A 72,089-nucleotide genomic window follows, 5' to 3' on the forward strand; every position below is an offset into this window, starting at 1 on the left:
AAGAAAGAATTGAGTATACTTTAATGCATACACTGATTTGGGAGATACAAGTTCCCGCTTACTTATCTACAACGCTAAAAACCAAGTATCTGTAAGACAAAATATTTTTATTAGTTTGGCTCTAAAAGCTGAACTCAGTTGATTATGCTTTTGGCTTTTTGTGTTTTGCTAAGGAAATATTGCTGTGCTTATTTAGAGGGTGAACCACCACCAGATTCCACTAGTATTGTTAATTTATGAATATGCACAAACTATATTTTGAAAGACAAAGTTGTGAATATCAAAAGATATTTCTTTCCAGGGATTTTGGATACAGAATTAGGGATTATATTCGTATTTTGCACATCACTTAATTTTCAATTCTATTTCTTTTAAAGAAATGGTGAGAAACCACTGTATAAAAGAACCTCTGATTTAAAGATTTTTATTTATTTATTTATTTGACACACACACGGAGAGAGAGAGAGAGAGAGAGATCACAAGTAGGCAGAGCAGAAGGCAGAGAGAGAGGGGGAAGAAGGCTCTCTGCTCAACAGATGTGGGGCTCAATTCCAGGACTCTGAGATCATGACCTGAGCCGAAGGCATAGGGTTAACTCACTGAGCCACCCAGGTGCCCCACAACCTCTGATTTAGTTTGCTTGATTCCTCTCTCTCTCTCTCTCTCTCTCTGTCTCTCCATCTCTCTTATTTTTTGGCTATGTTGGTATTGTTGGTACACTATAACAGTGATGTTGCTTATTAACTTAGATTAGATAACATTTTCTTATTTTCAAAAGATTTTATTACTATTTGTACAATAAACTCTTACCTTTAGATCATGTTCTTGATAAAACTGACACTTAAATATGGTGTCTTGCTATGGATTGCTAAGAATGGGTTGCTTCTCTTAAAACACCCAGCAAAATCATGACTGATTCACTTGTATTCCTGGAATGATTTTTGCCATATGCTGACTTTCTTTTCCGCTCATGTAAATTTGTTTTGAAAATTGTTTTGAAAACTTTCTGTTCCAATCACTGTTTTGTTATGATAACAATCAAGAGGAGCTCAGAGACAATTCTTTTCACAAACTTAAAAAAAAGACACCCCAGTTACTTTTTAGTTATATTATTTAACCATATTATTTCTCTATAGCAGTGTTAGTTTTTTGTGTCATTACTTATTCACCATTTCCGTCTATAAAATATGTTATCAGTAAGCATTCTATCAGAATATCAGGTAAAAAAAAAAGACTTCATCCAAAATATAACTCCAGCATTGATAGTCTAATCAAGAAAGAAAGAAAGAGTTTGGCTCTTTCTTCTAACTTCCTCCTCTCTTGGTGGGTAAATGCTGTCATAATTCTGAATTTAGTGTCATTTCCTGTGTTCACATTTGCCCAAATGATAATGACACAGATAATGACATTAAAGTGATAACAATCTCCACATCCAGGCTTGTGTACCTCACTTTTGGTCTCCTCGTCTCCTCCTTAAGCTTTATCTTCTGTTCCGTGACCAGTTAAATTACTTAGATTACCAGTATCTTTAATAGTAGCTATGAAATAGCAGACATGCTATTTCCTCTGCCTGATACCCATTCACCACCCCTGGGATTGTACAGTCATGTCAAGGCAAGTGTAGACATTAAATGTTACATCAAGCAGCAGTAAGTCTGTGGTTCGAAATATTATGCACAGTAAGTACAACTTTTATACACATAGTATGCACCGAGTTGCTGATAGTCTGACCGAAAGAGCCAGAGCCATATCCGAATCCAGACATCCTTCTTGAACAAATTTAATCTCCAAAATGAATGTAATTAATAACCCCTGTCCATTATATTACATATATTACATATACATTATATATGTATATATCTTAATGTTCTTGATTACTTATTAGATGTTAAAAGTATTTACAAGTATCTTTATGTTGCTACATTAAACTACTGTTACAATATGTTTCTAATAAACTATTGCCTTGCATTTTACCTTTTCAGCTGATGAAAAGAAATATCAAAGGGGTTCTATAACCCATTCAAGTTTATAGATCTAACAACAAAAAAAAAAACAGAATCAGACACTTGAAACTACTTTTTGAAACTGGTTTTGGATTCTAAACATTAAAAAAAATTTTTTTTAACCTTTGTATTGTAATTTCATTTAGCTATATGTTATTTTTCCAGCTTCTCTGTGTGCCTTGCTCACATTAGCTTATTCCACTGATGTCATAATTTCCATGGTACCGAGACAGTTGTGTTGCTTCAGACTTCCTCTGGTTTTTAAGTGTCATTCAATTTTTAGATATCTGCTTATCACCTGATTCTGTTTCCATATTCACACATTCATTCATTAAACAGTAGTTATTATTTAAAATCTTCTGTGGTTTAGGCGTGATTCTGGGAGCTGTAGCTATAGAACTAAACCAAAAGATACAATCCCCTCTCTCATGTTCTTTATTTCTGGCAGGCCTACCAGAGATAGGTAATGACAAGAAAAGAGCTTTTTTATTTTTTAGGATTATATTTATACATTGCAGAGAAAGAGATATTGAAAGAGAGCACGAGCAGGGAGGAGAGGGAGAAGCAGGCCCCTGCTGAGGAGGGAACCCAACGTGGGACTCAATCCCAGGACTCTGGGATCATGACCTGAGGGGGAAGTAGGCATTTAAAGACTGAGCCACCCAGGTGCCCTGATATCAATTTCTTAATTGAAAATAATTTGTGTTTTTGCATGTTTTAGGTCCTGGGTGTTCCATAACTATTTATGCACAGTTCTGTTCATAGAACAACCCCCACTGGTTTTTTAGATGATTAAAAACCCAGCAGAGGGCGCCTGGGTGGCTCAGTGGGTTAAGCCTCTGCCTTCGGCTCAGGTCATGATCAGGGTCCTGGGATCGAATCCCGCTTCTCTGCTCAGCAGGGAGCCTGCTTCCCTCTCTTTCTCTCTCTCTCTGCCTGCCTCTCTGTCTACTTGTGATCTCTCTCTGTCAAATAAATGAATAAAATCTTTAAAAACAAACAAACTAACAAAAAAACCCAGCAGAGACCAAGCTGGATATTCAGGAAAGGATACAGTCTTGAAGTTAGATCAAAGAGCCAACTGAAGGAATCGAAGGACATGTCTGAGAACAGTACGGTTATTAAATGAGTTGTTACTTATAAAGTACTTAGAAGCATGCATGACACATAATGTGTATTTGTTGATGTTCTTAAAACAAATATATACATGCATAAATGCAAATAACTTAGAAAACTCTCTGGATCAACACTCATACTTCTTACTGATTTACAAAATATGCGAATGGAAGAGTATTTTCCCTTTTTGTTACAAGGTACAGTAAGTGCATAAAATATCATAAACAATCATTCCAATAGTTTCTTTAGCAAATAGAGGCCATGTTGACATTTTCTACAGATGTATGTGGTTTCCAGCATCTCCATGTCTGTTGTGAATTTTTATCATCAGCAGTAGTAATGATGCTTTAGACAGAAATTGGTAATGAGGTTTTTGGTGTCAGAAGTGTTTGGAAATCTCCCTTTAGCCACCACCACAGGAGACAGTTTTTAAGAGTGTAATGAGGTCCAGAGATTTAACATGTTTGAGCACATCTAATTTAGGAAAAATCTATCTTTTTAAAAAAAATTAAACACAGATACTGTGATATTTTTCCATCTTTTTTTCTCATATAGTTTCAACCACCCATATTAGTTCTGACTGTTAGCCAAAGTAACTAACTTCTGTTCCATGGAGGAAAGTCCTGCATGGATAGCTGGGAACTCTCTACTATGCCAAAATATTTTGTCAAACTAAAGGAGCTCATTCACACACATAACACAACTTTCTAATGTCATACAGATACATTTTTCATTTTAAAGTGACAAAAATAAAACACATTTGTTAACATATTTATTTTTAAGAAAAGCTTCATGGGATGCCTGAGGGACTCAAGTCAGTTAAGCATCTGCCTTTGACTCAGGTCATGATCCCAGGATTCTGGGATCGAGTCCCACACTGAGCTCTCTGCTTAGTGGGGAGCCTGCTTCTCCCTCTGTCTGCAGCTCCCCCAGCTTGTGCGCTCTCTCTCTCTCTCTCTCTCTCTCTGGCAAACAAAGAAATTAAAATCTTTTAAAAAATAAAAATAGGTTTATGCCTTTCACTGTCTTCAATTTTGGAAAGTTTTGTCTATAATCTGGAAGTTTTAAAACTCATAGAATATTGTCAAACTCCAGCTATTGTCAGTAACAAACTGTAACATTGTCTGAATCTCCACTGAAGGGGTATTATCAGGAAATGATTAGAATGATTTTAGTTCTAGCTTGTTTCAGTTTTCTCATACTTCTAAGCATTATCTACACTTTTGTTATGGACATTATTATTTTAAAAATTAAACATTTATTTTCATAAATATCAGTAACATCATTTAGAGGAAATCTCAGTAACACCAAAAATCAAAGCACATCAATAGGCTACTTTTCATTCAAAAAAGGAAGGAGATACTAAACTCCTATCCTGGTCCTTGAGTTTCCTTATTACTTTACTGGTGTCCAGAAAAAAAGTCTGGTTCCAATTCTAAACAGTGATTTCAGTAACAAAAGCAAAATTTACTTTCCTCGCCTCCTGCTGCTCCCTCCTCATTCTCTAGCTCCCATTCTGAGTAGGACTGCTGCATTCTAAACCAGCTCAGACTCTTGCTTATTTTTCCTTATATATAGTTTAATGTCTCTTATACTGTCGTATTTCCTGCAACTTCAAGGGTGTGATGAGAAATGGTTTTTCCTGCAACTTCAAGGGTGTGATGAGAAATGGTATTCACATCAAAAAAGAACAAATCCAGCATGACATCTCCTTTGAATGACTCCAGGACTGTTTGTTTTCCAGACAATTGGTGGTAGCAGAAAGGGAAAAGGCCAGCAGGTGGGGAAAACCTTTACTACTTACCTGACATGCAGAAAACTTGAGATAACAGCAATCTATAGAATTCCACATTCTTTCATGAAAGGGAAGAATTAGTGATCTTCCTATTTCGTATTCTATGTGATATCTGCATTTATCTTGTCATTTTCATCTGACTACTACTAATAATTATAAAACGCCATCTATCTTTTGTAGGTCAGCATAATTATTTTGTACCCTGTAATTTACACTCATTTTATTTAGTCATCCCCAAACCAATGACTTAAACATATAATTTTAGAACTTGTGAAATTCTCGCTAAGTAATTGTTATTTATTTATTTATTTAGGAATTCAATTCACCAATCTAGAAAGTGTTAGAACTTAGCTTTCAATCTAGATCATTTGGATTCCAAGGCTAAGCCTGTGAAGCTGTGTTTATCATGCTGTTTTATTCACTATGTTGGCTTAGGCCATTCTATTTAATGACGAATACAGAATTTTATCTGTAAATACTGCATTTCATTGAAGGAGAAAAATGAGAAAAAAAATAGCTCGGAGTCATTAATTATAAACTCACAAAACAGATTGAATTTGTGAGTTTATCTCAAACTATAGTTGGCTCAGTCAGAGCTAACACATTCTCATAAAAGTGTTTCTTTTCTTTTACTAGAAAAATATATTGACGATGCAAGCTGTCCTGATACATGATGTACCATTCAATTATCTTTTAATTTTAATGAAATTTAAAAACAACGAAGGGAGGGGATGGAAAGAAACAAAAATTACAATTTAAAATCATCCAAATTAATCTTTTACTTTTCCGTTTAAAAAAATGGATGCCAAATGTTATTGTTAGAAAATTGCTACCATTTTAAACATAACTATAATCCTGATATATGCTTTCCACTATTAATTTTTAACAGTTTTATTTTTATTTTAAAGATTTTATTTGTTTGTCAGAGAGAAAGATAGAACACAAGCAGGGCAAGTGGCAGATAGAGGGAAAAGCAGGCTCCTCACTGAGCAGGGAGCCAGATGCGGGACTCAATCCCAGGACCCTGAGATCATGACCTGAGCCAAAGGTAGACACTTAATTCACTGAGCCCACCAGACACCCCTTTCACACAGTTTTAAACAAATATTAAATCTACTATTAGAATTCAGAGAAAATTTATTCGATTATATATATTTTTTAAGATTTAATTTTTTTATTTTAGAGAGCATACATGAGCAGGGGGAGGGGCAGAGGGAGAGGAAGAGAGAGAATCCTTAGGCAGATTCCCCACTGAGCATGGAAACTGACTTGGGGCTCAATCCTGGGACTCTGAGATCATGACCTGAGCCAAAATCAAGAGTTAGTCATTCAAGTGACTGAGACTTCCAGGTGCCCTCTATTGTATTTTAAAGTTTATTATTTGTATTTATAAAAAAAAAAGAAGATGAAAGGAAATGGAATAAAATGAAAATGTAAACAAAAAGAAGAAAATATGCATATAATAGTGATCATCTTAAGATGAAGTATCACACAGCATAAGGAAAATGCTAAAGACGGAACCAGATCAAGACAATCAAGAAGACACTTTAGAGATGAAGTTGAGTTAAAGGAAATCTGTGGTTAATGAATCAGATCTGTTAGTGATTCCAAATAATGACTGTACCATAATCCTTTTTAAAAATTCAACATTTTATTAGGTTTAATGTACAAATAAATAATGTTACTTTTTAAATGTATTTTATATGTGTGATTTGATTGAAAACTAAGGTGTATTAAAATTAAATTAAAATTTTAGGGTGCCTGGGTGGCTCAGACAGGTAAGCATCTGCCTTCATCTCAAGTCATGATCCTAGGGTCCTGGGATTGAGTCCCGCATCTGACTCCCTGCTCAGCGAGGAGCCTGGTTCTCCCTCTCCCCTTGCCTCCTCCTGCTTGTGCTCTCTCTCTCTCTCCGTCAAATAAATAAATAAAATCTTTAAAAAACAAAAAAGATTTTTCAAATTAAAATTTTAATTAAAATTGAAATAAAACTGGTTTCCTGACTAGATAAGATGTGATAGGTCTCTTTGAAATGCTTTAGATAATATATGTAAGAATGATATATGTAAGGAATGAAAAAGCATACAACTCTTAGAGAAAACAGTAGAGCAAGGCAATGTCAAGGTTTGAAGTGGGCAAGTTCTTTTTTCTTTGAGAGAGCCTTTGAACCTACTTGCTTATCTCATACTGTTTTGGTTATCTATTGTGGTGTGCCAAACCACACTAAAATTTAACATCTTAGATCAACAAATATTTTGTTTCTCACGTTTCTGTGGGTTGGCTGGGTGGAGTCCAGCGGGGATAACTCTTCTTTCTGTTCTATATGATGGTGGTCGGCTTCATTCATGGAGCTGCTATTGGGATGGAAGCCTCCATGATTCCATAATCCTGTCTTGCCCTTCAGTTAGGATGGCTGCAAGGCTGCGGTCTATTTCTCCTTGGTCTTTATTCTCAAAGACTTTTTTCCTTCATAGTTATTCATCTTCTGTGACCCCTCTCACCATGTGGCCTTGCCAACATGATAGCTTAGACTGCTTCACATGGGAACTTAGCTCTTCACAAGAGAGAAGAAGATTTAGGGCCTCTTAAGGGTTTGGTTAGAGAACTTGAGAAACATGTTTACCACATTTTATTGGTCAAAGCAAGTAACAAGGTCAGTTCAGATTTAAAGGGCAAGGTGAGAGCACAAGGGCCTAAATACAAGAGGATAGTATTTGGGGGTCACATTATAACAATCTGCCACATGTATTAATCAATTATTTAGTCTTGAGTCAATACCCATGAAAACTAATGTTGAACATCTGCTGTGGCCCATTGATGTGAAGTGTCGGAAGCTTGATGTTTACAATGTTATGGGTGCAGATTCTTTATAGACTTTAATTCAATCAAAAAGAACTTATTTTCACTGGATTGGTCTGTTTCAAAGAAAAAAAAAATCAAGGAAAATCTGGAAATAGGCATATAGCTCAAGCAGATCTCCTAACTGTGGGTATGAAAGCAAATATCATATAATTTCACCCACATGCAGAATTTAAGAAACAAAACAGAAGAACAAAGAACAAAAAGAGAGAGAGAAACAAAAACAACAGATTCTTAAATACAGAGAACTGGTGGCTGCCCGCGGGGAGATGGGTGGGGCGATGGGTGAAACAGGATTGGGATCAAAAGTGCAGTCTCCAGGAAGAGCACTGAGTAGAGCATAGAATTGCTAAGTCTCTACATTTTGGCACATCAGGATACATATCCTGAAACTGATATAATATTGTACATTAACGATACTTCAATAAAAAATCATAGATTTTGAATGTTAAAATGGATGTCAAACACCTAAATAATTTGCTTCTAAGTTTTAAAAATAGCAGCCTTAGATACTCCAAGGCATGTGTGGGGAGAGTTAACTGAGAGGGTAGCCCTGGCCTCAATAATTATATGTCTGGATTTTGTGCATTTTATTGGTTTACATCTCTACTTAAAATTTCACTTATATAAAAGTTCAGCTCTAAAAGATAAAAGTATGAAAATCGCTGATTTAGATCTAACCACTCTAGCAGTGTTGCAACTGATACCTAGAGAAAGTGGCCCGTTCTGAATCATGTCCTGGTTGGTTGTGCAACTGTGAAGTTCTTGTCCTCTAAGTCTTCCTTGAGCATTTTTCTCACTGCTTCTTCCTGAATATTAATATGTTTAATTAATTAATTAATTTTTATTTTTTTAAAGATTTTATTTATTTATTTGATAGAGGGAGAGATCACAAATAGGCAGAGAGGCAAGCAGGCCCCCTGCTAAGCAAAGAACCTGATGCGGGGCTCCATTCCAGGACTCTGAGATCATGACCTGAGCCACCCATGCACCCTAATTAATTTATTTTGATGCTGAACATGGAAAGCTCTCATTGTTTCCCTTTTCTTCCAAGATTTAACATTTTAATGTATAAGTAATTCATTATTTGGTTATTACTTTAGGCCTTCGGAACTTTTAAGGATCAAATAAGTGTTTTTATATATTAGGGCTTAAATGAGGAGCAAAAAATATTCAAAATGACATAAATTGATCTATGAGAAAAAATCTATAATAAATCCCAAAGTGTTTTATTATAACCCCTGACATTTTCAACCTCTTCATAAACATATGAATTTGAATGAAATCAATCAAGATTGCTTTCTACATTGACTTTGTTGTACCCAGGCAAGCATGACTCTCTACAGTACAAGCAGAGTCTGGGGCACCATGTGCACCCTACTATCCCTGAGTTTCCTTGAGTTGTATCTTGTGTCGTTGTGGTGTTTGTCCTATTTCACTGCTGGACAGTCAGTGCCCAAAATGGGTCAGGAACTATTATTTTCTGATGTATGTGCTTTTGGAAGAGGAGCAAATGTTTGCATCTACTTTGGAAGTGGGAGGCATCTCCTTTTGGGGGGGAATAGTGTTGAGCATTCAGGGGAATCGGATGGTCAGTGGTAGGATGATTCTAGTAATATAACTTGGGGCTATAAATCGTGAAGCAGGGGATCTACTGAAAAAAAGTAGAGATCCAAGACAATACATTTGCTTGAAATCTCAGCTTTTGAGACAGTTGGAAGAATCAACAGGGGTGTCTGGCTGGCCCAGCTGGTTAAGTGTCTGCCTTCTACTTGGGTCGTGATCTTGGACTGAGCCCCACACTGGGCTCCCTGCTCAGCAAGGAGTCTGCTTCTTTCTCTGCCCTTCACCCCGTTCATGCTCTCTTGCTCTGCTCTGACTCTCAAATAAATAAATAAAATATTTTTAAAAAAGTAATCAATAATCACCACATCCACAAGGGGACAGAGTTATCCTTCTCAAACCATATAAGCCTCAAAGGAAGAAATAGAACGAAGGGCATCCTGCAAGTTTATTTCAGGAGTTCACTTGGTGCTTAATAGAAAACTTCCATGTTCTTTGCTTCCATGTCCCCAATGAGAGGGGGCCAGCCTGACATTGTACCCTGAGCAAACTGTGTTGCTGTCCCTGCTAGCATGTGGATAAGTTTAACAGTGGCCACAACTAAGAAGACTGCTTGCCTTTCATTGCGTACTTCCCAAGCACAGCTCATGGAGACGGAGGAGCACTGTACACAGTTGCAAGGACATTAATTTGAAAACACCTGTGTGCTTCAAGATGGAATCTGGTATCATACAAGCCAAGAAAGCTACATCTCGCTCGAGTGTGTCTATTTTTCAGTGATTTGCAGCCTTAAAATAGTGGACCACTGGCCCAATTTCTATTCCCGTGCAACCCCTCTCTTATATTTCCTGGAAATTCTTTTAGTGCTAGACTAGTGACTCCTACGTTCTTGTTGAGCATTTCAATTAGTGTAAAGGACAAAAGCCTGGCCTTTCTAGAGAGATATGACAGACCTGCCTTAGAACTATGGGCATACAGCTGATTCTGGGAAGTAGATAGAGGTTAAAGTGTGGATAACTTTTCCTTTCTTTGTATTTCAGATATAGGTAGGCTTCCCTAATCACTCCACTGACGGAGACCTTATCATCCTTGTGGCTACTGATTTTTGCTCTTCATCAGGATATTTTGTCTGTTTAGTTTAATGTAAAGTAACAATTGACAAAACTCACAAACTCAGCTGTAGCCTACCCTTCCCCTGAAATCATTCCTTTTTATTTTTCGCAACTGTTACTTATAAGTAAATCATCGGAAGTTGGATAACTGTCAGAAAGCTGGAGCACAGCTAGTGGGTATTTCTGATTCAAAGTAGATTCATCCGTTTCTGAAACAAACTAAAATCTTCTTGGCCTTCTCTAACAAAAATAACAATTCAGGAATCTTGGCTGAGTTTTAGGCATTCTTCCTTGGCATAGCTAGATTAAATCCAAGGAAGCACTTCTGGGCTTGGACTGTGCATTTCCTAGTAACAGGGGCAGGCCACGTCAATAGAAGAGTCAAGTGAGTACTTAACACCACAACTGTGGAGACCACAGCATTCAGAGCTCCTTCCCCTGCTGCCTGGTTTGCATATTAACCTCTCTCTTTTTTTTTTATCTTTTTTTTTCTTTCTTTTTTTTTTTTTTCCAAGTAGGCTCACACTCAGGTGTGGAGTGCAACAGGGGCTTGAGCTTGTGACCCTGAGATCAAGGCCTGAGCTGAGATCAAATTTTGGCTGCCTAACCGACTGACCCACCCAGATGTCCCTTCACTCACTTCTTTCCTATCTGCTCAGTTATCTTTTTCACAGCGAGGCTTTCCTTCATCATCTGCTTTAAAATTCTTTTTTTTTTTTTTTTTTTTTTTTTTACTTTGTGCTTTTGCTTCTTTATTTCTTTTTCTTTTTTTTTTTTAATTTTTTATTTTTTATAAACATATGTTTTTATCCCCAGGGGTACAGGTCTGTGAATCACCAGGTTTACACACTTCACAGCACTCACCAAAGCACATACCCTCCCCAGTGTCCATAATCCCACCCCCTTCTCCCAAACCCCCTCCCCCCAGCAACCCTCAGTTTGTTTTGTGAGTGCTTTAAAATTCTATCATCCCTTGGGGCACCTGGGTGGCTCTGCCTTCGGCTCAGGTCAGGATCCCAGGGTCCTGGGATTGAGCCAGCATTGGGCTCTCTGCTCAGCGGGGAGCCTGCTTCCCCCTTTCTCTGTCTTCCTGCCTCTCTGCCTACTTGTGATCTCGGTCTGCCAAGTAAATAAATCAAATCTTAAAAAAACAAAAAAAACAAAACAAAACAAAACAAAACAAAAAAACCTTTATCATCCCACTTCACACCTGTCCCGCCTCTTCAAGTCCTCCTTCTTTGTTTTATATTTCTCCATCCGATAAACTCTTTTTACATATGTGTGATCTTATTGCTAGATTCCTGCAACAGAGTTAAAATACCACAAAACACAAATTGTTGTTTCTTTTGTGGGTGACTGTATTCACCGCATCCAAAAGAGTGTCTGGCACTTAAGAGTTACCCAGGAATATTCCTTGAATAAGGAAATTGAGTCTAGCTTGAAATATCTTCAGAGGATGTATTGATGCTTATTAACTTAAGAGTTGGGGAAAATCTTAAGAATTTCACTATGAACTATCTTTGAAATAGTTATTTTATTTTCAAAATATTGGCTTTGACACGTTCAGGTATCAGTTTACTTTTCCCTCAAAGTTGTTTCTACTCTATCCATAAAAATTTATAATTCTCATATAATAGAAAATGTGATTCTGTTCTCTATTTACTGTTGAAGAAGAAGAATGGAGCTCATTCCGATTAAGAATGGCAATTTTAAAACGTTTAGTAGCTCACTTCAATGATACAGCAAAGCAAATAGCCAAGATGTGACACTCTTCTGGGATACCTCAGCCTCTTGATCAACATTCTTACAAGATTCATAGTGGAATGACAACACTCACCACTCCTTTTCCTCCTATGCCAGTCACTGCAAAGACGAAGAGCATCAGCTGCATGCTAATGACTTGGGAGAAAGTAAACAGAATATAGGCTATTTCTGTTCCCTTTTTAAATTCCCAGCACTCTGAAGGTGACTATAACCAGGAAAAATTCATGTTAAACATGAATGTAGTATATGTAGTATAAAAATTTTTGTAGTATAAATGTAGTATAAAATGTAGTATATGTAATATAAAATTTTTGATTATCCTAAGGTTACAGGAAAAAACCAAAGTCTTCATCACTGATAAAGAAGGTTTGTCTCAACTGAGACATAATTTGTATTTTCTACTTCACGTCATGAAGCCGACTTACCAGACCTAACTCTACTGTCTCATAGCATGTTGGATGCACCCTTCTTATGTTGTTAAAAAAAAAAATTTATAATTTTCTAACCTTTTCAATGGCAGAGATCTAAAATTAAAGATAGTTTATTCACATCATTCTACCTGTTAGTGTCTTCCTGGAACATTGTAAACATGATATTCACATACAGTGAATAGTAAATACCCTGTAGCTGCTACTGACAAGTTATAATGTTTACTTTACACTTATATCTTTCTGGTTAAAAATTTATCACTTCTCCCACCGCACACATACATACACACACATACACAGAGAAAGAGAGCGAGTAGAAAGAGGGAGCAGCGTAAGATCTTTTTTTTTTTCCCCCTTTTAAATTTAACTGCAAAGAAAACCCAAAAATTTTAAAAAGAACCATCTACTTTGGTACTGATATCCTAGTGAATTATTTTATATCTCAAAGCATCAGTAAATTCACAAAGAGATATTAATGTAAACAGATTAAAAAATAAGTTATGTTTTTTAGAAGACAGAAGGAATGAAAACAGGCAAACCAGAAAACAATATAGCATATAATGGAAAGCTATTTATGAGAGGTTATACGAAGTTTTGGTGACAATTTAATGATCTGTTGAAATCTAGGTTTTACCTCCATAAAAACAAACAGTATATAGTCAATTATGTGTGCGTGTATATATTTACATATTCATAATTTATTAAATATGTGTATTATTAAACATGAAATATATGTTTTTGAATATTTGTATTTGTTGAGAGAAAAAGAGAGCACAGGCGGTGGTCTTCCTTCCTTCCTGTTTCTTTCTCTCCCTCTCTTCCTCTTCCTCCCTCCTTCTCTCCCTCTTTGCTTCTTCCTTCCTCCCTCCCTTCCGTCCCTTCTTTATTTCCTCTTTCTTTCTCTCTCTTTCTTTCTTTCTTTTTCTTCTTTTCCTTTTTCTTCTTCCCTTCTTTCTTTCTTTGCTTTTCTTGCCCAATCTATGTATCACCTAAATGAGGTACTTGTTTTTGTGTAACTTGATTCACTTTACAAACTAAAATTACAAATAAATAAAAAGACTACTTCTCTACCAAAGAATTAGGGACACATAACATTTTTTAAGAAGAATCCTTTATATGCCCTTTTCTTTCAGATTTGGTTCAGACAACTGGATTTTGGAAATGTATATGTTAATTGACCTTCACTGGCTGAGAGATCAGTAAGAAAACTAAAAGGTGAGTTTTCCAGACTGGTGGGTTTTTATTGAGCGGAGTAATCTCCTATTTGGTACTTACTGTGTCTTACTTAGGAAATTCTTTTCCGTTTTTCCTTTATGCTCAGGTTTTATCAAGAGATACTGATCACGGAGCTTTGTAATACGTATATTTTTGTCTAAGGTCAAGAAAGAGGCTTTGTGCCATTCCACAGATATTTAGTAAAAATACTTCAGTTTTAGACCTTAGGAAGTAAACAATGTGTCACTAGGTGTGCTGCTTCAGAGTGAGAAACTAAACACCCTCCCAACAGCTCACCACAAACAAACTGGTTCCATCTGCAGGAGGACTGACAAGCCACAGTTGCAGCCAACAAGTTCAATGCAACTCTTACATGAGGTCTTACACTCTAGTGAAGTCTCCTGTGATGGGACTTATTAATTAGAAGAGATATGCGTTAAGAGCTGAGATTAAGAAATTTTGAAACAAATTGTATGTTTTTTGTTTTTTTTTTCCTCATTCTAGTTTTATAAACCCCTCTCTGCCCTTAATCAGAGAATGCCAATGTTTAGTCCAAAATCTGTTACCAGTTAGGACATTACTTTGAATGCTTCTTTTGACATCTTACTTTATAAAACAGATATTAGGCAGTGTCAAGTGTTGAGAAAAATCTAAGTACATTTAAAACTTCCACATTTGTTTTCTTTCATCTGAATCTAAGTAAGTGCTTCCTGAACTGGATGTAGAATTGATTGCTTCTTTGAATTTATTGCTTGTTTGTCTATTTTTTTTTGATGGGAAGCAGTTTCCTGGTACTTTCAATTTCATAGGAAAAAAAGAGAAACATTGTTATGTAACATCTTTGGTTAATATCCATGATTGAATTTGTAACTATCTCTAAATCACAACTGTAAAATGATACCCTGCTTGTCAAACAAACATGCAGTATCTTAAACTCATAATACAATTGCACAGATATTGGGTAAAAAATACAGATTGAATTAAAACAATGTGTTGAATAAGAACTGAAAAATCAGCATTTCTCTAATGGCAAATATTTCCTCACTTGCTGGAGCTACAAAATGATCATCTCAACTCCTCAGAGAAGGCCAGAGCGAGATCCTGTAAGGAACAATCCTAGTCTACTCTTAGGAAAGTTCTGTTGGTGGAACTGAATGACCAATAAGAATCTGGTTACTCAATTTAAAGTAATGTCAGGATCTTTAACTCCATGACAAGAATATTCAAAGGGAGAAATTTAAGTGATTTCCTATTGCTAGATCTACTTGTGTAATCTTTACATCAAAGAAAGTATTGGATATAGCAGAATTTCCGATGTATAAATTGCTACATCCGTGAAGTAATCCTAATGATTCATTAGGATTAAATGTACTGGTACTGGGAAATGTGTACTCATACACTTAATGAGACTTTCAATTAAACACTAGAATAGGCATGTGATATGTGCTCAATAAATGTTAAAATGTTCCCCCACTAAATCAAATCATTAAAATGAAAATTGGTAAAGTTCCAGTCACTTATTTTGCCTTTTCTTTCACAAGCAAACTTCAGGATAACAAAATAAAAGGTGGCAGTTGCTTTCTAAAATATGAAAACAGAGATTATGTGATAGCAGTTATACAAACTTATATACAAGACAAAATCGCATAAAACTATACACACTTACAAATAAGTGCACATAAAACTGGTGACATCTGAATAGTTTATGGATTGTATGAATGTCAATGTCTTGGCTTTGATATTATACTCAAATTGTGCAAGATATGACCATGGGGAAAACTGAGTGAAGGGTGCCAGGGAACTACCTCTATTGTATTAATTTTACAACTTTTGTCAATCCATATGCATTGCAACATAAAAAGTAAAAAAAAAAAGAGAGAGAGAGATTAACTAGAAGATTAACTAGAAGAAAGTATAGTTATTATAGTTATTCTCTTTGTATTAGCGCCAGCTATCTTCATTTCCCTTTCTCATATCTCAGCTACACTATCCTCTCTCTAATGTGGAGCCTACTTAAAAAAAAAAAAAAGAAAAGAAGGACAGAAAGAAAGAAAAAAAGAAATAAATTTAGAGACAGTAGATATGCTAAATATTTTCAAATCAAAGCTCATACAAGTCATGGCTCATCTGTTATAACATTCTTTCTTGATGAATCAGGACTTGAATTGATTACAATTGGTACACAAGAAGTTCACTCTTTTTTCCCCTGTGCTTCAAAATGAACTTTTATTGGTTGATCAGTGGTAGACTCATTCATAAAGACCTATCTTAAGAAAAAAATAAAGGAATTAAAACAAAAAAACAAATACTGAAAAGGGGCCAATAATTTCCCAAATTTCATCTTTCTAGAAATTTAGTGTCTTGGATTTCCTTTAGATGATCATTACTCTTCATTTTATACCACATTGTTTTTAGTAAAGTTGGCTGCACTCCAGTATCCAAATTGGACACCAATCAATTCAAATCAATCAATGTGTTTTATCTACTAGCCACAGAATTTGCATCTGGCCTAATCAGTATCAGCAAGATGGAGATGGATCCTTGGATAACTCTTTCGAACTTGAGGAAAATAAGCTAGACACAAAATAGTTTGTAGTATATTGTTCTAGTTATGTAAATTTCAAAAATGGTTTGAATTTTTGCATTTTTCAGTTTGCATTTGAAGTGAAGATAATTTTGGAAGCAAGATGGAGGTGATATCTAGAAGGAGAAAGAGAGTAGTAACTAGGTAAGGTAAGGAAAGATCTTGAGGGTGCTGGAAATGTTCTATTTCTTGATGGGAGTGGTAGCTGCAGGTATTTCCTTTGATAATTCATTAGAATTTTTGCTTTTATTACATTTCAATATGTATGTTTCATTTTATTTTAAAAAATGGGAAGAAGAAATGTGTGTTGAATTTTTTCTGTCTTATTTAGGTTTTGTTGTGAGGCATGTCTATTATCTATTTCTCACTTTACAGTAACTACAGCTCTGTATTTCCAAATCTAATTTATCCCACAAGCTCATGCTCAAATTTCAATTTTAAAATGAGTCCTTTCCTTATTTCTTTCTGAAGTTGCCTCTTCCTTCTCTGTTTCTTTGTTCTGCTCCAGAGTGGACTGGGAATAGATTCAATGATACCTCTTCTGTAATGAAGCACAAGTGAGAGAGAGCTGGGGTCTCCTATGATTTCCAGAATTTTAGTATATTAGAATAGATAGAGAGTAGAGATCAATCGATATTTTCTCAAGCCGAGTGTCACACATTTTCCATTCAGTGATATTGAAAAATACCTCAACACTGAGCTGAATACCTTTGATTTGTTTGTTAGATGTTGAATGAACTTTGAAAAAATTATCTGGTTGTTCCTTTTACCCTAAAGTAGTTATTATAGAACTGACATAAGGTGCCTTACCAAATTACATGAATAACATGAAATTCAGGTTTCTGGGAAAAGGTTAAGAAACTCTTTTTTTTTAAATTAAAAATTTTTTTAAAAATATTTTTATTTATTTGACAGATAGAGATCACAAGTATGCAGAGAGGCAGGCAGAGAGAGAGGGGGAAGCAGGCTTCTCGCCAAGCAAAGAGTCCGATGCGGGGCTCAATCCCAGAACCCTGGGATCATGACCTCAGCCGAAGGTAGAGAGGCTTTAACCTACTGAGCCTCCCAGGCACCCTGGTTAAGAAACTCTTAAGAAAATTTACAATGAATAAAAATGGACCATTAGTAAATACTAAAATACAGATACTTGTGTTTCTATGAAAATAAATTATTTTAATTATGAATAAAAAATACATATTCAGTGTTCTTCCTAGATGATGTTTCATTTAAATAAGGTGAGTAGGTTCATGTTTCATACTTTAGGTGATTAGAGATAAAATAGGTAATCATAATTCTAACATGTGGCTTCAAAATAGAGTAGAATTTCATTCTTATCCATTGTTTTATGCAACAACCAATTAAACTTTGAATCACAACTATTTTAACTCATTTCTACCATTTGTTTTAAAATAATGGGGCCTTTTTGCATCTCTGAAATAATATGTGGAACCATATTAGAGGTATGAATATAAAAACTAGTCCATCCTTTTAAAAAAAGAAGTTCTTGCTATGTCTGCATTTGACACTTTAGCTGACTCCAGAAACTCTAAGACAAGTGCTTTATCTACATAGTTTCATTGAATTCAAATGTCTGAAGATGGGACTTCTAATTACTTAGGAAGAAACTGTTGCTTAAGGCATTTATGTTCTGATATATCCTAAGATGAATACACTTTGATGGTGATTTAGAAACCATAAGTGAATGGGCAGAAAGAGAGGGAGAGGAAAAGGGAGAGAAATGAGTCATGTGATTACTTACTTATTATAAGAGAAAATTGTGCGGAAACAAATAAGAGAAAATCCTGTTGGAGCATGAGGCTAAATAGCAGAGTCAGATGACATTCATTTACTTTACTCAAAATGCAGTAGCCCAGATTTGCTTTTGCCTAAGCAAATCTATGACTCTGTGTAATTGGGGCTGCTGGGGCTGGGACTTATTTCGTATGTTCCACTGTGTTTCTAACCAGGGCTTTATGAACTCCTACCATCTTAGGTCAGACATTCGCTTAGTACTTGGTTTGGGGAGGATGACTCCACTTTCTCTCATAATTTGTTAAGTGTCAGGTAGTTCTGGTGCTCTTCTTAGTTCTTTTTTTTTTTTTTTTTTTTTTTGAGTTTACCTCAGGTAACACCAAGGCAGTTTTATAGAATTGTCCTCAAGGTAGAGCCTCAGGGTGTGAAATATGAGACAAGAAAACAAAGGAAACAGGGTAACAATTCATCTCTATCCAGATTCCCAGTAAACTCAAGGATGAAACCCATAAATTTCCCGTCTTCCAAATGAATTTAAGTTGATTTTAATACTCACATATTTAAAAAAATCCCTCTCATTTTCTTTTATGATAATCAAAGGGTTTGCATTACACATGTACTGTGGTGATTTCCTGTGTTGTGGTTCCTGGAACACTTTAGAAGCTACTGACTTTACTGCTTCTTATTCATATGATACATTCACCTATAGAAGATTTGAGAACATTGTTCAAATAAATAATTTTTCATTTTTTTTTCCTTTTAAATTTCTTCATGCATAACTTTTGGATTATTTAGCTTTCAGCTCAGCTCTGTGAACCAACACACCACCATCCTTCTTGATTAAGCACGTACTGTGTGCTGCCAGCATCGACACTGGAACATTCCTCATGGCAGGTATGTGAGTTCCGAGTCATAAAATTTTTAAAAATGAAATGAAAGAGAAAAGGCATCTCAGGAATATGGCTAATTTCATGGTAGCACTTTTAGGAAGAAATGGACATTTTTAGGCTTTCCATGTGTCCGTGCTCTCCACTCCTGATTCTTTATCTAGAATTTAGAAATGATTTTGTGAAACTTTTCCAGCAGGTTTAAAGAGTGACTTCCGACAATGATAAGCTCTAAACTCTGAATGCAAACTGAATTTACCAGATTAAGTTATGAACAACATAATGCTAGCACCGAAGTAAATTAATGACAATGCTTACAAGTGTCCTTTTAAAAATTTACCATTTGTGTTATGACACTCTAAGTCACCTAGATTAATAGTATGTCTGTTAGTGACTCTTTGGGAGAGTGCTAATGTTAATGCCACATCTCCTAACATTAATTTGTTTTAGAGTAAATGTCAAAAAGCAGTAATTTTTGGTGTGAGAAAGCGTAATGTTCTTGAAAAAGAAAATGGCTGCTAATATATCCTAACTTAATGTACAGTGAAATGAATCCAGGTCCCCAAGGTATTACCCATATGTCACATCAGGCTGGGAGTGTTCCTCTGTCTTCTCTTCCTTATCAAAAAACCTCTACAAAACTACAAGCAGCTGGACATTTCATAGGTAGAGAATGCACTGAGGTGACTAGAAGGGCACATTTCCAAGTACTATTGCTGCAATGATAGAAGATGCTAAGTAAAAGACTCTGGGTCTAGACAAACTTGCATTTGATTTCTGACTTGGATACTGACTAGCTTTGATACCTGGAGAAGATAACATTATTAATGGACCTGACGTTTTCTTATCTACTTAATGGGAATCATATTATCTTGTGCTTCTTGTTATGTAAGCCTATAAAACACAACTTGATGCCTACTGATGTATTCTTACTCTGGATCTCTAAGCTTCTTTGTGGAATTAAGAAATAAATGGTAAGGCCACTTTACTGGAACAAGACTGGTAAAGGAGAAAATTTATAGATAATTTCAATAATGAATAAATTACAGCACATAAATATTTGGGTATTGGAGCAAGTTATGAAGGGCATATTTTCATTTTCCAGCGTTTCATTGGCAAGATTATTGGGTTATCAAACCAAAGAGTGTTTTGGATTCTCTCTCACTGTATTACTTTTAAGAACTTTGTTCTTTAAATAATCACTGTATTTCTCTTTCACTACAGCTTCTCAGACCACCCCATGGAATTTGATTTCTGGCATCTTAGGAGTAACGTGCCTTATTTTGATGGCTATTATGGGAATTTTGTTGAAAAATTGTAAGTTTTTCTAGTCAAGTTTGTATAAAAACCATAACTTTGGTAAAACCATTCAATAATAAATGTTTCATTTTACTAATGTGTAATATTTTATTATTTCATAAACTTGTATTTAATGAAGTAAATTTTTAATCATTTCTTACAGTATATCCTAAACAAAGTATTCAGCCAACATTGTCACCAGATGAAATCACTGAAGTCCAGAAAGGTAGGTTCCATACTTGGGAAAGTCTTAGTTTTGGTAGTTTCTTGTTTTTCTCACACTGAGCATGATGGAATAGTACGCTTAAGAATACGGTTTTACCTACTAATTGTAGGATAGTCATGTTTCATTTTTCTCTAATGTAAAAAGCATTAAATTACATTGAACATGGGTCATTTACATATTTAAGTAATAAGGAAAATATTAACCTGAAATGAAAATTTTTTTCCTATATGAGTGCTCATGTTTAAGTAACAAATAAAAAAATAAGTTACAGTAAATACTATGGTTAATCCTAATTACCTGCTGGTTTGCTCATAGCTTATATTTTTATATTTTTATATCTCTTCACCTCTGCTTCTGCTTCTTGCATGACTCAGAATATAGTGCAGATATTTCACTTACCCAGTGAAAGCCATCTCAAAGTCCAATTTTTAAAATATTTTTTCCAAATGATCTCCAAATTGTCTCACCGTCTTCTGTGATCATATTTGTCTTTTTTTTCCCTTAACATTTTTTCCATCTGTATTGCGATTTTTTAAAATTTATTTTTTATTTTCAGCATAACAGTATTCATTTTTTTGCACCACACCGAGTGCTCCATGCAATCCGTGCCCTCTATAATACCCACCACCTGGCACCCCGATCTCCTACCCCCCGCCCTTTCGAAACCCTCAGATTGTTTTTCAGAGTCCATAGTCTCTCATGGTTCACCTCCCTTTCCAATTTACCCCAACTCCCTTCTCCTATCTTCCCATGTCCTCCATGCTATTTGTTATGCTCCGCAAATAAGTGAAACCATATGATAATTGACTCTCTCTGCTTGACTTATTTCACTCAGCATAATCTCTTACAGTCCTGTCCATGTTGCTACAAAAGTTGGGTATTCGTCCTTTCTGATGGAGGCATAATACTCCATAGTGTATATGGACCACATCTTCCTTATCCATTCGTCCGTTGAAGGGCATCTTGGTTCTTTCCATGGTTTGGCGACCGTGACCATTGCTGCTATAAACATTGGGGTACAGATTGCCCTTCTTTTCACTACATCTGTATCTTTGGGGTAAATACCCAGTAGTGCAATGGCAGGGTCATAGGGAAGTTCTATTTTTAATTTCTTGAGGAATCTCCACACTGTTCTCCAAAGAGGCTGTACCAACTTGCATTCCCACCAACAGTGTAAGAGGGTTCCCCTTTCTCCACATCCCCTCCAACACATGTTGTTTCCTGTCTTGCTAATTTTGGCCACTGTAACTGGTGTAAGGTGATATCTCAATGTAGTTTTAATTTGAATCTCCCTGATGGCCTGATGTCGTATTTCAATATTATTGACATATAATGTGTAAGTTCAAGGTAATCAACAGGTTGATATGATACACTTATAGTTGCAAAAGGATTACTACCATAACATTTGCTAATACCTCTATCATGTCACAGAATTACCACTTCTGGGGAGGTAGAGTCCTCAAGATCTACTTTTTTAGCAACTTTTGAGTACATAATACAGTATTGCTAACTCTAATCATAACTGTGTGCATTAGATCCCTAGAACTTATTCACCTTCTAACTGGAAGTTTGTCCCCTTTGACTAATATCTCTCCATTTACCCCACCCTCCAGCTCCTAGTAAGGACCACTCCACCCTACACTTCAGAACCGTTCACTTGTCAAAGATTTGAGTACCTACCATGTGTCTTGACTTTTATCACTGAGGAGAGTAAATGTTCAAGACACTATCACTGGGAAATTGTGCAATATCAGACTTCAAGCTCATTGTTTTATTTATCTCTATTTTCAAAATAAAATATCCAAACATGGGAATTCTCCAGTTTGTGTTATATTGTTTTCTGACTCAGGAAATATGCTAAAATATTTTCCTTTATATATCTCTTTCATCTCGTTTATTCTTATTTATACAGCAGGGCTCAATTTGGGTCATTTCCTCCAAAAGGTTCTTCAGCCACCCTCCAATTTACACTCTGCTACCCAATGTTTTAACATACTGACTTACTCTTGTGTATATTTACCAAAATTATCATTAAATCAACTTGATAAATGATTGGAAATTATATTGTTCTGACTCTATATCTCGAATATAATCTCTATTAGGAAAAAGCATTATGTCTGACTTGTTCACATTAATAGCACCTGAACTATTGTGTGTGTAGTAGATTCTCAAAGAATATTTGTGGAAAATAGTGAAGAAATAACAAATGATTTTTGAAAGAGTAAATAACATTGAAAAAATTGAATGTCATAAGTCATTTTTCTTTTTTCTCTTAGACTTTGACTGTTGTTCTTGTCCAAAAGGCTGGATTGGGTACCAGTGCAACTGCTACTTCTTTTCTGGTGAATTAAAGACTTGGAAGGAAAGTCAGAGTTTCTGTGCTTTTCTGAATTCCAGTCTACTTTGGTTCCAAAACAGAGATAAATTGGTATGTATTTAATTCTGATTTCCTACATTTTCTTTGACCTAGGAAAATATGCTATCTAAGTAAGCTGAATACTTTAATTTGTCTTTAATTATAGTAAATGGATGGTTATTATTTGAACTGACTTGCTAATTTGCTATATCTTGAAACAATCATTATAAAACCTACATAAAATTTCTCAAAGATTTATATTATAGGAATAAAAATCAAGTTACAGTCCAGATAAAGTACAAGGAACATTTTAGAGAGAATTCAAAGAATGAATAATGGGCCATTATTTTTACTCAAAGACTAATAAAATAATTTTATAATTTTTAGTTCATTAACTGGGCTTATAATTTACTTTGTAATTACATTTTTTGTCATCATTCTGGGATTTAATGTGTGATAAGTACGGAGGGTCTGATAAAAACATTACCCAACTTAAGAAAAAGTGAAAATTTTTCTAGCTGCATTATGAAACTATCTTGAGTATAAGTTAAGTAGACTATATCTATGAAATTTATCCTCCGGATACTATTGATGTGGGATCAAATTTGATTGTAATCTTCTTTGAAAACTCTTACTTCCTTCTAATGTTTTCTATTCCTTGAAGAAGTGGAATTGTGTGACATTTATTTGTGTATCATAAATGATATTTGTGGAAATTAGTGAATAAATAACATAAGGAAGAAAGCATGTAACTGTACTTTCAATAAGGAAGAAAACATGAGGCATGTGACTATGTTTTTTAAACTGGACATTAAAAATGATTTCAGTTTCTGTGATTAAAAAGTTAAATTTGATGCTGACACCTTCTTAAAAGTATATTATTCCTGAAATACATTCAAATTTGATTAATATATTTGTCTCTCTTTCCAATCAGCATTTTTTGAGCTCTAGTACATATTTTTACTGGATTGGACTCCTTTACCATAACGACAAAAAGGCCTGGCTGTGGGAAGATGGCTCTCCTGTCTCCCAAGATCTGTAAGTTTCTGACAGTCAAGTTCCTTTTTAGCCCCGCCCTCCCGTGTCCTGCCCTACCTTCCCTTCCACTTCCCTTCCCTTCCCTTCCCTAACATTTCCTCCCCTTCTCTCCCCTCCCCTCCCTTCTCTTTCCTCATCTTACCTTTTTCTCTTCTCCTCTCCTTTCTTTCTCTTTTAGATCTTTATGAGTTTATCTGTAGATCTCGCCAGATACTGTAACATCTGGGAGCATGTAGCTAGGATAACCTATCTAAGTCTTGAAAATATAAAAAAGAGAGGCAATCTAATGATTTTAGCTCCACCTAGATCATCCAAATTTATGCTTAAGTGACATGAAGTTAGCGTACTTGTGACCATAAAACAGTTTTCAATTTTTTTTTTTTTTTTTTTTGACTCATACAAGCCCTTGGATGCCTACGTGCATGTACAGATGCTTACCTTCACAGAAGCTGTACAGGGAAAATAGCATATTATTTTCTTTACTCTTCTTGAGTCTGTTATTTTCAGCATACTCTCATATTTCATATAGTCTGAGGTTATTTTCTGTATATTTGTAAACTTTGGTTCTCATTTTTATTCATAAACATTGGATTTGCAAGCTCAGACAATGATAAATCTTATGCTTGGATTTTTTTTTTCCCAGAGTTGATTATCCAGTATATCTTTAAACAAAACAGAAGCATACCATATATCAAAACCATTAAAAACAGCAGGAAAAACATGAAATCCTTGGCCTTAATGCTGTTGATTATTGAGGAAGTAGCTGAGTTTTTGTAATACTGTGCTTTGAAATTGTGAAAACATGGCTCTTGCATAAAAATCAATCGATTCAATATGTTAATATCTCATTCAAGTGCTTTAAAAATTCTATCATTTAATAAAAAAACACTATCTTTGAATAGTCTCATTTCCTTTTCTTATATGTTAACATTTTATTATTCATTACAGATTGCCATCACTTCAAAAATTAAATACAGAGAAATGCATAATATATAGCTCAAGCCAAGGTATATTGGACGAACGCTGTGATGATGAAAGTCGTTTTATATGTAAAAAAGAGCTTATTTAAGTGTTTCTTGGAGTGGGAGGGGTGGGCAGTGAAGATTCAGTAGTACTAAGAAATGACTTCACCTCTTATATTATTGCTAATTATCTACTTCTGGGATCTGTAAAATGTTTCAAATCAAGTCTTATGATACAATTTTCATACATTTGAAATCATGTGATTTAAAATTGGTGAAATTTGGGGCAGCTGAGTGGCTCAGTCAGTTAAACAGCTGCCCTCAGCTCAGGTTATAATCCTGGAGTCCTGGGATTGAGCCTGGCATCAGGCTCCCTGCTCGACAGAGAGCTTGCTTCTCCCTTTCTCTCTGCCTGCTGCTCTGCCTACTTGTGTTCTCTATCAAACAAATAAATAAAATCTTTAAAAAATAAAATAAAGTTGGTGAAATTTGTACACCTATATCTGCCATAACAGTGCACCAAGGTAAGGAATTTCAGGACTATTGTGATTTAATGGATATGTTCAACATTAAAATTAACATATTTTATGCATATATCCTTGTGAATTTTTTTGAAGAAATTCAAATAAAATAATTTGCACCAAATGATCTATATCAATGTCAGTTCAGAACTTTGTAAGTCATAGTAAATTGGGAAGTTCCATCTTCATCTTACTTTTCTGGAACTTAGTTCTTTCTGGATATCTATATATCTATATGTTTCAATTTAGAGGTTTAAGTGTCATATGACAGCTCCCTCATGTGCATCATCAGACTTTTGAGGGGAACATGTTTGTGTCCTTCTCTTGGTGGTCCTGAGTTCTGCAAAGTACTTTTGAATCTTGGGCCAAATAGGTGGTTCCCATGTGATTATTTTTAAATTTCTCAAGGGTAAACGGAATCCAAGCCTGATCAAATAAATTTGCAATACTTATTTTTCTACCCAACATGTCTTTCTTGCCTTATGGTTATCCATCAGTAAAAAGTCACTGACATGTAAATTGAAGATCTTATTCGCCAATCAACCCCAAGCCTTTTTCTTAAAAGTTATGTGTAAAATATTGAACATTTCCCTTTTAATGTTGGGGAGGGAGTAACCCATTTAACTGAGGGGTCCTGAGTGTGTCAGAGAAAGAGAGGGAACATAAAAAGGTCTGTTGCCTGTGACCTAGGGTTTTCCTAACCTCACAAATATCAAAAGCCCATTCCACTTTTAAAAACTGTTGCATATGCTTTTAAAAAAATTTATATTGAAACATCTTTTTGTTTTCTATTTCAATTAAACTATAACAATTAAGAACCTCAAATTGATTCTTAATAAAGAGCCAGGAAGAGAAAAGAGCCTGTGTATTTTAATTCTTAAAATATAAATATAAATGGGCACCTCGGTGGCTCAGTGGGATAAGCATCTGCCTTGGGCTCAGGTCATGATCCCATATTGGGCTCCTTATTCAGTGGTGAGTCTGCTTCTCCCTCTCCCTCTGCTCCTCTCCCTCCTTGTGATTGCTTGTTCTCTCTGTTTAATAAATACATAAAATCTTAAAATGCGTGTGTGTTTGTGTGTGTGTGTGTGTGTGTGTGTGTGTGTAATAAGACTACAAACTGCATTCTTCATGTTCTCATATGAAGATTAGGAAAATGCCCTTAAAATTATATTGTGAAAACTACAAGACAATCTAAATCAAATGTTAACTTGGACTAGGAGGACACACATTATACTTTCTGGATATATAAAATGTTTTGGCTTTGTGGTGTCTAGGTGGTTCTGTCGGTTAAGTGTCTGACTCTTGATCTGGCTCAGGTCGTGATCTCACTATTGTGGGATCGAGCCCCATGTTAGGCTCCAAACTCAGCAGGGAGTCTGCTGGAGAGTCTCTCTTTCCCTCTCCCTCTACCCCTCTTCCCCACTCTCTAAAAATCAATCAACCAATCAATCAATCACTCTCTAAAATGTTTTGGCTTTTTTCCATATACATTCAAAATAATATATTTTAATTAAATTAAAAAATAGAGATAAACATAATGAAGATTAATGTTTTCTGTCCCAACTATCCCATCTCCCCATCCTCTTCCCATGAGGTGATTTCCTCTTGATTTTTTGTTTGTTTTTCTCCTTGGAGTGGTTTTAGTGAACCAAGCATGGTCTATTTTTTATAATTTTGACCACAGTGAATCAATCTCAAGTGTTTTTATTTAGCCACAGCCAAGTATAGCTTCAGATTGTTACTTTTCACATCATCACCCTATGCGGTGCCCAGAGCCCTATCTGCCTTTATTGTGAGAACTCAGGAACATGCAAGAGCAATGAGGAAACAGAAGGTGCAAAATATGGTGGGTAATATCTAATTTCAGAGAGTAATCTATGTCAAAAATTGTCTTTACTGAGAGAGGAGAATTCCTATAGGCTCCCAATTATAGCTCATGTGTTTTTTCAATTCCCGTATCATTTCAGGGCATTTATGATGGAAAGTCCTGGATTGAAAGGACAATACTAGTCTTCCACAGTGGTCTGTCTTTCTCGCAGCATGACACCATCATGTTAGTGACACTGAGTCCATGGCCATCAGACTTGCTTTATTTTTATTAGTCTTCCTCCTACTCTTACCTGCATACTACTTCCCTTCATCCTGAAAATATCTTTGTCATTGCTGGGATCAGAAAGACCTCTTTTATATAAAGATCTTTGTATTAAATATCTCTTTTCTCTTCTAACATTATTTCTGATACATTTTCTGGGGGATAAATGTTATTTTTCTTTTTTTCTTTGCTTTTTTGTTATGAAATGGGCTAATGCACGTGGAAGGATCTAGTTGAGTGAATATCTCGGTGTTGAATGTAAAACTAATGAAAGAGGGTGAGAGAATGTCCACCCTCTCCCCAGTAATGAAATAATATTGCCAAGAATCAACTTATATTTTCTTAATTTTATCCTGTTAGTTAAGTGTGTTACTCTGAATGTATTGGTACGTGACAAATGATGACAAATTTAGAAACTTAAAACAGCACATGTTTGTATGTCATAATCTCTATGGATCAGGAGCTGAGCATGGCTTTGTCCTTAGCTCAGGACTTCACAAGGCTGGAACCAAAGTCATAGCCACGCTGAATTCTTATCTGAAATGGAGTCCTCTTCCAAGTTTTTCAGTCTGATAGAAAAATTTAGTTCCTCGTGGTTGTAGAACTGAGACATTTGCCTCCCCCGGGTTGTCCAGCTGCATAGACAGTCACACCGTGGACCTTTGCTTCTTTAAGGACAAAAGGAATGTACTCTTCTCTGTCCCATCTCTAGAGCCTTTCTTAAAGTATTCAACTGATTAGGTCAGCTGTACCCACATTATTCTCTCTTTGATTAACTGAAAATTGGTCTAATTTAGAACCCTAGTTACATTTGAGAAATAGCTTAATCTTTCCATTTAATGTAATCTAATCACAGAGCAACACCCAATCATCTTCATAAATCCCATTGAAATTCAAGGGCACATGATCAAATGTACATCAGGGAATTTTGAGGTCATCTTAGAACTGCCAACCATACCAACATAGCCCTAAAATATATGTTGTAAGTGCTACTATGTAGTTTATTGAAATTAAACATTGCCTTTTAATTTCCTGGTAAGATAACCAAGAATTGAATTCATATATGTCAAGACAAATAATACTTTAAAATTTTTTTCTCCAATGTATTAATTCTTCATTCCTCCACTACTGAGTTTGCCTATTAAACACAAAGTTTCTGTGTAGCTGGATTGCGACAGCTCTTTGTGTCCAAGGATGCTTGAAGGTTGGTTTTTGACTCTTGGCCAGTGAGCTAGCTAAGTAAGTAACTAAGTTAACATAAAAACTAACTAGCATAAAAATTTATGGCAAGTTTTTTAAAAGTTCAAACTTCTTGTGTGGAACCTAAAACCAATATATTTACTACATTTTATTTACTTATACTGGAGATAATTAGTTATATATTCTGTTCTTTCTACTGTACAATCAGACTATACAGGAAACTTCTGTCTGAGCTCTCCTAAAACCAAGTTTCTTCATATAGGAATCAGCACAAATACCAACAGTTTTCTTCAGAGATGAACCATGCTTTTGTGGAAGTAAGAACTTTGGGGAGCTTGTTCCTGAATGGTTTTTTGGTCCCCAACTGCTTATTAGAATTTTCTTCTGCTGTATTGTATTATTTGCTTTTTAAAAAAGCCTCATATGGGTATGCCTATTAAAGCTTTATGATTTCTTTCAATTATCTAAATCTGGAAATTTTTGGAACATTTAAACCCTCTTTTTCATTTCCATAATTTTGGACCTTTTGAATGTTTTCTATTTATGTCTTAGTGTAGGGGTTAGAAAGCTTTCTCTGAAGAACCGGCTGGTAAATATTTTCAATTTCGTGCAGGTTGGCCAATAGTCATCACATGCCTGCCAGGCATGGCAGACCTCAGAGATGGTCCTTTGGGATCATCTGCTGTGCTGCCCAATGGCCCCCATCCTGATTCTGGGCATACCACTTCCTTGTTGTTCTTTGTAGTTAATTTTATAAATATGTAACCCTGAACGGGTTAGTCTGGCTTATTTTTTGAGCTGTATGTGAATAAAACTTCCCATTTATGTTGAAAAAATAAAAAAAAAGAAAAAGGCGGATGGTTTCTAGTGAGGGCTTACAGGGGAGTGAGAAACATGTTGTTAGAAACTGGTGTAAGAAATTCTTACTGTGGGTCAGGTGCAGCATCACTGTCATCTGCAATATGTGAGATGATAGGAAATATACCTAATAAATTGAGTGAACAAGCTAAAGTTATTTCTAGCCTGACTGTTGAAAATAAGGCCTGGTTTCTTCTTGCTTAGATTACCAATGCAATAGGAGACACATTAACAAAGGAGAGGTCTTTAAAACAAGGAGCTAGAGCTCACTGGTTTTGAAGATTCTCAAGCTTCTTCTAAAGTAAAAAAAAAAAGCAAAAAAGCTAATTATGAATTCTGAGTGAAGATCAATTTCAGAGTGCTCTCAGGGAAGTACAATGTCAGGCAAAAGCTATGGGTATAACTGTAAAATTCTCTGTTAAGTTTACAGAAAGAGCAAAAGTGGTGCCTCAGTTCAGAAAAAAGATCTGTAAAGAGTATACTTCAACTAGCCATCTAGAAAGCTTGGTATTTTTTCACAGTTATCTCAGCAGGAGCTCTCTGCAGAGAAGCTCAAAGAGATGAATGTGTTTGGGCTTTTGGGAATGAAGTGAACCTCAGTGAAATTCATAGGAGCCTCCAAAACATTTTTAAAATAATTATTATCAGCCCAAGCATGGCCAGTTTGAACTGAAAAGGACAGAGACAGTAAAAATACAAACACCTAATACAAACACACATATATACATACATACAAACATACATAAATGAGAATCTTGGTCTCCCTAAATATTTGCAAGTAGGAAACACCTAAGAAAACGATGAAGCGACAAACAAATGCTGCCTTTCATTAAAAAGAAAGAATGATTTAGGTGAGAGAACCAAGAACCTAGCAGGTTGGTCCAAGAGTTATGCAGAGATATTTCAGGGCAAAATAGGACTAAATCCTAACCAAGTATCCTTGATATATTATTGTATATTATTATTATATTCTGTTTAAAGTACTATATATAGATACATATAACTATTTTTATATTACGTAGATACAGATATACATCTGTCTATCAGTTGCCTATCAACCCTCTTTTTATCATCATGTAACATCTATGGCGCATTTTCTTTTTCCATTCATCTGTCAAAGGGCATTTAGGTTGGCTCTATATCTTGGCTGTGATGAATAGCTCTGCAATGAATGTAGGAGTGTTAATATCTCTTTCAATTCTGATTTTATTCTTTTGAGTATATATTCAAAATAGGACTGCTAGATCATATGGTATTTTTATTTTTAATTTTTTGAAGAATCTCCATACTGTTTTTGCCAGCTGTCACACCATTGCGCATTCCCACTAAGAGTATACAAATGTTTCAAATTTTCCATATTCTGGTCAACACTTGTCTTTTTTTTTTTTCTTAATCTCTATTCTAACAGGTGTTAGAGATGGTATCTTGCTGTGGTTCCTTAATAATTAGTATTCTTAAGCATTCTTTTATGTGCTTGTTGACATTTGTAAATATCCCTTAGGAAAATGTTTATTCAAAATTAAGTCCATGTTTAAATTGTTATTAGTTTTTTTCATATAGAATTGTAAGAATTACTTATATATTTTGGAAATTAACCCTTTATCAGATATATGGTTTGCAAATATTTATCCTATTTCATAAGTTGTTTTGTCACCCTCCTGATGGTTTCCTTGACGTGCAGAAGGTTTTTAGTTTGATGCAATCCCACTTGTCTATTTTTGCCTGTACTTCTGTGTCATATCCAAGAAATAATTACCAAGACCAATGTCATGAAGGTTTTTGTCTATATTTTCTTTTAGGAGATTTATCATTTCAGATCTTTTGGTAAGTTTTTAATCTACTTTATGTTGATTTTTGCATATGGTGTGAGCTAAGAGTCCAAATTTGTCCTTTGCATGTGGATATCCCAGTTTTTCCAGCACCATTTACTAAGGACACAATCTTTTTCTCCTTGTGTATTCTTGCCACCCTGTCAAAGATCAGTTGACTGTACATGAGTGGATTTATCTCCAGGATCTCTATTCTGTTCTGTTGATCTATGCATCTGTTTTCATGCCAGTACCATATTGTTTGGGTTGCTATAGCTTTATCATATAATTTAAAATCAGGAAGTTTGATGCCTCCAGCTTTGTTCTTCTTGTGTAAGATTGCTTTGACTATTTGAGATCTTTTGTCAGTCCACAGAAATTTTAGGATTTTTTTCTAGTTCTGTACAAAACATCACTGGTATTTTGATGGACATTGCATGGAATCTGAATATCATTTTGAGAAATATGGACATTTTAACAATATAAAGTCCTCTGATCTCACCAATCAGCCTGGCCAGATACTCTGCAGTACCTCCAACCTTTGTGTTAAGTTCAACCCATTTTATTCTTAGAAGCTCCCAGTCATCTACTGTAGGCAAGTCTTCAGTGCTTTGACATAAGGGACACTGATTCCAGTTCCTGAGGGAACCTCTGTGAAAGTTGGTTATCAGATGCTCTTTCCACTCTTTTACTTTCTAGGGAGAAGTTGGGAGCTGGAGTATTTTGTCCACCCATTTTGTGTTGGGCCAGCGAGTGGCTCTGCGGAGCTATGACAGCTTCTATTTCACACCATCATCTTTGTTCTCATTGGTACCAGGCAATGGGACTCTGCTGGGTTACATTAGCACTTCAAGACAGGCTAGACAGAAGTCAATCCTATGGGAAATGTTCCCAGAAGTTAGAACATTGGATGTGTAGTCTACCTCTTTTCCTCCACAGGGAGAAGCTGGGAGTCAGAGTTTATTATTTTCTCACTCACTGTTGAGCGGGCTATGAAGGCTTTGAGATTAGGATGACTGCCAGCCCACACCACTGTCACAGTTCTCACTGGCCACAGGAGTCTAGATTTTGTTGGGTATTATCAACATTCTGAAATAGCCTAGACAGAATCCAGTCTTTTCGGTAGACTATGAAAAGTCAGGGCACTAAGACACTCAGTCTACCTCTTCCTTCCACAGAGATAGAGGAGAGCTGATTGCATAGACCTGAGCCAGGGTGAACATTATGACAAGAGGGTGTCTCAATTTTCCCTACTGGCTTCAAAGTGGGTAGTTTTGCACTCACCCAGGTTACCTGAAACCTCTCGGTTAGTTTTAGAATTTCTCACAAAGGGATTCTACCCATGAGTTGTTATTGAATTGGTGTGTTTGTGGTTGGAAGGATGGCTAAGGACTTCCTGTTTTGCTCTCTTGCTGATGTCATTTGGCTAATTTTTTTTCCCCTAGAAGAAAAAAATGAAAATAAGCACACTATATATTCCTAATTCACATATATTTATATACACATATTTCCAGCCTTAAGTGATATAAAATAGAAATACTTATTCACTCAATTTCTAATTTATATCTAAATCAGATTTGAATTGCAATCAAGTGCAGTTTAACTGGGTTTAAATGGACAAAAATAACACCCTGTGTAAGTGAAAGGATAGTGGCTGGCTTCATCTCATGACTGGGAGAACGATCGCCATTGTAAATAATGCCATAAAACATCTCCTTATAACACTACCTGGGACTTTTAATATTTTCTAATTACCTGCTGGGGTTTTCTGAACAATATCCTTTGAGATGTTTCTGGCTCCTGTACAACCCATGTTGTAAAACCCAATGTGATATTCTTTCTTTGCACATTTTTACTTGCCCCAGCATTGAAGTTGTTAGACTTGCATTTTTTCAGCTGTTATGGGCTACAGATGTTTGTGAAAGCACTAAACAAGTAACACAGATGTGCTGTGAGAGAGCCAATTGTATGTGCAGAACACAGCCACCTCAGTTTAACATTTCGAATGCTTAGTCACTGAAAACTTATGAGTCTTCCATACTAGCTTTTGCTGGATAAGAGTACAAAGTATATTTTAGAGTATGGATCCAAAAGAAAGGGTATTTTAATAAATATACTAGCTAAGTCTCCAGTTTCATATTACAAAGATGTTGTCTGATTTCAAATTTATCTCCCAACTCTCGACCAAATACATAAACTCAGTAAGAAAAGCAAATAAACCACACAAGACCCATGACCTTTCAGCAACTCCTGATACAGACTACCACAACCTCCAAATTAACCATAAGCAAAGAAAATAAATTTAATGGAGTTCTTGCTCTAGCCAACTACTTAATGCATATACGGTGCAGCATCAGGGGATTTCTATGAAAAAGATGACAAAAGGTGCCAATGAAGCACAGACAGAATCAATCCAGGAAGATAAAACTGCAATAAGAAATTCCAAAATACTTAACAGAGTTTGGAACTCAGTATTTCATAAAGGTTTGAAATGTAAGACATAGGAGAAACTTGGAAAAACACTTTTTTCCCCCTTTGGAAGAAGCAGATAATAATGAGGGGGTTGTGCCTCTTACTTGTGAAAGTAAATAATAATAATAAATAATAATAATTATGGGGATTTAAGGATCTTGAGGAAAGGAAAAAGGAAAAAGACATGCCTTTCCCTGCATGCTGCGCCTCTCATGTCCACACCATCCGTAAAGGAAACTGCACAGAACAGGGCAGAACTGACAGAAGAGGGAGCTCTCTGACTAGGAACCTTGACCAGTACATGCGTAGGGATAGAAAAAACAACAGCAACAACAACAAACAAAAAAACAGACTGTGTCAACATGTGTTGGAGGGGATGTGGAGAAAGGGGGAACCCTCTTACACTGTTGGTGGGAATGCAAGTTGGTGCAGTCTCTTTGGAGAACAGTTTGGAGATTCCTCAAGAAATTAAAAATAGAACTTCCCTAGGACCCTGCCATTGCACTCCTGGGTATTTACCCCAAAGATACAGATGTCGTGAAAAGAAGGGCCATCTGTACCCCAATGTTTATAGCAGCAATGGTCACAGTCGCCAAACTGTGGAAAGAACCAAGATGCCCTTCAACGGACGAATGGATAAGGAAGATGTGGTCCATATACACTATGGAGTATTATGCCTCCATCAGAAAGGATGAATACCCAACTTTTGTAGCAACATGGACAGGACTGGAAGAGATTATGCTGAGTGAAATAAGTCAAGCAGAGAGAGTCAATTATCATATGGTTTCACTTATTTGTGGAGCATAACAAATAACATGGAGGACATGGGGAGACAGAGAGGAGAAGGGAGTTGGAGGAAATTGGAAGGGGAGGTGAACCATGAGAGACTATGGACTCTGAAAAACAATCTGAGGGTTTTGAAGGGACGGTGGGGTGGGAGGTCGGGGTACCAGGTGGTGGGTATTATAGAGGGCACGGATTGTATGGAGCACTGGGTGTGGTGAAAAAATAATGAATACTGTTATGCTGAAAATAAATAAAAAATAAATTAAAAAAAAACAGACTGTGTCTGTAGAAAATATCTTTAACAATTCAAGAATATGAATAAAATATTTTCTACATCCCAAAATATCATCCATCTAAAAAAGAAAACAACCACAAAGCTGATGAAAACCGCAATGCCACACAAAAATTAAATACAAGAGCCTCACACAGTCATAAAAAGGAACAGAAGTGCCAAAAAATAAAAGGTTGAAATGAAGCAGAAGTCAATGAAACTCAGAAAAGCAGTAAATTGACCAAAGTAAAGCAAGGATTTACAAGACAAATGGAAATATCAGAAAGCAGGTGTTCAAGCCCCCATACTAAACAAAGAGGTATACCTAAAGAGAATTAATCGAGACCAAGAAAAGACTCTCTATAATCTTAAAAGATAACAGGCTACTATGAATATTAATAGTTGTGAATCTATTCAGTAAGTAATAGTGACTAAATATTATAAAAATTACAGTCGATATGAGAAGAAATAGGCAGTAACATATTACTGAAAGGTGATTTTAATAGGCCACTGTCAGTATAGGACAGCAAGTTTGAACAGAATAAGTTATGTTATAGATGCTCTAAATAACATAGTCAACATCATAGATATTTTAGACACTTATTGACTACTATACCCGGAGAGTAGAAAATATACCTTCTTTTCAAATGCATTTGAAGCATCCACAAAAAAAAAAAAAAGTATGGATGCTTTTTGATCTGGATATAGTTCATACATACACGTAAGTGTGTGTATGTATTTATGTACAGTTATGTATATGTTTTTGAGTATTCTAAAGCATTTTGTTTTGCAGAAAAACTCTTAAGGTAGTCCATTGGAGTTAGGAAGATAGCATAGATGCCAATTATCTCCACTCTTTATTATTACTGTTCTGGTGGTGTTAGCCAATATAACTAGGCTAAAAAAAAAGATTTAAAAAAAACTCCATATTTGCACCTGTGTGATAATATACCTAAATAATATGAGATAATTGATGATAAGCCCAACTCTAATAATAAGAAATTTAGTAAGTTAACAGATTGTGGAGTTAATATGCAAAAATAAATAACATCCAGGGTGCTTGGGTGGCTCAACTGATAAGCATCTGTCTTCCACTCAGATCATGGTTGCCAGGTCCTGGGATCTAGCCCTGCGATGGTTTCCCTGCTCAGAAAAGAGTCTACTTCTCTCTCTTTTCCCCTCTCCCTGCTCAGGCTCTCTCTCTTAAATAAATAAGTAAATAAAATCTTTAAAAAAAAACCCATCTATTTATACAACTAAAACCACTGAGAAGACATGATGAAGGAAAAAACTGTATTTATAATCATGATAAATGAGATATTTGGGAATGAACTTAACAAGGACTATTTAGAATCTATTTTTTAAAAATGTGAAACATTCCTGGAAGACAAAAAATAGACTTTGAAAAGGTAAGAACATCTATTTTTGGTTGGGATCTTTTCTTAATTTAATTTGTACATTTGAATGGATCCCCCAAAACCCAAAGACTGAGAGATCTGGGCAAGTTGACATTGAAGTTCCATATGGGAAAATAAACATGGCATATATAGACTGCAAAAGCATAGTTATGAGGAAGTGCTAGACCTACTAATTTTTGAAACATACTTCAAAACCTCCATTTAAAATAGTATGGTTAGTCAAGATACACAAATAGAACAAAGGAATAGAATACGAAGGTCAAAAATAGTCACAACTACATATAAAAATTCAGATTATGATAAAGGTGGTGATCTTAAATCACAGGATACATGTTGTTTGGACAACTGGATAGCTATTTGCAAAAGGTTAAAGTTAGATATATTTCTCAAACCATATACAGGAGTTAGCGTCAAAAGGATTATAAATTTAAATAAATAAAATGAGACCATATAAATGGAAGAAAACTGGATATATTTCTCTATGATCTGGGAAAAGGCTTTCTAATTATCTTAAAAATTTCAATGCTATAAATGTAATGTTTGAAAAAATATGGCTACCTAAATTTATTTTAATTTGCATAGCAAAAAATACCAAAATTAAAGTCAACATACACATGAAAAACTTGGGAAAAAATTTACAATATACATTAAAAGATAAAAGATGATATTCTTAACATATAGAGAATGTTTAAAGACTGAGGAAAAAAGACCAAAAATCCCCTAGCAAAAACCTGGGCAAAACCCCATGAATAATTATTTCATATAAATGACCATTAAACTGAGAAAATAAACTTCAATCATCATAAGAGAAATGCAAACTAAAATCATAATGAGATTCTATTTTTCATTTGCCAGATAAGCAAAAATTCTAAAGCTTGATGAAGTTGAGGGGAAATAGATGTTTTCATATCCTACTCTTGGGAACGCTAAAGGCTACATCCCCATGGAGGAAGTGTCTCTTTTCCTCTCTTCTCCCCCCTCTGCCTACCCTTCTCTATAGATGAACAGTTACAGATATTGATATAGGAATAGGTATAGCTATAGAGCTATAGTTATGGGCAAAAACAGAGACACCCAACATACCCAATTGCATATTCATGTACTCCTTAGATCTGCAATCCATCTCCAAGGAATTTATTTTGAAGGTGATGTGTAAGTGGAAAGAAATAGAAAACCACAGGACATACATGTGCAGGGAAAGAAGGCTGGATAAGGGACAGTATAACGTATCACTTAGGGGTACTCTCTGAAACAAGATTTCCTGGGTCTATAATTTATGTGACTCTGGACAAGTTATTTTTTCTCAGTTTACACCTCAATTTCTCAGTTAGAAAAATGAAAGCATTAAAACATCTTCCTTCCAGATTTGTTCTGAAGAATCAATGAGTTAGTTTAAGCAAAGTACATGTAATTAAAATGGCCCCCACACAAATGTTTTACTCTTTCTAAGGGAGGAACATTATTTTTGTAATAAAAATTACCTTAAAGTTATCTTTATTTGGTTATCTTTTGTTCAAATATTTGAATGCATTTTTTTTTCAAAATGATATTTGTTTTCATGGTTAAAACAAAACAGCAAAATGAAAGAATTCCTTCTCATCTTTGTAGGTATGAATTTAAAAAATCTTGCAAGTACTATCCTACTTAGTTTTAGAAGTAAGTATACTCTCTACTTCTTGATCATAGTCTTATCCATTGCTCACAGAGGTACTGAATAAACATCATTTATATGTATGGTTTTTGTTTATCATCTTTAAAAATTTTTCTACCCACATCTTTTTTCATTTTTTTTTAGAAAATTTTCATTATCTATTTGACAGAGAGAGAGAGAGAGAGAGCACAAGCAAGGGGAGCAGCAGAGGGAGAAAGATAAGCAGGCTCTCTGCTGAGCTAGGAGCCCAACATGGGGCTCGAGGACAGACTGAGCCATTCACCCTCTCTACCAGCATCTTTTGGATTTCTTACTTGCAGCTCAAATCCATGATCTGGCACCACTCTTCTCTCTCCTGCACTCATAGTGTCCCTTGGATACATCTTAGAACATCATTAAAAAAAAAAATTAAATTCGATTAATTAACATATAATGTATTATTTTGGGGGTACAAATCTGTGTGTTTTATCAGTCTTATAAAATACCCAGTGCTCACCATAACACATACTTTCCTCAGTGTTCATCAGCCCGCTACACTATCCCCTCACCCCTCCCTTCCAGCAACCCTCAGTTTGTTTCCTGAGGTAAGAGTCTGATGGTTTGTCTCCCTCCCTGCCTCTCTCCCAATAGTTTGGCTATTAAAGAACACCATAACTTCTGCCAAGCAAAGGAAATCATCAACAAAATGAAAAGGTAATCTACCAAATGGGAGAAAGTATTTGCAAACCATGTATCTGCTAGGGAGTTAGTATCCAAAATATACGAACAATTTTATGCTTCTTGGTATAAAGTAATTTAAAAAGTTAATTGTTCAAGCTTTTAATGCCACTTTGTCTCTATATCTTATTTTAATATATTTTTTAATCTTTAAGTCCCATAGGTAGGAATGGAGTCTGTCTAATAAATGTTTTTCCTGAAGATGTTAGAAACTGAAAACCTGTCAAAGTCTGAGGTATCGTTTGTTGAGGATGATTATTGGGTAGTTACAAGACTTATGTTCTGTGCTTGTTATTTGTTTTGTGATGGAATTGATGGCTATAAATAATATACAAAGAAGTATTCTTTATTTTAACTTTTGTATTGAGATATAATCAATTTATTATGCTAGATTCAGGTATACAACATTCTGTTCAGTATTTTTATATATTACAAAATGATCACCATTATATGTCTAGTTTACATGCATTTCCTCACAGTTACACTTTTTTTTTTCTTGTAATGAGAACTTTTAAGGTCTTTTAGTAACTTTCAAATATTCAAACCATTAATAACTGTAGTCACCATGCTGTACATTACATCCCCATGACTTACTTAATTTATATATGGAAGTTTGCACCTTTTGACCCCCTTCACCCATTTTGACTATCCTCCCCACTGCTGTGAGTGCTCAAGGTTTTTTTTTTTTTTTTTAGATTCTACATATGTAAGTGAGAGCATATGACATTTGTCTGTCTTTGTCTGATTTATTTCACTTAGCTTAATGCCCTGGAAGCTCCAACTATATTATCACAAATGGGAAGGTGTCCATTTCTATGACTAAATAATATTCTATTTGGTACATATTTATATGTGTGTGTGTGTATGTGTGTGTGTGAGAGAGAGAGAGAGAGAGAGACATTTTCTTCATCCATTCATCCATTGGTGGACCCTTAGTTTGTCTCCACATCTTAGCTATTATAAATAATACTGCAATAAACATGGGAGTCCAGATACCTCTTGAGTTTGTATTTTTGTTTTCTTCAAGTAACTACTCAGAAGTAAAATTGCTGGATCACATGGTAGTTCAAACAGCACACAAGGGTCCTCTTTTCTACACATCCTCACGAACACTCACTCTTTCTTTCTTTCCATTTCTTTCTCTTTCTTTCTTTCTTTCTTTCTTTCTTTCTTTCTTTCTTTCTTTCTTTCTTTCTTTCTTTCTTTCTTTCTTTCTTTCTTCTTTCTTTCGATATAAGCCTAACTAAGGAATTGATATATTGAATTGATATCAGCCTAACTAAGGAATTGATATATATAATAGGCTCACTAAAATAAATATTTTTAACACTAGAACTGCCAATGGGCAGATTATTCAGAAGAATAAAAATAGTCAATATGTTCATTAAAGAATAGTTCAAATTGAAATGGCTGAAGAAAATATGGATTAAAACTATAGTGTATACAGTGTTTACCTATAGAATTTTACACTTGATAGTAACAGACTTAATGACAAACTATATTCTGATATTTTCTTCTTATAGAAAAAAATAGAAATAGAAATAAATTCAATATCTGAAAATCGCAGAATAGTCAAATTATGATATAGATTGAATATTATGCAATTTGCAAACATTTTTTAAAAGCATAAAGACTTGTTAAAATACCAAAAACTGTTTTAAATAGATAAAATAGAGATAGCAGAGGTAAGAAAAAAACAGAATGATGGTGTGGTTTCTGAGTGAAACAACATTATATTTTGATTTCTTTTTTATTTTTTCTCAAATTTTCAAATGATAAAACTATTGCATATAGCTTAAATATTTTATTTGAAAATGGAATATTTCATTCTTATGTTTGATATTAAAATTAATAAGAACCATTAACTCCAGGACATTTTGATATAATGAATTGGCCAATGTGCAAAATCAGACAACCGTGTAAGTTCTAGACATACCTTTGGAGTTTGATTGTGAAAGGTTCAGAAACTGGGGCACCTGAGTGGCTGCCTTCGGCTCAGGTCATGATCACAGGGTGCTGGGATTGAGTCCCGCCTTGGGCTCCTTGCTCAGTAGGGAATTTTCTTCTCCCTCTCCCTTTGCCCCTCCTGGTGCACGCTCTCTCCGTATCCCTGTCTCTCTTGCTCTCAAATAAATAAATGAATGAATTCTTAAAAAAAAGAATGCATTTAAATAACTAGCAAAAAACAACCACCACCAACAAAAAATTTGAATGAAATGGAAACAAATTAAATCTGGGTCAAATTACTGACCCTACCATACAGAAAAAAAGAGCTCAAGTGGCTGAAATACAATGGTTTGTCATTATTGTTTTTGCTGCTAATCCAAAATATTCTATGGACAAAACCACTTGCAAGCAATTTAAAACAGTATGTGACAATCTTTTTTGTTATAATATTGGTAATCATATTTTGAAATTATTATATGTATGATATAAAAAAAGTACATATGATTCATTTATTCCTCATATCAGGGAGATCATATGATAGTTGTCAACAAGATGGGATTGGGAGGGAGACAAACCATAAGTGACTCTTGATCTCACAAAACAAACTGAGGGTTGCTGGGGGGAGGGGATTTGGGAGAAGGGGGTGGGATTATGGACATTGGGGAGGGTATGTGCTTTGGTGAGTGCTGTGAAGTGTGTAAACCTGGTGATTCACAGACCTGTACCCCTGGGGATTAAAACATATGTTTATAAAAAATAAAAAACTATAAATAAAAAAAAAGAAAAAAAAGTACATATGAAATTGTATTAATATCATAAAAGAACAAGAATTACAGTGTAAGAAAAGGGTACAACTAGAAAAATCAAAGTGTTTAGGTAAAGTGCCCATCATTAAAAATTTGAATTGAAGTATTGAAGTAAGTCTTTTAAAATTATGTAAATATTTCTTGGCTTAATACACCAAAAGTTATCAAAGCAATGACATTCCAGTATTAATGAACACTCCCAGTGCCCACATTATCATGTCCAAATATTAACCATCATTAATAGCAACCAGGATTCTTTGGAGAAATAAGTAATTTCTGATAGGGCAGTGAGCACACATGCGCAGACACACAAACAATTTCATTAGGATAATTAGTTGTGCCAGATTACAAAAGAAGTTATACTACATAAACCTTACCTGGAAACAGTGTGAAAAGGACTCATTAATCAACTTAAAGGTGTTTCCACTGGCAATTTTAAATTTTGAAATGGCAAAATAGCGATAGGTTTAAATAGAATATCATAATAATTATTATAAATGGAGACAAATAAAATATCAAAGGGCATGAATTTATTATTGCATTTGGACAGTAATTGTCTGCTGCTTCCTGTCGGTGAACGGTAGAAGAATGAGGCACAAACAAGTCAGCTGCAAGAGAAAGGGAGCAGGGGACAACAGCAGAAAAGACTGCTGCCCCGAACACCTCCTCAGCCCCGCTTTTATTAGATAGAAACAGACAACAGAAGAGCCGAAGAAGGCCAAACAGTAGTCATATGCCTTGTAGATAAACACGAAGGAGGGCAAAATATGTCTGGACAAGCAGTATAAAGTTTATAGTTGAACAAGCACATTCACATTATCCTCCCCGCTAAGGTATTTTTCTTAGAACAAGGTATGGAAGAGGAGCGGGAAAGCAGAATGAAATTTGCACAGTCTCAAACTATCATTAAACTAGAAATAAGAAACAATGAATGTGTGTGTATGCACTTATGCTTATGTGTGCTTGTTTGAATGAGCATTGAAAATGTGTAAGGAAAGTAGTCACCTACCCACAAGGCTGTAATAAGCTTTGGGAGAGGGCAACTAATGTCATTACAATTTTTATCATTACTCTTTTATTTTTTTTAAATGTTCTCTTTTTAATGCATCCCAGTGTGAAAGTCCCTCTTTATTTTTTTTATTATTTTTTTAAATTTTTTATTTTTTATAAATCATTACTCTTTTAACTAAATATACAAACAAGTCTTCATGAATATTTTTTCATTTTTACTTCTTGATCAAATTTTTTCAGGATTTTATTATATCATATTGACTTAATTAATCATATTTTAATGTTTTCCTGTTATACTACCTACAGATATTTTTAATTTTCCCTTAGAGTTATAAATTCTTCAGTGAGCAACTTTGAATACAAAGTGTTTTTCTTTTTTAGGTTTATTTCCATTGAGTTGATTTCCAGTAGTGAAATTCTGATTAAAAGAAGATTAATATTAGATAGAATTTTAAAATATTGGCCTAACAGATTTTAGTATATCTTTCTAAATAATATTCTCAAGTGTAATTAATTGCATACTTAGGACAATTGCAATTAAAGCTTTTCTTCTTTTTTTTCTTTCTTAATTGATTAATGGCTTTGCTTAACAATAGTTAACACTTTGTGGATTTTCTGTTTTCTTTATCCTATACGTTACAGGAATGGATTTTCAAGACATTATAGTAATTTATATTTATTATTTATAATTATTTTTAACTTCCTATTTATTTTCATTATTAAATTTAAAATTGAATATGAAGTTGGTATTTGAGGGAGTCTGATATGTTCTTTCTCTTGAAATTTATTTTACCAAAATTTAGCTATAAAGTTCTTCTGCTTCCCTATATGTGATATTTTGTATTTATTCTTTTTTCCTGAATGAATTATTTATGCAGTTAATAAGGGGTTACTGTCCTTTTTCCCACATATAGTTTATTTTCTGACTTAGTAGCTTAAAATGTGATTTTTCTGAGTGTAATGAGAAATGATCCCAGATTAATTAGATAAAAAATCTTTGAAAATATTAAGAAAGGCGCAAAATGAATACAAAATTTCAACTAACCCAAGCTAAAACAATGCTGAAATTGTCAAAATGTTTTAAATGTTTTCTATCACACAAAGAATGAGATTATTTTAAGAAATTGAATTTTAGGGACACCTGGGTGCCTTAGTCATTAAGGGTCTGCCTTTGGCTTGGGTCATGGTCCTGGGGTCCTGGGATCGAGCCTTATATTGGGCTCCCTACTCAGAGGGAAGCCTGCTTCTCCCTCACCCACTCCCCCTCTTGTGTTTCCTCTCTCGTTGTCTCTCCCTCAAATAAATAAATGAAATCTTTAAAAAAATTTTTATTTTATTTTTTCAGTGTTCCAAGATTCATTGTTTATGTCTCACACCCAGTGCTCCATGCAATACATGCCCTCCTTAATACCCACCACCAGGCTCATCCATCCCTCTCCCAAATTGAATTTTATAGGAAAGTGAATAATACATTGATTGATATTTGTAGTTTTTGTTTTTTGGGGTTTTTTTTGTTTGTTTTTTATTTTTAGGTAATATGACTCATGAGAATGATCTTGGGGAATTGATGGCTTACTGATCATAAATGCTGAGGTTACTGTGAAAAATCACACATACACCACCTAGTGATGAAAAATATTACCTGCTCTAGAACTGAAAGGGTTAATAAAGAGACATCACAAAAGTGTTAATAAAAATAATATTTCCAGAATATTAAAGTACGCTGAAAGTAATTTACAAGTCTGAAGTTACTTTCTCATTTATCAATTATGTATATTCAATTACATCTTGACAGTTCAAGGGTTGAGTGAAACTGATTGGGTATTCATGCAAATATTTTAGGAAACTTGTGTACTTAAGGTAAGACTGGTGAAATGCCCAACCTAGAGATGATACAGAGCTCAACTGAGCAACAGTAAAACAGTTTCGTGTGTGGTTACATTCAGAGCCCCTGTTCTTGACTTCTGTACTCATCTATCAGCCTCTTATAGGACAGACAAAGGTAATATTAGCCTGTGCCTTTTTTTTTTTTTTTTTTGGCTTCTCTTCTGAGCTCTTGATATATACTGAGGCCATCGAAATTCTTAAATTCAGGCTTCGTCATAAGAGTCAAGATCCTCTTCTTCCCGGGATATACGTGGTACTCTGCAAAAGCTCTGACGTCTGCTTCTAAAAATCAGGTACTTGTAATTTCTCGGATACTCATTCTATTTCTTAACATATGTTTTTTAGAATTTCGAGGGAAATTAAATTAAAGAAACAAAAGTTACACAAAGGCAGATTGATATATCCATATGTAGGTACAAATATTTTATATATATTTGTATTTTCATGTGACATATATCTATATATCTGTATCTCTATATTTTTCATTTGGAAGAAAAGGGAATAAAATTGTGAGTAACTGAGCAGGGAAAGAGGACAGAGAGGAAAAAAAGGGAGAAAGTACTGAAGAAAAGAGAGATGCCAGGAGGGAAATGAGGGGTGCTTCAGTAATCTTAGAGAAGCTATTCTAATTGTTATTATTTGTTTTAGTAATTTTATTGCTATAGTCACTGTTATTATTTGATATGACATTTTACGACCCCTAGAAATTGTTAAGTGATATGAAATAGGAGCTTAAAGAAAACAGATAAAAAAATACAGAACAATCAAGGTAAAGCATAATTAACCTTCCCATAGGAGGTGTTCTGTGATTATGAAGAACTTGGAGATATTATCTTCTGGTAAGAGAGAGAGAGAGAGAAAAGAGAACCTCACATTGATTCTCTTCTAATTTTCTAAAATGTTTTAATCAAGAAAAAATGTTTCTCAACGTCTTCCCAAATAAGTGCATAGAACATCATCTTTGAAGATAAATTTAACTGTTTTTATTATTGCATAAAGAAATCAAACGATTAGGCAATAACAAACATTAGTAAGACATATCAAGGAATTCATAATACATGGGGGAGATATCAACGGAAGTGAGAGAAGGGGAAATGATTGATAGAATGTGACAAAGAGTAATGAGAAAAGCTAGAAGAAGAGATTGCTATTGAAGGATCTGGGGGCTTTTATTAAAGGTGGTGGCATCTGATTTACAGATTGCATAAACTCAAATTATAGTAAGTAAATATTGGGGGAAAATGTACCAGAGAAGGAAGAATTTGAATAAAACATGCAGGTTGGAAAAGTGCATTTGTTCAGTTGAAAAAGAGGTGAGTGTATCCATGGGATTATGGGAAGCTGGGGACTGGTGGTGTGAAGGATGGGCTCCCGGGACAGGGGCAGGAGCAGGTGAGGTTGTTGGAGGAATCCGACGCCAGCTTATAAAGATGAACTTCATCTCCTGACTTCAATAAGGCCACAGTGTCATATTTTGCACTTTTACTTGTCTGTGAATGATATTTGTGGAATTTTAATTATGGATGGATAATAGCAAAGAGACTGAAAGTGACATACCATACCAACCCATGAACTAATTTTTTAAAGAATTCATATTTTTTCCATACTTAAACCATTTTCATGTTTTTGTAGTCTTGTTCTAATAGCTAGTGATTTGAGTTCATCCCCAGCGCTATTTTATTCGACACTAATTTTACCTACTGATTTCACAATTTACATGAATTGAAAATACATTTTCCTGTTCATTTTTGTTGTATCTCTGCTTTTCAGTAATGAGTGAATTAACTGTAACATATTCTGATTTGCGACTTCAACCTTCATCTCAGCCACAGAGAAGACAAAGGCTTGCAACTTCTGAAAGAAAAAGTTCTTTTCCTTATAAGCACCAAGGTATGTGTGCTTTCTGCATTTTCTTATTTTAAATTGGGTTAAAATATACCAAATTATGCATTATCATGCTCACATGTATATACATGCACACATATATATACTTTAAATGTTTATCTTTTACTAAACAAGGAAAATCAACAATTTTGAGCCAGATTAGACTTCTTTTCCTATGAGGTTCAATAATTTTAACTACCCTGTAAACATTAAATTGATGTTTGGATGACTGACATATATGAAGATCAAATTCTGTCATTTACCATTTTCTGTCATTTAAAAATATCAATACTATAAAATAGAAGATTTAGGAAATTGAGAAGTGAGAAAACGTACAGTTAATTTCATTATCCTATTATAGTTGCTGTGATTTAGGGAGTTCCCCCCCCCCACTGTTTTCTTGATTTATGTATTTGTAGCATAGTGCAAAGTGTCTTTTTCAAGTACCTTGCTTCTATCTTGACATGCACACTACAAAGTGATCATTCTTCTACTATGTATGATGATGTGGAGTTTGATCATTTTCCTATCACTTGAAATTTGTTTTACTTGGCATTTTCACTGTTGCTAATTTGCATTCTTCAAATATTTTAAATCAATATGTGGAATGATCAGAAATGCACATATTATTTTACTAGTTGTAATTTGTTTTATAATGAGTGGATATTCATAACTTTGGGTAAGATCTCCTCTTTTAAACTGGGGCTGAATTGATTATCTTCCAACTTTTTAGAGAGTTAATAATTATAATAATATTTGTGATATACACATTTATCATGTGATAAGTGAGGAAATATCTTCAAATTTTCCTTAATATGTTGTTAACATTTAAAAAACAGTTAAAAAACTTTTGCATCTTATACACTCTTCCTATAATGTATTCAGAAATTCTTGACTTCTGATTTGTATGGGAAACTTTATTAATGAAATTATTATTTGCGTAACTGTGTGAGTATGTGCAAAAGAACTTACTTCACCATCACTTTTGCTTTTCTATATGTCAAAACAGGATGATTTAGAGTCATTATATTGCCTTTTGTTTTTTTAACCTAACAATACATTTTAGTTTTTCACTGTTTATAAAGTGTTGTCGCATATGTAAATCAGTAACAAAAGAACTCCATGAGCTAAGTTTCATTCATACCCAATGTTCCACCATAAGCAAAGAGTCATGATGGTTAGTTAAGTGGCATATGTGGGACATTAGAGTCTGCAGTTGTTGGAACTCAGTCCTTACCTACAAAGTCCAAAGCTTTTTCTCCTTCCACATGGCTTTCAACTAACTTTTCTAAGAAGGTGCCTTATGTTTTTCTGCCTTTCTAATTTTAACTAAGTTTCTTAAAATACCTTCCTTGACACACGCAATGATAAACACTTCACATTGTGAAATTAGGAATTATTGAGAGAGAGTGGGGAGAGAGAGCATGAGTGTGAGGAGGGGCAGAAGGGGAGGGAGAGAGAGAATTTCAGGCAGACTCGATTTACATTTACATAGTGATTCAACCTTTTTTTTTTTTTTTTTTGCTTTAAATATTATCTACATGCTAATGACTCGAAATTTATAGCCCTCTTGGATTTATCCTCTGAATTTCAGGCTGACTACACAGTATCCCAGTCCAAATTGCTTCTTGAAAGTTAATAGAAATCTCAAACGTATATTCCAAACTGAACTCCTGATGTTGTCCCCCTAAATGCTCTCTTGTATTTTTCCCCACTTAGGTTAGTTACAACTTCATGCTTTCAGTTATTCACAACAAAAAACTTGAAATGCTTCCTTAATTCATCTTTTTTTCCTCACAAGCTGCATTGATAGATCCTGTCGGCCTTTTGTTTACAATTTCAAAATTTCACCATGTTCACTACCTTGCTGCAAGCTGCCGTTGTCTGTTTTCTATTGTTCTGGTAGACTGGTCTTCATTCTGTCCTTAAACATCTTTCCACGTTCACATTGTCTTCCTCATTCCATTTATGAGTAGCAAAGAGCTTCCAGTTGAAACATGAGTCAGATTGTCTTTCCTTGGTTCAAATGCCCCCCATGGTTCCCTAGTTCACTCAGAAAAAAAGCTAGTCTACTCTAAGCTACCCAAGGTCTAGGTCCTGTTGGACACCTAGGTTTCATATTTTCCCTGTCTGTTATTAATAATTGTTGATGCTTACTGTTCATGACTATAACCAGGAACTCTTCTAAGGATTTAAAATATTATAATGTGTTCAACTCCTTCAATAATACTATAGGTTGTGTATTACTATCACTATTTTACAGAGGAGGAAACTATGACAAAGAAAAATTAAGTAAATTGCCCAGATCGTGGGTCTAGTAAGTGGCCTGTACACCATTGCCTATATATTTAACCTAAGCATTATTCTATGACCATCCCTCCATCCACTTTATAACTTTCAAAACCATTTTTTCATCTCTGCTTTTCATTCTTTTTTTTAAGTTTATATATTTTACTTCTTTACTGATTTTTAAAAAATGATTTTATTTACTTTGACAGAGAGACAGAGTGTTGGGGGGAGAAGCAGAGGGAAAGAGAGAGAGAGAGAGAGAGTCTCAAGTAGACTCCACACTGAGCACAGACCCTGAGATCATGACCTGAGCTTAAATCGAGAGTCAAAGGACCAATGGACTGAGCTACCCAGGCACCCTTCTTTACTGATTTTTAAAAGGATTTCAGCATAGAACAATGATTGATTTCCCAAATGACTCTCAGTCCTTAAGGAGTGCTTATGGAGACTGAGTGAATTTGATATTTTAGTTATTATCCATTTCATAGGGAGATCTCAATTCTATCTCAATTTAGTGCACTCATGTAATGTCACAAGACATCTGATTATCCACCTGAAACATCCATCTCTGACCTGAGACTTCTGTGAAAAATTATAATCCCTACTTCTGATCAGTTTTCTGATTTTTGCTTGATGTTATTGACATATTACAAATATCTTAATTAGCCTTAAGCTTAATCCGTCCTTCTGAAACATTTCTCTCTACCATTAGTTCAAGTGTTGTGCAATCTTAGTAAGATGGCATGCCTAATCAGACCCGGGGTAAGGATTTAAAAATCTAGGTTGAAGGTGGATAATGAAAGGATATTCTAAGTGTAACCAAATAAATTCTGCTGATGCCCACCTTGTGAGTGAAATGTCCAGGGCCCAGTTTTGCTTAGAAACACATCTAAAATAGTAAAACAAAACAAACAAAAGAAGTTTCAGAAGAATTTTAATTTTAATGTGCTTTAGAGGGGGTTTTATTTATAACCTATAGCAATCTTTCTCACAGTTGATTTCTTTACCTTTTTGCCCTCTTCTCTTACAGGATAAATATTCTCTAAAAACTATCCTTATGCATATCTTCCTAAATTGAATAACATCACTTTCCTAAAACTTTGATATTTCTATCTCTACTCATATAGCTCAATTGAACTCCTTATTATGTAAATTATTTTTTATTTATTTGCTTTATTTCATTTTTTTTAAGATTTTATTTATTTATTTGACAGATGGAGATCACAAGTAGGCAGAGAAGCAGGCAGAGAGAAAGGAGGAAGCAGGCTCCCCGCTGAGCAGAGAGCCTGATTTGGGGCTCGATCCCAGGACCCTGGGATCATGACTTGAGCCAAAGGCAGAGGCTTTAACCCACTGAGCCACCCAAGCACTACTTTGTTTCAATTTTTTAAGAATATCCACTCACTTTTTTAAAAATAAAATCACTGGGTAAACATTTTCTCTAGATATTGGAAAAGAGGGATAAAAATAACCCAAGTAAAGACAACATTCATTTGGTGTAGAGGTTGGGGAGGCAAATGGAAGGGATAGTCACATATTTATAAACAGGCTCTCCATCATGACCACGTAAAAGTTTGCACAAATGTGAGGTTTGAAGTGAAACATGAAATTCAGTCAGATGAATGCGGGCTGGCCCCAAATGCACTGTCATTCACTGATTCTACTCTGACAAGTGGATTTTGATAATATTGGAGACAAGAATGCAAATTCAAGAAATCCAAGTTCAGGGAATTTAAGAAGAAAGATATATGTAGCGTCACGTTTTGGAACACAGGTCAAGAAGATCCAAAAGGTAAAATCATCAGTATGATCATAGTGACAGTCAGGACGTTTTACCTGCTGCCTCGATCCTGCCTACAGGTGATAGAATTTCCATTTTATGCTTCTTATAAATTCTGCTGTCTTTACTGATGTGACCCATATGTTTATGCCAGTTTCATTCCCCCATAAGATGCTTTAACCTGTCAGCCACCATTCTTTGAAATTCCCTGTCTAGAAATTACAACTGATTTATCTCCAGACCTAGTTTTCAATGCCTTATTGTTTAAAAATGTGTTCCACTTACTGTAGAGTTTATTGCTCAGGCAGGTTTTCTCTCCCTTCCTCTGTGGCATCTGATCTGTACTCGTGGATCTTGTGTGAGGCAGTTCCCAATCTCTTACCCATTTGAAATGCTTCACTTTGTACCATTTTAGGATCCTGAGCATAAGTTGTTTTTGTTTGTTTGTTTGTTTATTTTTTTATTTTTTTGTTTTTTGTTTCTTCTCTGGAAGCAGGTAGCTTTTGTCCATTTTCAGTGCAGGGTACACAGCAGGCTGGCCTTCCACTTTTTCCTCCACTAGCAAAAGAACATTTCCTAGAATGGAAGATGCAGTGGGAAGTGATGCAGCATTTTATTTCTCCTTCCCCAGTGGTGGCTTGTCTTTTTCAAGGTCTTGGAGCCAGGACACTCTGGGCACCAGATGGGTTTTATGTTTTTCCCCCAGAAGCAGGCATTTATCACCTTTGACTCAGAACCAAGAGCAGGGATGATCTCTAGGTTTATCCACTAAACCCACAAACTTTGGCACATCTTGTAGACTGTGCCACAGAAAGGGGAGTCTCTCAGGTCTTCTGAACTTTCCTCATCTCTCCACAAACACCCAGTAAAAGACAATGGAGAATCACTGGCAACCAGATGTGAACTCCAATTGGCCTAGAGCTGCAAGCAATTCTAAAGCCTCGTGATATTTGTTAAAATTCTTTCATGACATTATGGTTGCCACTTTTTCTCCTACGTTTTCTCAAAAGCTAAATAGTGCTTTCTGTATTTCGATAGAAACCTTGGAGGGCTTATTCCCTCTTTAGAATTCAGCTCATCTGACTGCTTTTTGAATTCAGTGATCTTATTCATTGAAAATGAATTATGATTTTACAGATTACCCTCCTTTCCCCCACTTTTAGTATGGTGAGCCATGTTGTCGTACAGTTTACTACACCTAAAATAGAAGTAGGACTCTGAGTAAACAGCTATTACTCACACATTTTATTCATCTCTTTCTACAGATCTTTGTACTCCATCTCCATGGAAATTCATTGCAGTGATTCCGTGGATCATTTGCCTGATGCTTACTTGGTCTGTTGGAATCTTAGCCACAATGTGTAAGTCACTATATAAAACAGAAATCTGCTTCTCCATTACTCACATAATGAAATCTGTTGAAAATAATGTATTTTTTTGTCAATTCAGTTTCTTTTCTTTTCTTTTTTTTTTTTAAAGATTTTATTTATTTGACAGAGAGAAATCACAAGTAGACGGAGAGGCAGGCAAAGAGAGAGAGGGAAGCAGGCTCCCCGCTGAGCAGAGAGCCCGATGTGGGACTCGATCCCAGGACCCTGAGATCATGACCTGAGCCGAAGGCAGCGGCTTAACCCACTGAGCCACCCAGGCGCCTGTCAATTCAGTTTCTTGACCATGAATAATATTTGGGCACAGAACTGAAGATTACTTTTTAGAGACATATCAAATTGTCCATTTTTAAGCATATCACGAACTCTGTGAAATGCCTTATTATTTGTTCTTGTATTTCTTTTGCCCAAAAATATATATTTTTTAAATTTCTCTATGAAAAACTTGCTCACACTTTCCTTTGCTCACAAATTTCCCTCTTTTGTGATCAGCTGCTATATGAACTTGTTAAACTTGTATTGTCAGTTGATTTTATGTTTATGACTCTATTATACTTGAGTTCCTTGAAGCAAGTCATGTTTTATTAATATTTTTATATCCAAATTTAGTACAGTGTCTTGCACATAGGAATGCCCAGTTATTGTTATTTTTGAGTTTAAAACTGACCTTTCTGATTGATTTTTCTTCAGTGCATCAGAAATCGTGTCAAGGGGAAGGATATCCAGGAAATCTCTCCTCTAACAAGGAAGCAAATAAAACATTTCAAAGTATGAATGAAATCTACTTGTATATCAAAAAGTATTTTCCATGTAATATAGATATATAGACTATATAGATATTCTCTCTCTCTATATATATATAATTTACACACTCAAAATGAGGGCACTATCAAATGGTGACCTAAGGTTGAACAAAATACTCTGTATTTTGACAGTGCATTGTTGATTTTTATTGGGGAGATATCTATTTGTGATTTATTTATACATTTCCTCATTGTCTAACTTTTGAAACTTCCAGCCTTTTAAAACATAACAATGAATTTTGGAACACTGAAAAAAAAATAAATTAAAAAAACTACACAACTACAGTTACACAACTGTAGTTGTGTAGTTACTGTATTACATATTTTTCATCTTGAACACAAAGAACATTGTGTTGATATTTTTAAGAGATATGCATTAGATATGTTTTGATATACTTCAAATTTTGTGATTTGAAAAAGATATTTCTTTTTGCAACTAAAGAATTGTTTTATGCAACTAAAGAATCATTGAACACTACATGAAAAACCAATGATGTACTATATGTGGGCTAACTGAACATGGTAAAAAAGTTAAAATAAAAATAGATAAATACTCCTTAATATGCATCTTATGAATCTTGAAGACTAAAATGTTTTCAATGAGGTGAATTATTACTTTAGTACAAATGTAATACTAAATTTAAGTGCATAAAGTTTATAATGAAAAACTCAAATAATATTTGTTTGTAGAGGGTAGATTTACTGTATGAACTTATTGTATGTGACTTGCACTGATGGAAAGCATCTTTTTTATTATATTTTTTTAATAGTTCAGAGTTATCCTACCTGTTCAAACAACTGGCATCAACATGGAGAAAATTGTTACTATTTTTCAAGGGACATACTTCCTTGGGAAAAATGTAACCATTATTGCATTGGTTTAGAGTCAAGCTTTCTTAAATTGAATATGGAAGAAGAGATGGTAATTACAGTATTTTGTTTCATAAATTCCAGTATCTGAAAGTTTTAAGAATGATAGCAATCTATCATTCAAGTTTCCTATTCTACTGAAACACTTTCTATATTGTAGTCTATATTAGAGTCAGAGTCAGAGAGTCAGAGAGAGTCAGAAATAGAGAAACACTTTCTATATTGTAGCAGAGACTATACTGCTGAAAGTGTATTTCAATAATACTTGAGTGGCTTTCCTCAGTACTTAAGATAAAGTACAAATAACAGACTGCCATTTGCAGTCTGAACCCTATTTCCCTGGTCTTCTTTGCTGATAGACTCTACCACACTGTTCTAAGGGAAGCACACAGTAGTCTCCATCTATATAGAAGCTCTTTAAATTCATCACGGTCCACTGTTCTCTTTCATGTCCTTGTCCCATCTGTCTGTGACATGTTTCATCTCCTTTACCTCCCACCCAAACTATCTTCTCTTGATTAATGCCTCACATTTTTAAGATTTTAACTTATTAGGTAATCCCTTCGGAAAAAGTCTTGGTTCATCAAGGCCTGTTAAAATCACCTGCTAATTTTCCTTCTTTGATCCTGTATTTTCATTCGTGTCCTATGGATCACTGTTTATTACATAGACTCAATTAAGGTTTTATTTTCAAGAACCTAATTAAAATGACTACAGATATATGACTTTTGCAGTCCATAACTTAAGAAAATGCTTAGAACATAATGTTTACTGAAAAAAAAATTGCTTGGTGAACAAATGAGTCATTAACTACTGCATCCCTTTGTCTATGGATAAAAAAATCTAGGGTTAATTCCTCCAGATTCCTTTTATACATTAGAGCAAAGAATTCACAGGGAAGTCTATAAATGAAACATTTTTGAGCCATTATATTCTTTCTCAGGGAATGTTCTTCTTTTTAATTTATTTTCCTCACTCCACAGAATTTTGTATTAAAATTGTCAAAGATGCAATGTGGTCTACTTGAAGCAAAGTTTTGGATCAGTTTATACTACAACAATGAGAAATTAAAATGGGTCTGGCTAGATGGCACAGTTGTTACCCTGCACAAGTAAGTTTCTTGCTGTTTTAAAATTTTAGTCCAGAATAATGTTCTTTTCTTTGAAATCTAAATATTCAGTGTGGATACGGACAGATGGTAGATTTTGTAATAGATATCTGTAATAAATCAACCAGGAAAAGACAGGAGAGATGGACAGAAGAGAGTCAAAAAGGGAGACAGAAGGGAGTACTAAACGATTTTACTTTCATAACTTATTTCAATTGTTTATTAGTTCATGACTAAGGTATTATAATTTTGCATTTTGTTAAATGGTTATTAAATAAACTAGTACAAGATTATATTAGATCTGTCACTTTAACTTTCATGTGGTTTGTTTGACTCTAATACATGTACCTAATGAATTTTCTTACAGTGTACTTCCCACCTTTCTGGGCCCCACCAAATGGATTTTCTACTTGTTTGCTACTTGCTTTCTACTTCTTTGCCATTTGTGATAACAAATTATCACAAACTGAGTAGTTCAAAAGAACAGAAATTTATTCCCTCACAGGTTAGGCTGTCAGATGTCTGAAATCAGGGTATTGGCGGAGCTGGTTTTTTCTAGAAGCTTCATTCTCCTGAAGGAGCTAGCTAAACTTTTCCAGGGAGAAAATTATTTATTATAGGGGATTAACAACAAATTTGTAATATTGTATATACTATAGAACTTATTTACCAAAATGCTAATGTATAAAGAGAATATTGTAAATCTCAGTGAAAATGGAAGATATCCTTAAATCCCCTGAGGCCACAATGATGGCAGTTCTTGACCTAATTCAAATGTATACCTTCAGTTTCACATTGCTACCTTTGTTGCATTTCTGTGTGCCCATTTCTCTCTGCACAATCCAATATTGGATTTAGGGCCCAATGCAATATGATTTCTTTGTAATTCTTAACTCAATTATACCTATAAAGAACCTATTTCCAAATAATGTCACATTCTGAGTTCTGGGTAGGCATGAATTTTAGGGACAGACTATTTAGTCCATACACTATCTAAAAAAGATTTTTAGGCTTTAACTCAGAGGATTTTATTAGGTTATCTAGAAGTGGGAGGTATAAAATTGCATTCTAAAGAAGAGTTCAATAAAATTTTAATACACTGAATATCACAAATATTTTGATCATGGCATGGAAACTTCTCTGGACTTCTTCATCCAATGTGAAATTAATGTGAAATCAAACCATTAACAATTGAATGAAGTGGTGGAGAGAAGAAACTTCACATCACTAGTGACAACATTAGCTAGAATAAGTGATTCAAATATTAACAATAAAATTCTCCTACTGATATGTTTGAAAAAGCCAAATATTCTTATAAAACTCTCCTGAAAAAGTGGTAACAACTGTCTACAATTCTATATACAGTTAGCAATTTTATTATCAGATTATGGATGCAATAGTGGCTGAAGGTTTGAAACAATACAATGATTCTGAATCAACACATTGAATATCAGGTGTCCATACCTCCACTCCATGCTGTACTCTATTGTATCATAAACACATTTTTGAAAAAACTAAAAAAAAAACCAAACACCACATTTATGAAACTAGTGATAATTATGCAGCAGAAAGAATTAATTTTGAAAATCAGAAAAATTGTAATATGTTGCTTTGATGGATTATATTTTTTAATCATGTCTTTCCAATCTACCATTCTAATTTAAACATTTATTTCAAACACCTGTATATATAATACACAGTCAAATATATTACAAAAAACATTTGTAGCCATCAAACTATGAAACTGGTGATAAAAATCTTAAAAAAAAAAAAAAAAAGCGGAGGCGGGGAGCCTGGGTGGCTCAGTCATTAGACATCTGCCTTTGGCTCAGGTCATGATCCCAAGGTCCTGGAATCGAGCCCCACATCAGGCTCCCTGGTCAGCAGGAAACTTACTTCTCCCTCTCCCACCCCCCCTGCTTGTGTTCCTTCTCTCGCAGTGTTTCTCTGTTAAATAAATAAAATCTTAAAAAACAAAAACAAAAACAAAAACTGGTGAAACTTCCCATCCTGTATTTACCAATTAAGTATCTGATTCACTGTATTTATCATTACTCTTCATGTCCATGTTTCCTTTTTTATGTTTCATGCTTCGTAATTGATGCTTTCTGTCTCCAGCCTGGGTCCCTATTTGTTGGTATTTCATTTCATTTCCTGTGAATACATCTCTACATGATTCCCTATGTGATTCCTAACATGACCAGTAGACCACTTTGTGTGTTAAAGCCAGGTTAGCAAGATTTGGGGAAATACCAAAATTGTAATACCCTGGTTTCCCAGTTTTAACTTCCAGAGTTTAATATAATAAATAATTTATAACACAGACTCTGAAGCTAAACTGCCTGGATTTACATCTTGGTTCTGCCACTTGGGTGGTCATGGTCTTGTTATTCAAACATCCTGTTTGCTGCACTTAATATAATAAACGTATGCTCCTCTTCAGGAATTACAGCACATATTTTGAATCGCTCTGATTCTCACTGATGTATTCATATACTTGATCTTCTGAAATTATTGCTAATACTTACTAACAATGAGGATTCTGGTCTTTACTCTGGAAGAAACAAGCTAAATTTTTCCAGGAAAAAATGAACTTTTATTGATGAATAATGTTGTGTTGTATGTGCAACAGAAAGTATTTTTCAGAATGCTAATGTACAAAAGAACCATGGTAAACCTCTGTGAAAATGAAAACTACTCTGAAATTGCCTGAGGTCACAGAGATGATTGTCAGAATTAAAGGCAGTGTTACCATCCCAGTTCCAGATTTAATATTAAATTTTGATGATACTTAATATATTCCTTATTTGCATTGTTAGAGAACCAGAAAGCCACATTCTGCATCTTTCTTTCTTTTTTTTTTTTTTTAAGATTTTATTTATTTATTTGACAGAGAGAGAGATCACAAGTAGGCAGAGGCAGGCAGAGAGAGAGGGGAAGAAGGCTCCCTGCTGAGCAGAGAGCCTGGATTCAGATTCAGGGCTCAATCTCAGGACCCTGAGACCATGACCCGAACTGAAGTCAGAGGTTTAACCCACTGAGCCACCCAGGCACCCCAACATTTCTGTTTCTTTATAAGTATATTGGAACATTATGGATCTAAAAAAATACAGTTGAAATGTAAAGCAAATGTAAGAATTAATGGAAGGTATTTTCTCTTCTAGGCTTCAAATTCGAGGACTTAAGAATGCTAACAATAAATGTGTACATATAAAACATGGCCAGGTGGTTGCTGAAGATTGCCAGAATGATGGTTATTGTATCTGCAAGAAGATAATATATTTGGATTAAGTAAAATATATCAGAAAGAAAAAAAAAATGGAAAAGAAACACCTGGAAGGGGAGGTGAATCATGAGAGACTATGGACTCTGAAAAACAATCTGAAGGGTTTGAAGTGGTGGGGGAGTGGGAGGTCGGGGTACCAGGTGGTGGGTATTATAGAGGGCACGGATTGCATGGAGCACTGGGTGTGGTGAAAAAATAATGATACTGTTATGCTGAAAATAAATAAATGAAAAAAAAAAAAGAAAGAAAAAAAGAAATACCTGAAATTCCCCAGTGTGATGACTTCAACCATGAAAACTACTTACTTAGCTGAAATTAGATGTCATTAAATATTGAAGTCTACCTATTATTATTCGCCTTCAATTCATAATATATTGATAAGAAAAATCTGTGTTCTGAGGTGGTTGACCAATCCAGCAGGGGAATCCCAGGGCCATTCCAGGTTTTCCCCTAGCCCCACTGGCTGAAGCCACAAGAATGGCACAGATATGAAAGTAAAAGTGTATAAACTACCCCCTTTGTTTGTGCTCAGGGCTCAGACCTTGAGGGATTACTCCCCTCTGGGCCTGCTGGCTTAAAATAAACTTCCCACCCTCCAAAGTCTCCAGTGCCACTTTTTTTTTTTTTTTTTTTTTGGTCAGGATCTGTGTTCCTGTCTGTGTTCTATAACAATATAAGAGGATAAATACAATTAATAATATATTTATAACATGGAATAATAAAAAGAAAATAAGGAATGCGAAGGAACATTTTGGGACAGAGGTAGTCAGTAAATCACATTTTTATGACACTCAAATATTCTAGTACTTTTAAAATAAATATTGTCACTTCAGTGTTATATTCCTGTGTAGGTTTATATAACATGCCAGTCTTCCTTTGCCTCCTTACAGTCATATTTTAAAGGAACGGATGTTTCAGGATAAGAAGATAAAATTGCCTGAAAAAATGAATCCCAAGGAAAAATTACAGTTTTGGTAAGATAGAAAATAATGACTTAAAAGTGGTTATAGAAAAAAATAATAAAAACCGTGATAGAGAGCCAGAAAATGCTAACTTTGTTAGCCACACAAGTTACAGAGTGTGGAAATAGGTAGTCTCCACTGGAGTGAAATAAATGGACAGAATTTACTTCATTCAAAAACAAGGATATTTTTCCTGCCATTGGTCAGGCACTGAATTTTAAGTGCTGGAGATACCTAGTTGTACAAATCAACGAATTATGTCTGCTTTCATGGAGCTTACAAATTAGAGAATAAGAGAAATATTAATAAAGTAACCACATTAATAAAACTACAATTCAAATAAGTTCTTAGAAAGGGATTATCAGATTTTAATAAAGAACTGGATCTAGACTAAAAATTTAGTGAAGACCTTTCTGATATTACTATGTTTCTATCCATATGGATAGATCTGAGAAATAAATAATTTATTAACAAATGAGGGAGGGAATCCAGAAGGAAAGAAGTATGCCAGAGAGAAAAACAAACAGCATGTAGGAAGGCTTTGTGTTGGAATGAAGATCAGGATGGCTGGATCCCAGAGCTGGAAGGGAAAAATGGTCTGAGGCCACCTAGGAGGTGAAAGAAAGAAACAAGGAATCACAGAACTTTAAAAAGTGTAAGAAAGATGGACTTCCTCAAGGTACTCTCAATCCTTTTAACTCATCCAAACTGCCAGAAGGTGTAATAGAGCAGAGAACCCAAACCTGTATACATTCACAGAGTTGTCCGAACCCCCAGATGACATGAGCTATAGACAAAAATTATTAGATACCGAAGCAGTACAACTCTTCTAACAGTAGTGAAGCAAAATTAATTTCTATTTTATGTGATAGAATAAATAAAGAGCACAACTTTAATAAAAATTTAAAATAAGCTTTTTAAGAAGTCCTCATGGGATAAAGGAGAATATCAGTAATATAAAGCAAAGGCTCCGTAGATAACATTTTCGCTTCCAGATAAACTATAGTTGGTAAAGAAAAGTCAAAATGAGAAAAGAAGAAGGATTTTTTAAATAGGTTTTTGAAAATGCAGTTTTTTAGACATCAAAGATCTTTGGAATGATGATTAAATAAGCCCAAATTCCAGAGCAGAGTTCTGTCAGCAATCTGGTACTGTTGTTGTTTTTGTATTTTTGTGGAGAAGTTCTTGGCAAAGTCAGAGAAACTATGTCTGGGATAAGAAACTGACAAAACTTGTAGTGGTTACATGGGTTAGCATGACAGTACTGGAGATTTGACAGTCCTCACATCAAGTTTCTCACAGGCCATTTGGTAGATTTTTTTTTTTTTTTCCATTTGGTAGATCTTGAGACAAAACAGAGAAGACTGTGAAGCAAAGTTAAAAGATTCAGTGTTGTATGGAGGTGTGGAATCACTATATTTTACAAACAAAACTAACATTACCCTGTATGTTAACTAACTGGAACTTAAATAAGAACTTAAAAAATGATTCTAAGAAAAATAAACCTTATGAAGTTTTAGTTTTCAGGAAACAAGGACTAGACAGAAGGAGCTATGAACAGGGGTGCTTGGGTGGCTCAGTGGGTTAAAGCCTCTGCCTTCGGCTCAGGTCATGATCCCAGGGTCCTAGGATCCAGCCCAGAATCAGGCTCTCTGCTCAGCAGGGAGCCTGCTTCCCCTCTCACTCTCTGCCTGCCTCTCTGCCTACTTGTGATCTCTCTCTGTCAAATAAATAAATAAATGCATTAAAAAAAGAAAAAAAGGAGCTATAAACAAACCAAAAACAGTGTATGAGAGGCAGTGAAGTCTGTAGCATAGTCATAATTGACAATAACTGTGTTTGAAAATAGCCAGAAGCTGAGAAACCAAGTGTGTCCCTTGGCAGAAGGCCATAGCTTCCGAACAGAAAAACCAGTGGGGATTTTACTGTTCACAAAGAAGCAAATGACAAAACTGAAGGATGATGGGATTTTAAAAACATGGTTGGTATTAAAGAAGACATCCAGATAGCCAACAGACACACGAAAAAATGCTCAGTATCATCCATCATCAGGGAAACGCAAATCAAAACCACAATGAGCTATCACCTGATACCCGTCAGAATGGCTAAAATTAACAATACAAGAAACAACAACTGTTGGTGAGGATGTGAAGAAAATAACTATTGGTGGGAATGTAAGCTGGGGCAGCCACTGTGGAAAACTCTATGGAGGCTCTCCAAAAAAGTAGAAATAGGGTCAATATATGATTCAATAATTTCACTACTGGGTATTTACCCAAAGAATAAAAAAACACTACTTCAAAAAGATATGGGCACTCCTATGTTCATTGCAGATTTATTTATTTATTATTTCAAAAGATTTTATTTATTTATTTGACACAGAGAGAGATCACATGTAGGTAGAGCAACAGGCAGAGAGAGGGGGAGAAGCAGGCTCCTCACTGAGCAGAGAGCCTGATGTGGGGCTTGATCCCAGGACCCTGAGATCATGACCTGAGCCAAAGACAGAGGCTCAACCTACTGAGCCATCCAGGTACCCCAAATTTATTTATTATTAACATATAATGTATTATTTGCCCCAGGGGTACAGGTCTATGAATCATTAGGTTTACACATTTCACAGCACTCACCATAGCACATACCCTCCCCAATGTCCATCACTTAGCCACTGTATCCCTACCCCCCCACCCCCCAGCAACCCTCAGTTTGTTTTGTGAGATTAAGAGTTTCTTATGATTTATATCCTATTATGCTGAGTGAAATGTCAATCAGAGAAAGACAATTATCATATGATCTCTCTGATACGAGGCATTTGAGAGGGAAGGCAGAAGGGGTCATGGGGGGTAGGGAAGGAAAAAATGAAACAAGATGCAGCAATATTTATAATAGCCAGATTATGGAAGCAGCCCAAGTGTCCAGTAAGAGATGAATGGGTAAAAAAGATGTGGTATATATACATGTATGTGACTATTTCTCAGCCATAAGAAAGAATGAAATCTTGCCATTTGCAACAGTATGCTAGCTAGAGAGTATTACGATGCTAAAGGAAACAAATCAGTCAGAGAAAGACAAATAAATACCACATAAGTTCACTCATACATGGATTTTAAGAAGCAAAATAATTGAAACGAATAAAAGAAAAAAAAAAAAAAAAAAAGAGAGAGACCAAAAAACAGATGCTTGACTATAGAAAACAATAAACTGATGGTTACCAGAGGGGAGGTGGAGTGGGGGATGGGTGAAATGGATGAAGGGGATTAACATTACACTTATCAAGATGAGCACTGAGTAGTGAATAGAATTGTTGAATTGCCATGTTGTACACTGAAATTAATATAACAGTGTACGTTAACTATACTGGAATTAAAAAAAAAAAAAAGCAAATATGCCTCGTATCACCTTCAGGACATTTGCCAAACTTTGATGCTGTGTGTAGTCAGATGTTGAATAACTAAAATGAAAATAAGTCAAAGGAAGAACTGAATTTCTTGTAGATTGCAAGTTTGGGATAACTGAGTGTTACTATTAATCCTTCTATTTCTCTCAATAAAGTGATCACATCCCTATCCCATCCAGTTAAAAAATAAATAAATAAATAAATGAAGGAGCCCTTTCTGGTAGAAGAGAACTTCATCTGGACCTCTGTGGTTTTCTTAGACACATCATCTGACTTAAAATAGAAAAAAACCACAGGACTGTGAAAAAGGCAAGAAAATATTGCCAATAATGAAATACAGCAGACCACACACACACACACACACACACACACACACACACACGAGATGTAGATACATAAACAATGCACATATGCAGTTACCAGACCAGGACTTTTTTTTTTTTTTCCCCAGACTGGGACTTTAAAATAAGTATGATAAATGTGTTCAGCAATGACAGAAAAATGTAGACAAGATCAATCTAATTAACATATGTTAAGAATTTCAGCAGAAAATTTCAATCTTTAAAAAGAACCACATGGATGTTCTAAAACTGAAAAGTAACATCTGACATGAAAAACTCACTGGTAGGTTAATTGGGAGATTGCAACAAATGATATAATATTGGTAAACTCAAAGTCTGGTCAATGTAACCCATGAACTGAAACACAGAGACAAACAAAAGTAGAAAAATAAAAACAGATAAATGGATGAACAAAATGTGTTATATGTGGAGCTGGGGCTGCAGGCTGAGAAGAGAGAAAGAATGGGACCCAACACCAACCCTCCCCCCACCACAAATGAAATGAAATGAAACCCAACAAACTAAGGGCAGGATTAACAGAAATGAATTCATATCATGTCACAGTCCAAATGCTGAAAGCGAAAATGAAGAAAAATATTCAGAGTAGCTAGAAAAATAGAAGAAGCCCAAGCAGTTGACCTTTCTCTCTCTCTCTTTTAAAGAGTTATTTGTTTACTGGAGAGAGAGAGAGAGGTAGGTAGAGAAGGTGGGAGGGGCAGGCAGGGAGAGAGTCCCAAGCAGATTCCATGTTAAGCACAGAGCTGGACACGGGGCTTGATCTCAGGACTCTGAGATCACAACTTGAGCTGAAACCAAGTCAGTCGCTTAACTGACTGAGCCACCCCGGGCCCCCTCTCAAGCAATTAACTTAACAGAAATAGAGGAAGGCATAATTTTGTCAACTTGAAAGTGAGAAAAATAGCTGCCAAAACAATTTTACATATCCAGTGAAAGACCTTTTGGAGATTAAAGTAAAACGAAAGTATTTAAGAAAAATCAAGCTTTTGTGGGGTGCCTGAGTGACTCAGACGTTAAGTGCCTGCATTCAGCTCAGGTCATGATCCCAGGATCCTGGGATGGAGTCCCGCATGAGCTCCCTGCTCAAAGGGAAGCCCGCTTCTCCCTCTCCTACTCCCCCTACTTGTGTTCCCTCTCTCCCTGTGTCTCTCTCTGTCAAACAAATAAATAAAATCTTAAAAAAATTTGTCAACAACAATTTATCAACAGCAGCAGCCTTGATAGTAATGGAGGTAAGAAATGGCAACTCTGATTATGTATTTATGTATCTGCCCTTTAAATATCCATATATATGTCCACCTTAAGTAAATATATATATATATACCAATCAGATTACAGTCATATTAGAGGTTGTGTGTAAGAGAAATAGAAACTTCAAGGATGACTCCAGGTTTGTGTTTGTTTTAGTTTTTTTTTTTTTTTTGGACATAATTTTACACCTATAAAAACTCTGCAAAAGCAGTACAAAAGCTTATACTCTTCATCCAGAAACTACTTAAATGTTGAGGTACTATCATATTTACTATAGTCTTTCCTCTCTCTATCTTCCTCGGTCCCCTCTTCCTCCTCCCTCTCAATGTTTGTTTTTGTGTCTACTGTCCTTTCTTTCAAGAGTGGGTTGAAGTTGCTTTCCTGCAAGAAATAACAATACTAATGGTATTGTTAATAGGCAGACCATTGTTCACCTTGAACTACTTTATTTTTTTTTAGTATGAAAATGTCTTTATTTTGCCTACATGTTTAAAAATGTTTTCATGGGCATAGACTTTTAGAATTTACAGGGATTTTTTTCAGCAGTTTATTTTTAAAAATTAATTTTAAATTCAATTAGCCAGAGTTGTATGCAATTCTTTTGGACTTGGCTCTCAGTTTATATGAATTCAGCTTTTTTACATTCTACATATAAGTGAGATCACATGGTATTTTTTTCTATGTCTGCCTTATTTCACTTAGCATAATGTGCTCTAACTTCATTTCATATTGTCACAAATGTCAGGATCTCCTTCTCTTCTGTGTCTGAATAATTATTCCATTACTTACATGTATCACATTTTTTTTATCCATTCTTTTGTTGGTGGACACTTGGGTTTTTTCCATGTTTGAATTTTGTAAATAAGAATGCAATGAACATGAGATGCAGGTATCTTCGAGACAGTGATTTAAAGCTGCTTCTTAATTTTCTTGAACTCAAAATAATTATGTCAAAGAGGCATATTTTAGGGTGACATATTCTGCTTTGCTTCACTAGAAAGGATCCTTGTTACTATTTTCTGAAGTGTAGGTTTTATTTGCTACTTTTTATATGAGAGTTTAGCCATAGAGTGTTCCAGGTTTAGAAAGATAACTTGTATTTAAACCTTTAGGAAAGGTGGCCCCTAAGCTTTATCTTGTATTTCTGGTGCTCCATGACAACAATCAAAACAGAAACTAAAGTTCTCTGAGTTTACCATAGACCATCAGAATGAAAGTCAGTTTCTGTGGTTGCTTTTCTCTTGGGAATTGTTATGCCCCAATAATGGGTCCGTGATTAAAGGAGTGAGACTGATACAAAGTGAAGGTCAAGCAAAGCTTTATTTCGCGCCAAGCATCAAGAACCTAAGCGAATGTTTGGGGCCGCACCTCTTACAAGAGAGAGCGACCCTTCTCTGTTTCACAGGCTAGCTTTTAAGGGCAAAGGCCATGCAGTCGGGCCTGGCCACACACAGGTGGCCAATGAGATTGTAACACACACAGGAAACTCCACAGTGATGCTAGGTGACCAATTGAGTTACAATTTACCCTAGTAGACATTTAAACCAGCCTATTACACCTTGATAGGGATTGGTGCCCAAAAGGGCTCCCAAAGGGCAGGGCCCATACTCCTTGGTAACCAGGGAGACAGTATGCTTCCCCCCACTGATCGAATGTCTCCACCTGGCCTGACCCACCCTTGTATTTGGGCTTTGTTACCTGTAAATCCCCTGGGGGAAGTGGAGCAGGGACCTTTTCTAAATAGGTCCTTACAGGAATCCCATTTTCACTGAATTGTGAGATTCTAGTTTTTTATTTTTTACCATCTTGTTAGTAGCAGGGTTTTCCCTAAACTGTAATACATTATATAACAGTATTACAAAATGTTTTTTGCTGTTTTCCGTGGGAGCTAGTAGCAGGCTATTTTTGCTTCTTTAATTCCAGAAACGGTAACATACTCCCATTTATATTGCTTTATTTTTTCAAAGCAAACATATGTGATTTTTTGCACACTTTCTATGATTTAAATATTTAATAATAAAACCTTAAAACAAGTGTGACTAAGTGTTAAATTTTATTAATTATGAGTGGTGCATATTACAACTTTACACAAGAATTTTAAAAACTAATTTGGACTAACACATTCCTCAGCCCTTAATTGACTGAGAAAATAAAAAATTTTCTCCATGGCACCTTATATTAATTCCCCCCCCAAATGCTATTCAACCCCCTTCTTCATGCCCCTCACAAAACATACAAGTGGCAATTACACTTAGAAAAAAATAAAAAATATAATGGGGTACACAAAGCTCCACATGTTTTAGCCTCTGCTTCTCTCTCCTCCACTTTGTAGGCTCCTCATCTTCATCATTCTGCTCTGCTCAAATTGGCTTTTTTTGGGGGGAGGGGTAATTGTTTTGCTTTACAATTTTTAAAAATTGAGTATAGTGCACAGACAATATTACATTAGTTTCAGGTATGTAAGCAACCTAAGTGTCTGTCAATAGATGAATGGATAAGGAAGAGATGGTGTGTATACATAATGAAATATTGCACAGCCATAAAAAGGGATGAGATTGTGCCACTTGAGATGACATGGATGGGTCTGAAAGGTATAATGTTAAATGAAAGAAGTCAGTCTGAGAAAGACAAATACCATATGATTTCACTCATACATACAACCTAAAACAAACAAATAAATGAATAAACAAACAAAAAGAAGAATTAGACATGTAAGTACAAACTGGCTTTCTATGTTTTTTAAAAATTTTATTTATTTATTTATTTATTTATTTATTTTTCCTTTTTTTTGTTTTCTTTTGTTTTAATTGTGTTATGTTAGTCACCATACAGTACATCATTAGTTTTTGATGTGGTGTTCCATGATTTATTAGTTATGTGTAACACCTAGTGCTCATCATAACATGTGCCCTTCTTAATACCCATCACCCTGTTACCCCCTCCCCGAGCCCTCCACCCCTCTGAAACCCTCACTTTGTTTCCTGGGGTCCACAGTCCCTCATGGTTCATCTCCCTGTCTGATTTCTCCCTCTTCAGATTTTCCTCCTTTCCCCTAAGGTCCTCCGTGCTATTGCTTATGATTCACATATGAGTGAAACCATATGATAGTTGTTTTTCTCTGGTTGACTAGCATCACTTAGCATAAGGAATATTATTCAGCTATCCGAAGGAATGAATGCTACCATTTGCATCAACATAGATGGAACTGGAGGGGGTTATGCTAAGTGAAGTAAGTCAAGCAAACTGGCTTTCCTACACTCTTCCAACATCTGCACATTTGCAAGTAATATTCCATTTGCTAGGATTCTGTTATCCTTATGATTTGTCCAGACGACTTCTAGTCACTCTGCAAGTTTCCATTCCGGTGTCATTTTCCCACTGAAGCCTGGAAAGTCCTCTTCAAACTCAATTCTTAAATTTTCTGTATTTTGTAATACCTGGTGCCATATTCTTACTGGGAGGAGTAATTCAATTTCTGCCACACATCTCATGTACTGCATTAAACTAGTAGTGGCATTTTGAAATTTTGAGGAGAAATTTGTTGATATTTCAACTTTAATTTCGAAAACTTTTAAATATAGCAAATGTAATGAACCATCATATACCCTTCACCCAGCTTTAAGTTTATTTAGTTTTCAAAATTTTTGAGTTTGAAAAACTCTAAAAGTCTTCTTAGTGTACTATTTGTGCATAAAGTTGTAGCTTGAAGTTTAGTTTAACCGTGGGTTTCATCAACAGTTTATTAAATATAAAAATGAATTTGCTCATTACTAGAAATTTTACAAAAATTAAACAAAACATTTTTATAGAAGATAAATTCTTTAATTATCAGCCTTTATTTCCCTGCAAGGTTATTTTTGTGTCAGGTCATAGATGGAAAAATAATTCAATAACTATAGGCAGAATTTTCTTCTGGAAGTTTTCTTCACAGAGAACATTCAGAGAAAGACTTATTTCTTTAAAAGATTTTATTTTTATTTATTTGAGATAGAGTGACAGTGAGAGAGAGAGCACACGCAAGAATGAGGAGGGGGTGGAACAGAGGGAGAAGCAGGCTCCCTGCTGAGCGCTTGACTTGAGGCTCATCCTAGGACCCTGCAATCATGACCTGAGCTAAAGATAGAGCCTTAACAGACTGAGCCACACTAGCACCCCAAGAATGGCTTTTATGCTCTTGAATTCTTTATTTTTTATAAATCATAAGCATTTATACAATCCTTTGCATGCAGATGTATGTGTTTGGAGTTGAACAGTTTTCAGTATAACCTTTAAAACTTGATCCATAAACTGCACAGGTTCCATTCTGCATTTCAACCATTGTTAATCTAGAAGGACAAATTATATTTGTGACTTTATTAACACATATTTACATATTTAATATGTAAATTAATTCAAGCAATACATATTTATCAATGCATAAATATAAAATGCAATACAACAAATCTAAATATAGGTATTGAAATAATATTGTTTCAGAAGGTTTTAAGACCATGCCTAGTCTTTCTTAGTTAAAGATATGCAAAACATAGCCAAGTCAGTTATAAAAGCAAAAACTTCATTCTATTATAAATTATATACCACTATTTTTTTCTACATTGGAAATTAGTCAATTTAGGAAGTCTGGAATCTCTTGATATATGTACCTGAGTGAAATGAAAGTTTTAAAATATTTTTAAGCATATCAAATAGGTTAGAACTTAGAATTCAATTTAGAAGTCAGCAGATGTCATGTTTTATGTACAAATAAACAATCTTCTTTGGATATATGCAAATTTACTTGGTAAGGAAATAAATATTATAAAATTCTTTTATATATGAAATGTCTGTGTATATATATATATAATGTATATATATATAAATATATATAAAATATGTGTGTGTCTGTAAACATTCCACGTAGAGATAGTTACTTATTTATTTTTTCATGTAGAGATAGTTATATCTGTGTATCTATTTTGCTTCAGAGTCTGGTGATTTGTATTCTGCCAGGAACCTGTGGGAAATAGAAGGCCAAGGAAAGAGTGAGGATGCATCAGTGTAAATCTGAACAAAAAAATAGAGAAAGACCATGGTCTGATAGTTTGTATTCAAAAGGACAAGGGAAGAGACTCAGTCCATATAGAAACCATTAGCTACCACAGGAGAAAAAATTAAGATATTTTTAGTAACTGCTGTTAGTTGGTCTCAATCTATGTACATTAGAGTCTCATTTTTAAATCTCACTTTTTTTTTTTTTATTCCTTCCATTTCTGTGTGCTTTCCCATACCATTTGTATCCCATGTCTGCCAGAGTACTGATTATTCTGGATGGTACTTAGTTGCTTATAACCATATCTCTAACAGAAGTGTGAAACCCCTGAAGGAATTTTGTCCTATTCATCTCTGTCATTATCTCTGCAAAGTTCCTGGAAATTGAATAACACTCAAAAAATATCACATGCATAACTGAAATTTATTTTGCTAGTTGTTTTGCTTTTGCTTCTAAAACAAACATTTACACTTAAAGCATGGAAAATACTGAGATAAGGTGAAACAAGTTTTATTAGTATTTCTGGAGAATAGACTGGTTTTCGTCAAAAATAAAGTCACAAGCCATACAGAAATGAGGTCATTCCACATCAAGTCTAGGGTGTACTGGGGCCTCCAAATTCCAAGTATATAATGAAGGAGGAGCATAGGTAGTACCTGTTAACAATGAATATAAGGGGATGAAGGAAACAGATGGCAGTAAAAGGTTATGCATTGATTACTGCCAACTAACCATTAGGGAAGCAAAGTGAACTTTAAAATCAAGGAGAAGCAATTTAAAAAATATATATTTATTTATTTATTTTAGAGAGAGGGAGAGAAAGGGAGAGAGGGGCAGAGGGAGAGAATCTTTAAGCAGACACCCCTCTGATGGTGGAGCCCAAAGTGGAGCTTAATCTCATGATCCATGAGATCATGACCAGAGCTGAAACCAAGACTGGGATTCCCAACCAACTGAACCACCCAGGTGCCTTGAGAAGGGATTTTTTAAAGGTCATTCAATAGTAATTTTGGCTGTAGAGTAATAAAGACATTTATTTGAATCCCTAACAGAACTATTACTCATTTTATAGTTTAGGTGAATTATTATACACTTTAAAACTCTGTTTCTTACCAGCAAAATTAAAAATGACCCTGTTATAGAGGTTTTTAAGAGTGCTCAATGGAAAGATACATATGAAGAGCATAAAACTGTCTGTGACAGTAAGGAACCAGCTAATTAACCAGACATTAGCGTTAATGTTGTTGTGATGTTTGTATCATCTTTACAGAACTAGAGATTCAAATAAGTAAAATACACTTGAAATAAAGAATTAAAAACTTTTATAGTTTTATATAAGAAAAAAGCACAAGTTAACTTCATTCCAATTTCAATTTGTTTAATGTATTTGTAACTGTAGTGTGTCTGAGGGAAAGGAAAGAGAAATGAAAGGGCAGAAAATTTGAATAAATAATAGTAGTAAATTTTTAAATTTTTCTGAAAATTATAAATTCACAGATCTAAGAGTCTCAACAAAACACAAGCACAAGAAAAAAAAAAAAAAGCTAACCTAAGGCATATTACAACCCAATTTCTCAAATCCAGTTATAAAGAAAAACTATTAAAGTAGCTAGAGATGGGAAAAAGATATATTATAGGGGGGCTAAATGGATTAAAAATGAGATACATCAATATGCTGCCTGCAAGAGACTTACTCTGAGGGCACACATAGGCGAAAAGTGAATGAATGGTAGGTGATATTCCATGCAAATGATATGCCAAACCAAATAGGTATGGGCATAGTTATATCAGTCAAAATAGACTTTAAGTCAAAATCAGTCACAGAAGACAAAAATGTCACTATATTGTAGTAAAAGGGTTGATTAATCAAGAGGATAAAACAATTTTAAATATATATTCACCCAACATTGGAACACCTAAATATATAAAGAACCTACTAACAGAACTGAAGGGAGAAAGAGATAGCAAGACAGTAACATAGGGAATTTCAGTATTGTACTTGTAACATTAAATAGACATGAGACAATTAATAAGGAAACAGTAAATTTGAATAACGCTATAGACCAAATGGGCCTAACACACATATCCAGAACATTCAATCAAACAGAAGCAGATTACACATTCTTCTTAAGGGCATATGAAATATTTCCCAGGAGAGATGATATATTGGGCCACAAAGAAAGCCCTAACAGATTTATGATTAAAAATCATATCAGGTGTTTTTTATGACCACAGTGGTATGAAACTAGAAATCTATAGCAGGAAAAAAACAGAAAATTTCACAAATACATGGAAATTGAGCAACATGCTCCCAAACAACCAATGGATTAAAGAAGAAATCAAAAGAGACATCAAAAAGCATCTTGAGATGAACAAAAATGAAAGTACAACATACCAACACTTATGGAATATAGCAAAGACATTAGTTCTAAGAGGGGATTTTATAGGAATCAACGCCTAAATGAAGAGAAAAGAAAGATCTCAGATGAACAACCTAACATATACATGTAAATATGTTATATATATAACATATGTTATAATAATATACATGTCATCTGATATTATATCTAGTATAGAGCATGACAATGGTTAGAAATACTGTGTTATATACTTGAAAGTTGCCAACAGAGTTAATTTTAAATGTTCTTACCAAAAAAATAAATAAATAAAAATTGTGGTCAAGTGAAGGTAATAAATGTGTTAACTAACCTTTATTGTGGTAATCACTGAACTATATATATATATGTGTGTGTGTGTGTGTGTGTGTGTAGCAAATCATTTTATTGTACACCTTAAACTTACACAATGTTATATGTTAATTATATCTTAACAGGCTAGAAAAAAATAGTACAAAGTTTAAAAGGAAGAAATGGAAGGATACTATTGCAAGAATTCTATACTAATACATAAGTGATATAATACCAGTTACTAAATAAGTCAGAGAAAGACAAATGCCATATGATCTCACTCATATGTGGGATGTAAGAAAAAGAAGATGAACATACAGGAAGGGAAGGAAAAAATAAAGTAAGATGAAAACAGAGAGAGAAGCAAACCATAAGAGATTCTTAATTATTGGGAACAAACTGGGGTGCTGGAGGAAAGTTGGGTGGGGGAATGCAGTAGTTAGGTAATTGGCATTAAGGAAGGTACTTGATGTAATGAACAATGGGTATTATATTCAACTGAAGAATGACTGAACTTTATCTCTTAAACTAATAAACAGCGAATTGGGCAAATAATAAACAAATTGCAAGATAAAGACTTAAACGATAT

General features: G+C 34.9%; 3 protein-coding genes and 1 long non-coding RNA gene across 11 annotated transcripts in view; 3 read left to right on the forward strand and 1 right to left on the reverse strand.

The window, feature by feature from the left end:
- The first annotated feature begins 13,550 nt into the window (after window positions 1–13,550).
- Window positions 13,551–14,479, forward strand: LOC116592365. Its single transcript, XR_004286465.1, has 3 exons — window positions 13,551–13,638; window positions 13,774–13,855; window positions 13,962–14,479. It is a non-coding gene; the product is annotated as an uncharacterized LOC116592365 (long non-coding RNA).
- Window positions 14,480–18,849: 4,370 nt separating this feature from the next.
- LOC116593258 (natural killer cells antigen CD94-like) lies at window positions 18,850–25,319 on the forward strand. Of its 2 annotated transcripts, XM_032347261.1 has the most exons (7): window positions 18,850–19,085; window positions 19,972–20,052; window positions 20,303–20,395; window positions 20,541–20,603; window positions 22,880–23,031; window positions 23,894–23,997; window positions 24,946–25,319. In XM_032347261.1, the coding sequence occupies exons 3-7, from the start codon at window positions 20,365–20,367 to the stop codon at window positions 25,064–25,066; spliced, it is 471 nt and encodes a 156-aa protein (XP_032203152.1). In that variant the 5' UTR covers window positions 18,850–19,085; window positions 19,972–20,052; window positions 20,303–20,364; the 3' UTR covers window positions 25,067–25,319. The 2 variants fall into 2 exon arrangements, with proteins under 2 accessions (XP_032203152.1, XP_032203151.1); XM_032347260.1 differs by lacking the exon at window positions 19,972–20,052 and having other exon boundaries at window positions 18,851–19,085.
- A 19,099-nt stretch (window positions 25,320–44,418) lies between these two features.
- Window positions 44,419–57,886, forward strand: LOC116593259 (natural killer cells antigen CD94-like). Of its 2 annotated transcripts, XM_032347262.1 has the most exons (7): window positions 44,419–44,700; window positions 46,178–46,297; window positions 51,626–51,721; window positions 52,439–52,516; window positions 53,322–53,473; window positions 54,405–54,532; window positions 57,694–57,886. In XM_032347262.1, exons 2-7 carry the CDS (start codon window positions 46,180–46,182, stop codon window positions 57,818–57,820), a joined length of 699 nt encoding a protein of 232 aa, XP_032203153.1. In that variant the 5' UTR covers window positions 44,419–44,700; window positions 46,178–46,179; the 3' UTR covers window positions 57,821–57,886. The 2 variants fall into 2 exon arrangements, with proteins under 2 accessions (XP_032203153.1, XP_032203155.1); XM_032347264.1 differs by lacking the exon at window positions 52,439–52,516.
- A 10,058-nt stretch (window positions 57,887–67,944) lies between these two features.
- Window positions 67,945–72,089, reverse strand: part of LOC116593260 (NKG2-D type II integral membrane protein) — a 16,483-nt gene continuing 12,338 nt past the window's right edge. For 5 of the 6 annotated variants that reach the window (XM_032347265.1, XM_032347268.1, XM_032347269.1 and 2 more), the window contains one exon: window positions 67,945–68,109. In XM_032347265.1, the coding sequence (XP_032203156.1) occupies window positions 67,992–68,109 (118 nt within the window). In that variant the 3' untranslated portion in view covers window positions 67,945–67,991. Of the gene's footprint in view, window positions 68,110–68,694; window positions 68,778–72,089 lie in introns of all 6 variants that reach the window. The other variant, XM_032347267.1, reaches the window with a different exon arrangement.

The sequence above is a fragment of the Mustela erminea genome, chromosome 6, assembly GCF_009829155.1.
Source record: "Mustela erminea isolate mMusErm1 chromosome 6, mMusErm1.Pri, whole genome shotgun sequence".
Classification (NCBI taxonomy): Eukaryota; Metazoa; Chordata; class Mammalia; order Carnivora; family Mustelidae; genus Mustela; species Mustela erminea.

What these genes read in the sequence shown, in the direction of transcription:
- LOC116593258 (XM_032347260.1), top strand. An exon ending in AATCACTGAAGTCCAGAAAG is followed by an intron (nt 20,604 to 22,879) that starts GTAGGTTCCATA and finishes TTTTTCTCTTAG; the next exon opens with ACTTTGACTGTTGTTCTTGT. An exon ending in TCTCCTGTCTCCCAAGATCT is followed by an intron (nt 23,998 to 24,945) that starts GTAAGTTTCTGA and finishes TATTCATTACAG; the next exon opens with ATTGCCATCACTTCAAAAAT.
- LOC116593259 (XM_032347262.1), top strand. Translation starts at nt 46,180, where the DNA reads ATGAGTGAATTAACTGTAACATATTCTGATTTGCGACTTCAACCTTCA. An exon ending in TTTTCCTTATAAGCACCAAG is followed by an intron (nt 46,298 to 51,625) that starts GTATGTGTGCTT and finishes CTCTTTCTACAG; the next exon opens with ATCTTTGTACTCCATCTCCA. An exon ending in AGCAAATAAAACATTTCAAA is followed by an intron (nt 52,517 to 53,321) that starts GTATGAATGAAA and finishes TTTTTTTAATAG; the next exon opens with TTCAGAGTTATCCTACCTGT.